The sequence below is a fragment of the Acanthochromis polyacanthus genome, chromosome 19 (assembly GCF_021347895.1).
Source record: "Acanthochromis polyacanthus isolate Apoly-LR-REF ecotype Palm Island chromosome 19, KAUST_Apoly_ChrSc, whole genome shotgun sequence".
Lineage (NCBI taxonomy): Eukaryota > Metazoa > Chordata > Actinopteri > Pomacentridae > Acanthochromis > Acanthochromis polyacanthus.
Window position 1 is genome coordinate 25,594,264 of NC_067131.1, and position 60,948 is coordinate 25,655,211.

The 60,948-nt window shown below is 39.4% G+C and overlaps 3 protein-coding genes and 1 non-coding gene across 4 annotated transcripts; 2 read left to right on the forward strand and 2 right to left on the reverse strand.

Moving 5' to 3' along the window:
* Nucleotides 1-5,392: 5,392 nt before the first annotated feature.
* Nucleotides 5,393-19,113, forward strand: foxk2a (forkhead box K2a). Its single transcript, XM_022219600.2, has 9 exons — nt 5,393-5,894; nt 7,121-7,315; nt 7,431-7,572; nt 7,917-8,063; nt 11,207-11,400; nt 11,514-11,716; nt 12,573-12,830; nt 12,957-13,154; nt 17,522-19,113. The coding sequence occupies exons 1-9, from the start codon at nt 5,599-5,601 to the stop codon at nt 17,740-17,742; spliced, it is 1,854 nt and encodes a 617-aa protein (XP_022075292.1). The 5' UTR covers nt 5,393-5,598; the 3' UTR covers nt 17,743-19,113.
* Nucleotides 19,114-26,963: 7,850 nt separating this feature from the next.
* Nucleotides 26,964-49,753, reverse strand: wdr45b (WD repeat domain 45B). The gene is made up of 10 exons (XM_022219602.2): nt 49,531-49,753; nt 48,392-48,466; nt 42,324-42,425; nt 39,072-39,159; nt 36,862-36,956; nt 35,242-35,432; nt 34,180-34,265; nt 32,663-32,764; nt 32,450-32,571; nt 26,964-29,885 (listed from the first exon to the last, which is right to left on the reverse strand). Exons 1-10 carry the CDS (start codon nt 49,595-49,597, stop codon nt 29,779-29,781), a joined length of 1,035 nt encoding a protein of 344 aa, XP_022075294.1. The 5' UTR covers nt 49,598-49,753; the 3' UTR covers nt 26,964-29,778.
* A 483-nt stretch (nt 49,754-50,236) lies between these two features.
* trnar-ccu (transfer RNA arginine (anticodon CCU)) lies at nt 50,237-50,309 on the forward strand. Its single transcript has one exon. It is a non-coding gene; the product is annotated as a tRNA-Arg (tRNA).
* A 1,539-nt stretch (nt 50,310-51,848) lies between these two features.
* LOC110969521 (zinc finger protein 852-like) lies at nt 51,849-60,379 on the reverse strand. Its single transcript, XM_022219601.2, has 7 exons — nt 60,184-60,379; nt 56,998-57,200; nt 55,282-55,383; nt 55,062-55,153; nt 54,778-54,888; nt 54,399-54,522; nt 51,849-54,245 (listed from the first exon to the last, which is right to left on the reverse strand). The coding sequence occupies exons 5-7, from the start codon at nt 54,832-54,834 to the stop codon at nt 52,237-52,239; spliced, it is 2,190 nt and encodes a 729-aa protein (XP_022075293.2). The 5' UTR covers nt 54,835-54,888; nt 55,062-55,153; nt 55,282-55,383; nt 56,998-57,200; nt 60,184-60,379; the 3' UTR covers nt 51,849-52,236.
* Nucleotides 60,380-60,948: the final 569 nt, after the last annotated feature.

Genomic DNA, 60,948 nt, shown 5'->3' on the forward strand with positions numbered 1-60,948 from the left:
TATTTAAAGAAATCTTATCAAGCCATTTTTCACTTGTTCTATTGACAGAATTTTTTTTTCACTTATTTCAAAGTAAAAGTTCTTTGAAATAAGTTTTTTTTTTTCTTGTTTTGAGAAGGGCATTTTTTCCAGTGTGGTTGTTCAAGTTCGTCACTTTTTTTGGTCTTATTATTTTTTTAATCCTTCTTTATAGCTTAGTTTTATGTTCAACATCTAATTTATCGTGGTAGAATTATAACAGTTTGCCATTTTCTAAGTCAACTTTTGTGAAGAATGTAGAAGTTAAGCTGTTTTCCATCAAAATCTTTGACATAAAATTCTCTTTATATGCTCACATACCAAACTCTTCACTGTCTTACTTCATATTTGTTGATAGAACTGGAGTTACATCCAGTGACTACTATTTCTTGTTGTTTTGTTGCGCTCAGAATTAACATTGTGGTCAAAGTTGTTGGTTCCTGAACTGCAATAAAAACAGAAAGGCTGAAAGGGAAGGATGGGGCTCGCACCACTTCTCATCTTCCCTGGGTTCATGCTGTAGAAAACTTAAATGGTTAACAAATTGTTCATGGATACTACTAAGAAATGCTGACAAAAAGAGGACCCACAGATGTCTCTGCATGACAGTAAGAAAACCAGCAGGTGGCAGCACTTGACAGATGTTTCACTGCAGCTCAGGCCAACTCCTCTGTTACTGAGAACCATCATCTTTATCACTTCTCCCTAATTATAAGAGGAGAGAACTATAAAATGTGAGTTTAGGCTGAATAATCCCACCACCACAAACATCATGATAATGTAATCCTTGGGGAAAATGACATTTATAGTTTCCTACATATAAGAAATCAATTTGAAACGTGGTTTGTTGTTGACAGTTTTGATAGTTTCCCTTCTGCAAAAGAATAAAACATACATCCGTTGAGGAATTAGAATTTCTTTTTGTTTGTTTTCTTGTGTTGCTTTTAATGAAACACTGATCTCCTGTTTCACTTGTTTTGTCAATATAGCAATAATATTGTGATGTGTATGGAAATATCATCAGTTTCTCTGTTCAGTGTTTATTTCAAGTATATATATATATGGATACATTTGGTGAGGCATTTGTAATATTGTGTGATTTGCTGAACATGTAATCTGTTTTTGTTGTTCATTTTGTTAGAGTGCTGCCTCGTGGCCTGGTCAGAATCAGCTCTCAGCTAACTTCACTGGTTAAATAAAGAAAAATATGTGTGTTTCAAAGGCAAAATAATCCTCACATGTTGCGTGATTGTGACATGAAGACAATCTTTAATTTTGTACATATAATGACAATATTTTGATCTCCGTCAGTTTTTGTGATCCAACAAGTGATTTGATATCATTATCTTGACACGTAAAGCTAGCAAAAAAAAAAAAAAACAGAAAGAAAGAAACTATGGCTATACATTCTTGCCCCAAATCAAATTCTACTGATGTCACAGAACTCAGAAATTGATGAAATATCAACCAGAAAATGTACTTTTAGTGCGAAATATGGGGCCTCTTGCTTATATACACTTACAGGAATTTCCAGGGGCCCAACTAACATTGTCATTTAAATATTTTTGAACTTTTTCCTATTTTTGAGGGCCTCTACTGAAGCTATTCAACCATTTAGATCTGCTGGAAGCAGCTGTGTCCATGTCCCTGCCAAAATTCAGTAATTCAGTAAGTAATATTTTTGGGAATATTGAACTCTTAAAATGGCTTTCCACGTAAGACAATTTTCTGAGGACAATAATAGAAAAAAAATCCAGGCTTGATAACAAATGAGATTCTCCAAATTCAGGCAAAAATACTTTACAGAACTTGTTTTGAGCCCCATATAACAAATAGGGTAAATATGAACAAAATCTGACACGGTCTTACTATCTGAGATGACAGTGACTGGCTGTTGATAATTTTTTATTGTTTTATTTTTGAAAATGTATATATGTATGAAATAATTTATTATATGAAATGATATATAGGTTTTTCCAGAACTGGAGGACATTTGGGCATCAATTCTTTTGAAAAATAAACTTTCCCTTTTACAATTTTCTGCTACATATTCATCAGTAACATATAATAAACTATAAAAGACTTGATTAGCTCAGTTTACACATCAATGGCACATTTTTTTATTCCATGTTATATTTTTTGTTAACCTTACACTATTCACAGTAATAGTGTTGTTAATCCATGCTAATGTTAGCTTTTTCTCAGCAATAGAAGCTGGCTATTTAGCTAGCTGTTACTGCTGACCAAGAGGACAAACTTAGTGATGGAAAAAAGTGAAAAGAATTTGTCTTATCCTGACATTACGCCTAACAGGGTTCAATCAAGGCTGACAATGTTATGAAAATATGAAACATAGAAGAGAGGACACAGCTTTGTTCTGCCTATTCATTTGGAAAACCATTTGATGATGATAATTCCAGGATATGATGTTATTCACTGTTTTCTTCTTCTACCAGGTAAAAAGGTAATGTTAATAGGGTTGTTGTGGGACACACGTCCATGCATAATAATTATTTAAAATATTATGTTGATTTAAAAAAGTCACCACAATTACAAGAGATATCAATGAAAAAAATGTAAAAAAAAAAAAAAAAGATTTAAATTGCTTTTTAACTGTTTTATTTGAGATTCAAGTTGGTCATCAGGGGGATAGGACAAGAGAAAATGAGATTTTGGGGGAAACTCCAGACTTATTTGGTATTTTAAAAAATATTCTTTTCTCCGAGTCTTTTTTAGTTTTGGTCTCAGGACAACTACATTTACACAACTCCATGTTTTAGTATTTTAGACATGGATTATTTGAAATTTGATGGGTGGGAGGTAAAATATCCTTCAATTCTGGAATGGGCCATATTGTAAAGTAAAGTAAGAGGTCTAAAATCCATGCTTTAATCAGGTGTGCTGTTGACAGTCTGTGGGAACGCTGAGAAGACCGTGGTGCTCCTGAACGCAGCACACTCTGAAATGATGGCGTCATGGTGGGGGAACACGTGTTTCATGGCGCATGGGATTTATGAGGGCAGCACGTTTTCCTGAATATTGATGCAGTCTCGATGAACACGCATGTTCTGTCAGCAGAGGGCTAACAGCGGGTGGCGCACCGGCTCTGTGACGACCAGTGAGTCCATGCCGATGTCAACGCGCTGTGAGGGCTTCAGGTGCAGCATTAACGGTGTCCGTCCACAAACTGTGTACTCTCGGCGTGGTGGCTGCTGGACACTACTACAGTTAGTAAACTAACGGGCTGTACGGAAACCATGGCAGGACGATGTCTGCACGAAACAGGATTCATACAGCAGAAACTACTGGAACAGGGTCATACTGTTCTGGGTAAAGTTCTTGGGTGCAACATACATACAACAAATTTATTAGACCAGCTGTCATAAAAATGAGAAAACACAAATATTTTAGAAATCTGCCAAAAACTCGTTTCAAACTAAAAACTGTAATGCTATTTCTTAGGCAAATAACAAATTGTAACAACTAAATTGTCTTAATTCACATGTCCATCCATTATCTATACACTGCTTAATTCTCATTAGGGTAGCCGGGGAATGAAGCCTATCCCAGCACTGGGAAAAATGACCCTCTCAAAACAAGAAAAAAAAACTTATTTCAAAGACTTTTACCTTGAAATAAGTGAAAAAAAATCTGCCAATAGAACAAGTGAAAAATGGCTTCGTAAGATTTCTAGAAATAAGACATGATATAGAAATAAGATATGATATTTAGAATCTTGAGATCTTAAAATTGTCTGGGAAAATGTATTTTAAGCTATATTTTACCAGGATTGTGTCAAGCGTAGGTGTCTTAACCCTCCTGTTGTCCTCATTTACAGCACCAAAAAATATTGTTGCCTTGTCTGAAAACAATCCAAAAATTCAGCAAAAAACAATCCTCAAATATATAAAAATTTGCAAAACCTTCAAGAAGAAAAATCCTTAAAAGTTTCCCTTAAAAGTTTTTTTAAAAAAAACAAATTTGGCAAGAAATAAAAATATAAAAAATAAAAGAAAATTGCAAATATTTTCAATAAGTGAATGAAAATCCTCCGAAAAAATCCTAAAAAATATCTAAAGTGATTCCATATATTTCAGTAAAATCCAGCGAAATTCAAAATCCAGCGAAATTCACTGGATTTTGGTTGATTTAAAAAAAAAATCTTTTTTTCCATCAAAAAATGTTCAGAAATTTTTTTTAAAAATTGAAAATGTGGAAGTTTTCACTGTGGAAAATACTTTCCCCCAACATTTTCAAACATTAAAATGGGTCAATTTGACCCACAGGCCGACAGGAGGGTTTAAACAAGATAATTTCAAGATTGTTTGAGTTAACGAGATATTTAAGATGCATTGTTTTAAAACAAGTCCCTCCATCTTGCTGAAATGTCACTTAAGTGAATTTATCTTAAATCAAGTGGGATGAGACATTTTGACTAAAAATAAGACAAAAAGACTTGAGTTTTGGCAGTGCACTGTTGTAAATCCATGTCTACTTTAAAATAAAGGCGTATACATCACACATAGCTACTATTATTTACGAGCATGATAATTATTCTAAATAGAGAAAAGCCCCGCACCATTGCTGAAAGAAAATTTAACAACAAAAATGTACTGTGTGGCCTTGTGATAAAGTCAGATAACATGAAAGCTTTTATCTGTGTTGAGGAGAATTTGCATATCCTTCACTGAAACAAAACAATTGATGAATTTATAGAATTGACAACATACTATAAAACAACAAAAAAAGATTAATATAAATATTTGGATGCCTTTAATCTAAGATGCACCTACTTTCAATCAATATTTTTTATATTAACAATGGAATAAATATGTGTAGTACAAATGACAACCCACAAAGAATGTTGCAGTTCTGCTGTAAAATGTTGCTTTATGGATGAATTGGGTTTTAGTTTACCGTGTCATTATAAGTGCAGCTGGAAAGGAGGAAAAAAGAAAAATATTCATGAGTAAATAAATGAGTAATCCTGCAAAATAAATAAATGAGGCAATGCACATGTAAAGAAATGTATTCATTAAATAAATCTGTTTTCATTTTTAAAAATACATTTTAAAGGATTTATTTTTTTCCATAATGCCACGTGTATTTATTTTTGCAGGAATGTTTTTTTTATTTGTCTAATATTAAATAAAACGTCAATCCATATGAAATCACGTTGCCGCATTTTGCAGATCTCCGTCCATCTGCGTGTCAGCCTGCGCTGCAACCGACCTTTACTTTCTGAGGTTATTTTTATTATTGTTGTCATTGGTAAACACCGCTCATCTGCCTACCCACTCTGCTCTCCTATTGGTCAAATGTACTGTCTGTCGCTGCGCTTCCGTCCGTTTGGCCGCTTCTGATTGGCTGCTGCTCCTCTTTTTTTCCTCTTCTTCACGGCGGTGGGTCGGAGCCGCTGTATCCCCGGTCTGGCACGTTCCTGGCTAAATTCTCCACGGTGTAAAATTGGATACCCCCTATTTCACCAACCCAAAAAATACCCCTTCTTCAACACCCTGCAGCCGCTTACACGTTTGCGCTTAACACAAACATCTAAATCTCAACCAGATACTTTAGAAGATGGCGGTGGTAAGCGGGATGTCGGGGTCGGCGGTAGCCCGGCTGGAGGGCCGAGAATTTGAGTATCTGATGAAGAAAAGGTCGGTGACCATCGGCCGGAACTCTTCACAGGGGTCGGTGGACGTCAGCATGGGACACTCCAGCTTCATCTCTCGGCGGCACCTCGAAATATTCACCGCGGGAGAAGATGGCACTGGCACGGGGGAATTCTACCTCCGATGTCTTGGAAAAAATGGGGTGTTTGTTGATGGGGTGTTCCAGAGAAGAGGGGCTCCACCTCTTCAGCTCCCACGAATGTAAGACTGATATAAGCAAACTTTGCCTGATGTGGGGGGAAAATGTGCGCATTTGTGCGTTCATGTGTTGTTGTTGTTTTGTTATCCCGCAGCGGTGTTGCACGTGTTATGTCAAGCAACACCAAGCCTGTACGTGCCCCTGTGTTTATGAAAATAACGTCACGCCGACTCTCCCTTCCAGAAATGCTGATTTAATGACGCCGGTGCTAATTAGCAAATACAAAACCGTGCTGCAGTTGATTCATAACCTTGGGTTTTTTGATTCGGTGTCGTGGTATATTCGGCGTTCATGTAGTGTGTCAATCAGACCGCATAGAGGCATAAGACAGCCATGCTTTAGCTAAGAATTGGTGCAATACTGTTCACCGTGGAAGCTGGCTTTTCAAGTAAAAGCCGTATTTGTTTTCATATACCAAATGTGTATATATGCCGAAATGGAGAGAGACCCTAAGCAATTGAAACCGTCCAAGTACGTGTTCTTAAAGGTTTATACGTGCACAACAATAATGTGGACTAATTGTACTGCAATTTCTTCTCATAATTAGTTTTTGTTATTAACCCCTCTGCTCTCCCACCTCACATGTTAGCAATATAAGCTAATAGTTGTAGTCATGCTTGTGACGGTGATGGTTTTGACCTGCTGCAGCACAGACTGCAGTATATTTTACCTATTAAAAGAGACTAGTGTTGAACTACAGTTATGCAGCACAGTTTTTATACACGGTGTAGCGTTGCAACAGTACCTCCGAAGCTAAGGTTAGTGCTGTAGTAAATTTGATCTGGCTCAATGTCATCCTCATGTTCCCCTCCGTCACTGTGTTTACACTGTTCAGCCTGTTTGTCTTTTGTTTTTCCTTCCCTAACCTCACAGCAATCAGTTCTTGTGGTTAAATATAAACTATGTACATGTTTAGCCAGGGTGAGTTCATCATATCACCCTGCTATTGTAGCAAATAATGTTCAGGTGTCAGTATTTGGTCCAAATATACACCATTAATATTAAATTAGACATGTTCTGTTGGATGTCCATATTTAAACACTGTAAAGCTGACTCTCAGTGTTCCTCTCTGGGCTTCAGTGGGACCTCGATGGCCTCCTTGTTGCTGGGCAGGAACCTTTTCTGTACACTAACACTTTCATAGGAACTTCATTCACTAATTTAAATGGGAATGTATCTACATCTAACAGAGGCTTCATATTTTTTGTTTTTGTTTTTCTTCTCTTAGGTGTTGCTTCCGCTTTCCTAGCACAAGTATAAAGATCACGTTCACAGCCCTGTCCAGTGACAGGAAGGAGCCAAGGAACGTGCCGGAATCACCGGTAAAGCCCGTCCAGCCCCAAATTTCCCCCCTGACTATAAACATTCCTGACAACATCGCCCACCTCATGAGCCCACTGCCTTCACCTACCGGCACCATCAGGTAGGGCGGTCAAGTTGTGTGTGTCAATCTTTTAAAACGAAGCACTGCTTCCTTCCCTTCAGTGTCCCAAGTTCAGAACATAAGCTAAAAGATGTGTTTTGACTCTATTTCATAGTGCAGCAAACTCCTGTCCATCAAGTCCTCGAGGCGCAGGACTCTCCAGCTACAGGACGGGCCGTGTTCTGGCCTCTGACCTCATAGGAGATAACTCCCAATCAGAAAACGACAAGGAGGCTTCAGGTGAAGACAGCCCAAAGGTGAGAGCGGGCACAGTAAGAAACAGGCTAAAAGCAGATGAAGACATACTGCTAGTGTGGCTGCTTGATTTTTATTTTTTTTAATGGATTCAAAGTGGATATCTCAAACCAGAGAGTGGATGATGAAGGCAGCAGACTTCACTGAAGTCTCCATGGATTCAAGCGCTGTGAACCTCACTGGTTACTCATTGAAGTCTAAAAATTGCCCAAGTTCACAACAGCATAGACTTTGGAGTATAAATCCTAGTTGAATTGTGTGTGTGTTCATTCTTTAACTCTTGTGATGCAGTTTTCTTCCCAACAGCACTAGAATATATATCTTTTTCTTTTCTCATCTTCCTCAGGATGACTCCAAACCACCATATTCATATGCGCAACTAATAGTCCAAGCTATCACCATGGCACCAGATAAACAGCTAACACTGAATGGAATATACACCCACATTACCAAGAACTATCCCTACTACAGAACAGCTGATAAAGGCTGGCAGGTCAGTGTCTTCACTATTTGCTAAAGTTGTTTATGTGTTGTGTGTCTGCGGTTGAACCGTCATGCAGACTTAGTTTAGTTACTGTCTTTTTCTTTTTATGTTCAGTCTTTTATTATTGTTGTTTGAGTGAGGCTTTTATGTCTGCGAACACCCACACCTGCCACTCCCGCCAAATCCACCTAAGTGACACCCTCCCAGTGGCCTTCTCTGAGAGCTGACCGGTTGGACCTCAGGGTGCTTGCAGAAGTTGATGTCTGGTGATGCCAGGTTCAGACCAGCCTCTCTGAACCTTAACCTCAAGATGATGCATAAATTGTCCTGCTATCTTGGGAATTAGTTCAATCCAGTGCTCCATTTAGTTACTCTCCCACTAAAGACAAACTGTAAATGCAAAATGATGAGTTATGTAGTGCTGAAGTAGTCAAATTTCATTGTCAACCAGCACAAAACAATCAACAGCCACAGTTTTTATTAATCATCAAGCTTAAAGTGCAGCGTGTTTGCTTAGTACTTGCTGATTTTTTTTTTTTTTTCCTGCTTTCATGTCACTGAATTTAACATCTTTGGGATGTGGATGAATTTGAGGAGGGCACTGAGGGCTCTGAGGAATTAAGACAGGTGTTTTCCATTCATGTGAAGTGAGAAAAAGCCATGACACTGCAGACTGGAGTCTATGCCAACAGTCACAACCAGAGTGGCAGGTGAAAGGGTTCAGTGTCTTGTTCTAATACTGGGGACCAAGCTGTGTCCCTACCTACCTACTACAATGAGGATTACTGTACGCTGTTTGCCAGAAATGCGAATCTAGAAAATCCAGGGACTATACTGACATGTTTTACATAAAACTTTGGGATACTCAGCATTTTTGGAGTCAAAATAAGGCTTTGTAAGGTAGCAAAAAGACAAACGAAGTGTATTAATTCAGTCGTGTTTTAGACTGACATTGTAGTTAGTGTTGTTCTTATCATATCAAGGTGTTTGTATTAGTCTGCCTCCTCATGTATGTAAATTGAGAGCAAAAAAATAAATAGAAGTTCAGTTCAGTGCAGCACCACCTTTTACACTGAATTTACTAATATGTGTTGTTTTTTTTTATTTGAACATATGCTTTTCAAGCGAGTAAGCAAAATTGAACTTCAAAGTATAACTGGTAATGGCGGGTTTAGTCCTGTGAGTCAAACAGGTAATGCTACAAGTCGATTCGTTCCACAGCAGGAGTTCTGACAGAACATTTTTCTCAGTAGTTGTTGTCTGTCAGTTGTAGCATGCACGCATGGTTTGCCTTTGAAGTTGGGACATGTGTGTTGTTGTTTTTTTTAAAATCTTGTAAAATATGTTAACTCCCACTACACATTTTAAACTGCCTTCCTGCAGCCAGACTTCTCTGCTCACACTGTGCAGGTCAATCTACCAGCCACCATGTGGAGCTCATACTGAACATGGCCGAGCACGAAGCCACTGCTCACTTTGTCCTCTGATGATTCTAATATAGGTTATTCAGACAAGATGGCTGTGTCCTCAGTGTTGACAGAAAGAGAGAAACTGGCACTGGTTCTTTGTGCTACTCTAAACACTGAAACTGCAGTGCTGGCCTTATTGGGTAATTTAACATCATTATGAATATGTTGCATTTTCCTTTTGTTTGATTTGTGGTCATAGTCTTACAATGAGGTCATAATGACATTTGCAATATTTATTTATGGTATATTTTCTTAGCAATCATGTGCAGCATATGACAGGTAGAATATAAACTACATTTTGAAGAATTTATTGCTTCTCTGCTGTTCTGACAATTCACAGAGCGATGATCCCAAAGCTGCGATGCATTGGAAGCTAAGTAATTCAAGTACTGTTGCACCATTTTCAACTTGGTAAAGGTTGAGTTTATGGCACAGCTTCTGTGTTGAACTGATTATAGAGGTTGTATAGGTGTGCCTAATAAAGTGACTAGTGGTGCAACGGATCATCATTGATCCGTGATCCGTTCGGATCAACGTCATCGGTTCGGCACACACATGACCCGCGGATCGATTTCTGGAGGAAAAAAAAAAAGAAAAGTTGTGCTCCATCTGTACACAGCTTGTGTCGAGTGGAGAAAGGAAGAGAGCAGACATGGCGAGTAGGGCTGGCCCGAATAGTGGTTTCTGGCCTCCGAATATTCAGGCCCTATTAAAGACGAATATCCAAATATTCGTTCCGTCCCATAATGTCCGACGGGGGGGCAGGGGAGTGGGGCTTGTGGCGGAGACGGCTTGTGGGCGGAGACGGCCCGGGGGGGCCGCGGCGGCGGCAGCGGGGGCTGCTGCTTGTGGTGGAGATGGCCCGAATATTCGGATCTGTTCGTCTGGACTCGGGTCCAAATTTTCCATCGGTTTTTTCTTCAGCATCTCAGCGCTCCATTTCGACGGTCGCCAGGTCGCCATTTGCGACTAAAAACATTGCAAATGGCGACCTGGCAACCGTCGAAATCAAGCGCTCGATCGAGCTGAACCGCCTATCATGTTTTCTTCATGGAGGCAGCCACTTTGTATGATGTCATCAACCTGCCATGATTCCCGGCGCTCGCGGCGACCTGGCGACCTTCTAAATCGAGCACTGGCATCTTGTCTTGTGTTTATGCAACGAAGTGAAGCGTGACGTCAGAGTCGACAGCAACCTGGCCATTCGGGTGGTGTTTACAAACACGAACGGAGGAGCCGAGATGAGCCGAACATGACGGGATGAGCCGAAGTGGGCCGAAGGCGAAGGGAAGAGACGAGCTCCGAATATTTTCGACATGTGTATATGTTATAGACATGCTGATCCGAAAAACGATCCGATCCGTGACTCTTGATCCGAGGACCGATCCCATCAGTGAGTTTAGTGATCCGTTGCACCACTAAAAGTGACCACAGAGTGGATCCAAACTTTTTTTTCCTTCTCACACAAGGAGGAGCAAAGTCACACTAGAAAACTGTGTGTTAGTGTCTCAACAAAATGGATTATCTCAACATACTTTTTAATGAGATGGTGTATTGGAGAAGACGTACCGCTCTTTACACCAAACCAAAAAGAGCTTGTGCAACAGTGTAGGAGTAGCCTACCACTATACAAAGACAAATGTTTAACACTTGGATCTTTTTTGTCTTTATTGGTTCCATCAGAACTCAATCCGCCACAACCTGTCTCTGAACCGATACTTCATCAAAGTGGCCCGCTCTCAGGAGGAGCCGGGCAAAGGCTCGTTTTGGAGGATCGACCCTGCCTCAGAGGGCAAGCTGATAGAGCAAGCCTTCAGGAAGCGCAGGCCTAGGGGAGTGCCCTGCTTCAGGACACCTGTAGGGCCGCTCTCATCCAGGTAACCTGTGCCTCATGCTGTATTACTTAAAAAGCACTTGGGTGCAACTTGTGTAGTCATGTGGTAGTTTTTGTACAGCAGTGATGAACTGTGCTTCCCTTTCGCTGTCCCAGGAGTGCTCCAGCTTCTCCCAACCACACAGGGGCACTGTCTGCCCACTCTAGTGGGGTCCAGACTCCAGACAGTCTGTCCAGAGAAGGGTCCCCAGTCCCCATGGAGCCAGAGCCAACCCCACCGCCAGCCCCTACCCAAACCACTACAGTCCAGCCCAAACTCGCTGTCATTCAAGAGGCCCGCTTTGCACAGAACTCGTCTGGTAAAACAGTCTTTAAGTTTTTATTCCTGAACTGTTTAATATATCCATTCATCCATCCGTTATCTATACACACCTTAGTCCTCATTAAGGTCATGAGGAGGGCTGGAGCCTATCCCAGCTGACTGAGGGTGAAGCCAGGGGACACCCTGGACAGATCACCAGCCTGTCACAGGGCTACACATAGACACTCACATTCACACCTACGGACAATTCAGAGTTACCAATTAACCTGAACGTGTTTTTGGACTGTGGGAGGAAAATTCAATTAAATTTTATTTATGGAGCGCCAAATACAGTCAAATTGTTTCAAGGCGCTTTACAGAACCCATATGCCTGACCCCCAGAGCAAGCCCAACACGACTGTGGCAAGGAAAACACCCTTTTAACGGGGGAAAAAAACCTTGAGCAGAACCTGGCTCTTTACGTTGGGGACCCATCTGCCTTGGTATAGAGGTAGAGGGGGAGGGGGGTGGGGGGACAAGGAACATATAACACACAATTGGATACATGTATGATAAGCTAGATGATACAAAGTACAAGCTAACATTGAAATTGATTCATAGTTTGCTGTTATGATGTACGACTCTGGCATTAAATATACTACATATATAACTGGCAGTAAAATTCAAACAGTATGTAAAATGCCAGTTAAATATATGTAAATATAAATTGTGGACAGATAGATTAAATGTAAAGTGCTGAACAAATGCAGTGACGCATGATTAGTTCTTTGTGGCAAGAATATGTTGACAATACCATCACTTTTAACTTATTTCTGATCTGACTGTGATATGTACAGTATGTGTAAGTTGAATGAATGACAGCTGCAGTACTGTTTCCCCCTGTCCTCTGATAGGCTCCCCCCTCAGCAACCAGCCAGTATTGATCGCTGTGCAGCGCCAGATGCCTCAAACGACCATGAAGCCTGTGACCTACGCCATGGCATCGCCAGCCATTGTGACAACGACAGTTAGCTCTGCCCCCGTCATGCAGACGGTGCATGTCGTCCACCAGATCCCAGCCGTCACCATGGCAACTGTTGGTGGACAGTCTGCTGCTACAGTGAGCCCAGAACCTCAGGAGAATGGAGGAGGAGAGCACCAAGAGATCAAAGGTGATGCAGTGTTCTCGTTGTTATTTGGGTCAGTCCTCCTGTGGACATGAATGTGGTCCTGTGTTGTTGTCTACTATGATGTTGTTATTGCCTTTAGTTTCATAGAGTTTCTTTATCCGTCTTTAGTAAAAGTGGAGCCGGTCCCATCCATCACAGCCTCATCTATAGGTGGAGTCAGTCGCATCATCCAGAGCTCTCAGGCTGCTCCCCTGACAACAGTCACCATCGTTCAACAAGCTCCACTCGGTCAGCACCAGCTCCCAATAAAAGCCATCACACAGAATGGGACTCATCTGGTCCCCATCAGCACTGCTGGTGGCACAGGTGACTTACACACACACACACACACACACACACACACACACACACACACACACACACACACACACACACACACACACACACACACACACACACACACACACACACACACACACACACACACAGCCTTACATCCATATTTATCTAGAATGTTAGAAAGTTGTATCTTGTATACAAAACAGTTTTCTACGCTTTATCAAAAGTAATTTTCAGACTTATTTCATTAAATTTCTTTATTGTGTGGAGTATTTACAGTTTAATTAATTATCTCACAGTTACCTGCCCTGATTAAACATGGTTGGATGTTCATTGATGTGTCATTCAGGCTTTTTTTCTGAAAAGAAACCTACAATTTTCAAACTTTTAAAAAGTGGTCTGTTATTGCTCTGCTCATATATAAAATCTTTTGGGGGGGGAGAAAAATCCAGTCAAATATCCAGGAAGCATTTGGTGCGCAGTACTTTTACATAAGTAAAGGATCTGAGTGCTGTCTTATGTTGAGTGTCTGTCTCTCTGGAACAGACTGAAAAGGACTGATCTGATCTGAGCTTTATGTTTGTGCTGCACAAAGTACCAGCAGTTGACTGATCAGTGTGCAGACGCTCCTTTGTTCAGCCTGTCTCTACCTGCTGACCAGCTAACAGCTGTGTGCAAATATCAGGCAGACGTCTTGTCAAGAAGCAGCAGCAGATGAACTAGTATGCAGTCTTTTCTGCTCCAACAGTCCTGCCACAGTTTACTGCCACTTTACTCAAATTAAGGTGAATGTCCATACTTTGCTCAGATGAAGCGTCTGCTGTTCTGAGCTGTGTGCTGCAACCTGTTTTCTTTAAATTGTGTTTTGCCCATGATGCAGGTTATTTTGTGTTACAGCTCAGCTGTCTGTCTGATGTTTAAACACATCCTAAGATTTTACAGAAAAGAAAACTTATTTGAATCGCCCCTGAGTTGGACAAACATTTACCTGACGTGGTCAGCGTGCTAACGTCAGATACACTCTTGTGAACACAATTACTCAATCATGTATAGTGGAAACTTATTACACCACAGGTTCTCCATGTGGAGTAAATGATCTCATCAGATTTTGGAATACCTTGCTGCATAAATTTGTATATTAATGAGGATTTGGTAGAAATTGGTTTCCTAGAGATGACGGCAACATGAAGCTAAGTTCAAATTGATAATAGATATGGTTGTATAGAAAATCCGTGCTAATTTATTATCTGATAAGTGTAGTTCGTCTGAAACAATTTTTTTTCATTAATAGTGACTCAAGAACAGTACGTTTTAGAAACTTACTCCACTTAACACACACTTGTCCTCAGAACCATAGGCGGTTTCTGTTTTTAATCCCGTCAATTTTTACTTTGTGTGAGCTAATTTTTCACTACATTATGAAGTCTTTCACCTCTATGGAAGCTGCACAGCCATGGCTAGAAGTACAGAGAACCCAAACTGTCTTTTGTGCAACACAACAAAGTTAGTCATGGAAAAAAAAAAAGTGAAGCTGCATTTTTTTATTATTTTCCAAGAATAACCAAAAAAAAATAATGGAGTCAATATGGATGTTTTTTGAAGGTGCTGCCATTTCTGAGGAAAATGGTGACTTTACAATACAATAGTTTTTTTTTACTCCAAATATTTGTAATTTGTTGCGGTTTGCTGATTAGTCCCAAAGTTATTTTAATTTGGCATTGAGGTCCTTTCTCCTGTCTTGCCTAAATGTGAGCACACGTCCCTTGAACTTGACATAGCTCTGGCACCGCAGTCTTAACTGTCTTCAGCTGTCCCAGATTCTCACTGTACACCTGTTATGTATAGATAAAATTCATAAGTAACTGCCAGCGGTGTAGCCACCTAGCTGTACATCTACTACTTTATCCAAACTGATTGGTTGTGCTTTTTGCTTGGTATCGAAAGTCGTGGCGCAGGCCTGATGTCCATACTGTGTCGCCCTAGTCACTACTGTGCAGACTCTATTTGCAAATGACATGATCTGTACATTTGATATAAATATGTTACCACCTTCATAGCTGTTGGGCCAGATGAAAGACAGCAAGATGTTTCTACTGCATGCTGCCACATGTGTCATCCACCTAATCATGTTTCCAGATTTTGCTCTAATGATGGATTTGAGCTTTCTGTAAATGAGTCTCAATGCTGTCTAGCAACATTGGCTCCTAAATGTATGTTCAAAAAGCTCCAGACTTTCATTCATAATGTACAAGATGTACACGGGAAAAAATGTCCCTCTCAAAACAAGAAAAAAAAACTTATTTCAAAGAACTTTTAACTCGAAATAAGTGGGGAAAAAAATCTGCCAATAGAACAAGTGAAAAATGGCTTGGTAAGATTTCTCGAAATAAGATGTGATATTTAGAACGCTGAGAACTTATTTTAAGATATATTTTATCAGGATTGTTAAGCTAAGGTGTCTTAACCCTCCTGTTGTCTTCATTTATGGCACCAAAATTATTGTTGCCTTGTCTGAAAAAAATCCAACTATTCAGCAAAAATTTCCCCAAATCTTCAGGAAGAAAATTCCTTAAAAGTTTCACTTAAAAAATAAAACTTAAAACTTTTGTTTTATTTAAAAAAAAATCCTCAAATTTGGCAAGTAATAAAAATCAAAAATGTTAAAAAAAAATCTAAAAATTGTAAATATTTTCAATAAATGAACAAAAATCTTCCAAAAAAATCCTAAAAATATCTAAAGTGATTCCATATATAGCAGTAAAAGTTCTAATATTTTCTCTAAGAACATTTGAGGAAAAATCAACCAAAATCCAGCGAATTTTGCTGGATTTTGGTTGATTTTTTTCACAAATGTTCTTAAAGAAAATTTTTTTAACATTTCTTTTTCCACCAAAAAATGTTCAAAAATTACCCAAGAAATTTTGAAATTGTGAAAGTTTTCACTGTAAAAATATTGATTTTTTTTCCACATTTTCAAATTTTAAAATGAAATTTGACCCGCAGGATGACACGAGGGTTAAAATAAGATAATGTTAAGATTGTTTGACTTAACAAGATATTTAAGATGTGTTGTCTTAAAACAAGTCCTTCCATCTTGCTGAAATGTCACTTAAGTGAATTTATCTTGTACTAGAAAAGCACTCAGAGAGTGCAGACCTCCACCAAGGATAGAGGAAAACAGGAAACTCATGCAGTAAAGGATCATGACCTGGAATCAAACCTGGGTCTCTGACACAGTTCTGTTTACTAATCACCTTCTTAACCAGTTGAGCTATCTGGACACCTTGCTTCAATTCGTTGGACGACATACTAACCTATGATGTTTTTGTCCTATTTTGGATCACATACTAAAACATACTGTAGCACTGAGCGGCGACTTAAGGCAGGAATGACGAAGGATCTTACATTTAGCACACCAGGCTTAATTGTCTCTACCACATTAAGCACTCCAGAACTCACAACGTACCGGCTCGCAGGCCGAGGTCACTCCTCCCGTAACCCCCCCTGAGCTATGGTACACATGAAAACAACAAACACACAAACGAACTCAGAACGCAGAACTGAACTAACTAAATGCAACCAGTAATTAAAGAACGTCTGGAACAAACAAACAACCCCGTAAAACAATTCCCAAAGAACACATAATTCCCCCCATGATGCCTAGCGGCCCCCCTACCTGGAACACAGTCACAGCGGCCCCCACGGCCGCTACAATACTAAAAAATTCAAAGTGATCCAGAATCCAGGATCCTTTCCGGATTGCCACCAAAATTAAATCAGCTGTTCCTCTTACCATAGTCTACATCCCCTCAAAATGTCATGTGAATCTGCCCAGGCGTTTTTGAGTTATCTTTCTAACAGACAGACAGACGGACCGACAAACGCCGGGTGTCACATAACCTCCTTGGCGGAGGTAATTAAGTGGGAAGAGACATCTTGACTAAAAATAGTCTTATTTTTAGTCAAGATGTCTCATCTGACCAAGTCTGTTTGTCTAAACAGACTTGGTCAGATTTTGAGTTTTTGCAGTGTAGGGAAAATAAAATCATTGTTCTGAGTGAGTAGGGCTTTAGAGAAGGCTTCACAAAGCCCTGTGTTTTATCACTTTGGAACAAAGCTGTCCGAACCCATCCCTGCTTTGAACATCCAGCCCAAGAACGTGAAGAACCCAGACCAGGATGCGAACCTGGAATCTTTGAATTGCAAGGCGACACTGCTCACCTCCAATCTACTGAGCAGCCCTACTTTGAACATTTATCCGTTTATTTAGGGAAGTCTTATAATGATATGAAGAGCTTAGGAAACTATTAGCACAATCAGTTGCTATTATTGTGGCACGCTTCACACTCCATACTGACCTCATTTTGAATACATCCTGTCTTCCTTCTTCTCAGCTGCTGTAAACCCTCTCCATCTCCTGGCAACTCATGCTTCAGCCTCAGCTTCCCTCCCCACCAAGAGGCAGAATGGAGAACTGCAAGACCAGCCCGAATCGAAAAGGGTGAAAAAGGAGGAGGAAGAGAACGGGAAAGACGCAACTGCCAACAACAACAACAACGGCACCACGGACAGAGCCGGAGAAGGAGGGGTCAGCGAGCAGGTTGGCGACAAGTAGCCTCCCCTCCCCGACTACTCCCAACTGCATCCTGACCCCTGCTCTCCTGGACGCATTGAGCCTCACACCTTCCACTCTCACCCCTCCATCAACCTGGTGTCATCATCTTCTCCAAGGTGCCAAAAAAAGAGAAGGACTACAGAATGTGCAAACCCCTCCCATCCTCTCTTCCATTTATTTAAGACCACGAAATACGATGCAAAAACTAAAGACCAAATTGAAAATGGAATCCAAGAATCGCTGATGACTGTGAATAGCAGATGTTTGATATCGAGATGGCGAGAAGAACACAGATTTTAAAATCCAGATTTCCAGATTAAAGGAAAAAAAGAAGACTTATTAGAAAAACGAGGAGTCTTAAAAACTCCCCCAAAGATGAAAAGGACTCTCATTCTGGTAGCATTACAGACAAGCGCTTAACTGTGTGTCGGATAGAAAAAGCAAAGTGACATCACCAGTAGTGTATTCCACAAAGGGAAGTGTGTGTACGTGTGGACATTCCCATCTTCGGCAGCTAGCCTCCATGTCGACCTACCTAACCCAGTCGTGAGTAGATATGCAGTATTCCGTTGTACAAGTGTATCTTTGGATCTTTTTTGAGTGTTTCTCCGTTTCCCAAGGCACAGATACTATCTAGTAATAATTACGATAACTAAAAGCTATAAGTGGGGTCTTTGAGAACATTAAACATCACGACATATTTTAGGATATCCCGTTTTTCCGTTGTTTTTGTATGTGGACTTTTTGTTCGGTGAAATGAATGTCGTCTCCTTCTGTTCCTTTTAAAGAAAACACTAGCTATGGAGTGGATGTTCTTTTTTTTTTTAGCTCATTCATGCAAATTCTTTATCGTTGTACATCTAAAGATTTTTTCAGATTTTACAAATATCCTATGAGACAAAAAGTATATTCTCATGTGTATTTGACCATACGCTTCATTGAGCTTGCATGTTACGGATCTAGAAACAATGTACTTGAGCAGATTATCTGAATATGGAACTGAAGAAAATTTAGACTGAATCTACGCTATATGATTCTGACCAGTGCTGCACTTAACCTCTGAGTTCTTTTTTTATTTTTATTTTTTGTGTTTTTGCATTTTCATTTGTTTTTTTTTTTCCCCCTCTGTCGTCATAGGCTGTTTGTTATCTTTGTGTTAAAGTTGGCAGTCTCTTGGCTTGATACTTTTTATTCTGTTCAGGCTACTAAACAGCCAGATTGTATTCTAAGTACCACAAGGAAAAACAAGTGATAGGTGTTTGTTCTGCTTCAGTGGATAAATGCTTTTTTTTTTTTATAAATTTATTTAAAACACATAACCTCTTAGTTTGTATTTCTTTGAGTAAACGCCTCCTGTGCTGGGCAAACTCAGTATCTGTCCATGGATTCTTTTGACTGGAACGAGGAAAGCTGGTGTGACAGTTTACATCTGGAATGGTGTGAAGGGATGACGTGCTGTAGGGGTTTGTTAGGGACGGTTTCAGCAAGCATTCCTCATAGTTTGGTCAGGATGTCTGCATTCCATCGCGCCGTAAATGTTCCCTGTAACGCTATCAACTTCCTAAAGGGAAAAATCCGCTTGACTCACATTTCTTGTCCTAGAGCTGACCAGAGAGCTGAACAAGGAAATGAGATCAGTGGGTTTGTTGGGTATGTTGACCTTGAAGCCAGGATTTTCAATGTGAGGCTTGAGCACATTGGTAACATCAGGGCTTCTGCAGGGCATTAAAATTAGTCCTCATTTAGGCCCTAAATGGCATTAAAAATCATTAAATTTGATTCTGAGTGGCATTAAAAATTCTTTCTGCAGTTTCAAGAAAAGTATTTGACAATAATAATATATAATTATAGACTGTGATTCGTCAGATATGTGCATCTGCATAAACATGCCGAAGCATTGCGGTAATTGTTCCAGTTGGTCGGGTACAATTGCCAAAGACTGCATGTTTTTAAAGTGGCCGGCTGGCTGTACCAGGTGGAGGAGAGCTGGGAAATGGGGAAATGCAAATTCCAGCAAAAATGGCTAGAAAACGTGGATTTCAGAGAATGACTGCAGCCTGTGGGTGGTCAAGGGGGGTTTCTGGATTCAGAAATAGTCAAATGTAAGGACAGTTTTCATATAAAAATCATCTTTTACAAAAAAACAAACCCATTTAATTTGTTGAGTTTGCGGTTGTGGCATTAAAATTTTGACAGTATAGTATTAAAATAACATTTAAAAGCATTACATTTGACTGGCTGATTTCTGCAGAAACCCGGAACTTATGTCAAATCAGTGTTGTATTTGCAAACGTGTTAGTAATCGCCCTGAATGATTCTGTGCAGTTGCTCTAGCCGTGTCACATTGCCATGGAAACCTACATGTATTCATCTGGTGAATACAAAAAGTGATTTCCAGGTATCCTCCATTATAAGACAATGTCAGCTCTAAACCCACTCGTAAAGGGCAATGTTTGAATATACAGCGCTGTGAAAAAGTATTTGCCTCCTTTTCAAACAGTGGCGGATCTTCCGTGGGGGCATGGAGGGACAGTGCCTCCCCCCTGTGATCAGATTGGCCACCCCGTGTGCCCCCCCCCACCCCAAATTTTCGGTGCAAATTTACATTACTGGCTCTCCTGAACGCCACTTCGTTGTCCGACTGCACCTGAATGCACCAATGACGATAGTGTGATCTTTTGATTGTATTTCGTTTGGATCTGAAGAATCTTTGAAGACATTTCCTGACTAAAAGTTTTAAATGACATCAGTTTCAATAATTTGTTAAAAATTGTCTCAATTGTTGTGATTTTGCTGCTGATTCATTAAAGGTAGGCCCACAGGCTACGGGTACGGCACTTTCCATTTGCCAGACAGATACGGACCCGTATGCGAGTCTCGCGAGTCAAGAAGCTGCTAACCACTGCAAACTGTTGAAAGGTAAGCAAAGGTTAAGGTTAGGGTCAGGCTTAGGGTCCGTACCTGTCGTACCGATCCATACAGCTAGAGTCTACCGGGAGTCACGTGACCAGATCTCGCGTATCTGATTGGCAAATGGAAAGTGCCGTATCCGTAGTCCACAGGCTACGGGTACGGTCCGTACCTCTAGCAACAACCTTCATTAAAACCAGATGATCCGTGTTGAAGACGCGTTTAGTTCTAGTATCAGAAGTTACAAGAATGAAAATGGAAGTTTAGTTCTGCTACATCAAAGGTTTCAGGAATAAAACAATTAAATGAGTCCTTATGCCTCCAACTTTATTTTACAATAATGAAATAATCACAGATAATAAAAATATAAATAGCAGAGAAAACCTGAGAGAATAATTTCCTGAAAAGGCTGTGAAGGAAAAGCAGCTTTTTATCCTGAAAGATCAGAATCAGCTCCAACATCTGCATCTGACAGCATCAAGTCAACCAGAAAGAAAAGAAAGAAGAAAATGACTTCTTTCTGATCACATCTGTTCCGCTGCTCACATTCTTCACCTTTATAGTCCACTTTCAAAAGTTCAGCAGACAGGTGCTCTGCTTTGGAGTGTGACGATGTCGTCGGTGATGTGGAGACTGCAGTTTCCATTTCACCCACAGCATGCTTTAGGACACCCGGGTCGGACTTGATGTTTGAAATACTGACCAACAGCTCAGATTTAACTGTCTGCAGTTCCATTTTGATGGATGTTAAATTTTCACTCAAAGCCGCCAGGAGATGGGTCTTAAAAATAATCGCCGTCTTGTTACAGAGTGAAAGTAGCAGTTCCTCCTTAAAGCTGCTGTCCGGAGTTTCTGTTTGTTTTCAATTTATGTATCATTTTTTAACAAAGCTTAAATGTGTTAGTCTAGTTCGATACTATAATATAAAGTTAGTATAACGCGATATGAAAATTTATTCCTGAGCTCCGCCTTCCTCTCATAGACCCCCATGTTATTCCAAAAAGCGCCGGTCGCTGCCGACCAATCAAGTTCGAGCTTCAGCTTTGTCATGCTGTCAATCAACGGTTACGCGCACAGCAAGCAAGCCCATGCAGAGGTGGGCGAGCTACGCACTACGCAACCGCGCGCACATTTGTTTTGCTTGTGGAGGAGAGAGCATCAGGGATCAGCAACTTCCAGAAAAGTTACCAATCCCACGGCTTGTCAGGCCAAGAGACTGCAGGACGTTTTTTGGCTCGGGGTGCTCGCCTCGCTCCCCGACCACGGCCTCCATAGCCCGCCTGACGGCTTCGTTTAGATGCCCGACCTCTGGAGGAAGATGTTGGGGCGTCTGGGACATACTCTTCGTCAGAGGAGTCATGCAATTCTGAACTGTAGCTAGAAATAAATAAACAATGTAACACATATACACGCATAAATGCACTAAGTTTGATAAACAACGTCATCGAGAGGGATACACGAGTGTAATCACATATTGAAACTTTACTAGTTCGTCCTAGCAGATTCATGTTATTTTGGTATTAGGACAAGTTAGACTCAATGCAGCATTCTAACGTAATTCCTTTATTATTTACTAAATGTAGAAGAGGGGAAAACAGCAAAACAGGCGAGATGCTGCAGCACTCCGGGCACTTCTCTCATGTACTGCGCGCGTGCACAAATAAAGGGGCGAAATCAGAGGGAGGGAGGGTGGGACCACCAGTGTTTTGGGAGACGCTGCGATTCAAACTCCGGACAGCAGCTTTAAGGTCAGAGATTGCAGCATCTGAGGACCTCCTCAAAAGAAGACGTAGTTGATGAAGGCGTTCTGGAGCAGAAAGACCACGACCAAGCAGCCTTGAGATCTTAGGCAGCGTCTCCCTCAGGTGGGTGTCAACGATGTTCACAGTCAGGTCTGTGGTAATCCCATCAAAAAACAAAACAGAAAAAAATCTAGATTATAAATCAGCATGCACTCTGTATATATACCCTTTATTTGTTTACTAACATTTTGACGTTTTTGTGGGCGGGGCTTATGCTGGAGGCAAAAGCGGAGCGAGAAGTCAAGCGGGACTGGGAGTATATATTTTTAACCCGTTAAACTTCAGTGTACCGCCGGCGGTACACTTACTAATTTGCATAGGAATTTAAAGAATGTCCGAAGGCTGCAAACACGATTATAGAAACACTATACGCCGATGGAAAGCTTAGATTCTCATGAATCCGCCGGTATAAACCACTTTCAGATGTGATTACCACAGCGGGTAATATAAACACATTTGTCCGACAAACAACGAATATCCATCCATTCGTTCTCTATACACGGCTTCAACGTACACAGCGCGACTCACATTTCCGGGTTCATTATTACACACAGATGAAAATATTGCCACAAAAAACGGCCATAATCCAACCTTGGACATCCAGACGACACAAGCCAGTAAACTATTTTGTCCACAACATATCTTGAAGTCGGTATATACTCCACGAATCGGTCGTTTTCAAGGAAATGCACCTCGCAATGCACGTCCAATATTCCCTGTATTTCTCGTCATATTTTTTTTATTTACAAATAGAATATTAGCGATTTTTTGTACTGAAAATGGCTAGAATTGACTGCAGCTGATCGTCTCTGTCCAGTTTTTTCGCCTCAGTGCATTTAACCACAACTGTCTTCGTTCCCTCTGAACACGAGTGTTCGGTGGAATCCTATAAAACTTTAATTTGCGTTCGACAATGTCATTCCTCCTATTCTGGCATCCAAAAACACAGCAGGACGACATTTTAGAAAAGTTGATAGAGCCTAGTCCCTCAGTCTTTCGCCTTTCGGTCAGGGCCGCGGGCTTCCTCTTTTGCCTCCAGCTAAAGCTGTGACGTCATTCAAGTTAAAGTCATTAAAGGGTCGATAGGATGTAGTTCAGAAAATGTCAAAGTATAGTATACTTTTCAAGAATAACATAGTATGGCCTGTAGTTCATAGTATAGCATGTCAGCAAAAAAAACCCACAGATTATTATGTGGTTCAAAAAGCGCAAAATGGTAGGATGTTGCCTAAAATTGTCATGTATGATATGTGGTTAAAAAAATGTCATACTGCAGTATATTGTCAAGATAGTATGATATTCAAGAAAACATCAGAGTTTAATATGTGGTTTAAAAAATGCCATATAATACTTCATTGCACAAGTAAAAGTATAGTCATTTTTCAAACTGTTCAAATTCTTATATGTTGGATGAAGGCATGCAGCTGAGAACAATCCAGAAAACAACAGAGGAGGAGTTCAGGGGCCCAGGGCCAGAACAAACAGAGTAGCATAGTATGTCTCTGAGAAATAGTTAGCCTTTGGTATGAAAAAACGTCATCATATACATCATATATTGTACAAATAACAAGTCAAAGGAAAGAGACATACATTGTAGAATTGTAGTGATTGTGGGACTGATTTACTGATTATCAGTATTTAGGTTTTACTGATTTACGGTAATAAATAAATTTAAAAATGGCGCTACTTTGGCTCTGAACCTTGATCGACCTGTGATCGTTCTGTCTTCTGGAGTGATTTGATTGTTATATGTCACGAATAAAACTCCTTTAACTTAACATCTGCAAACAAAACAAAAACGTATCAACAAAGTTTTCTGCTAGTTTGTGTTCTTCTAAGTTAAACTTCAAGATTTTAAATATTTTCATTTACTGCAAATATCTCCTCCAAATGTCACTAATAATCATTACCAGCCTTAATAACCCTCAAAACACCCCTCTATACTGGACCACACTTAGTACAGTCCAGTCCCCCCTCTATACCGAAGTTATACATTACACTTTTTGAAGGTAGTCACCTTTAACAACTAACATTTCAAAAAGAACAAAACATACATAATACTACCATTGGAATGACTACTAATACTTGTATCCCGATTTAAAGTACTGAAAAGCCAAAAACCATTTTGACACTACCCATGCCATTTTGAGCAAGAATATCTCAGTAACTACAAATATAACCCTGCTGATTTTTTTGTACAGTGATAGACGACAGATAGAACTGTCTTGTAGAAAAATTTGGGGTCTCTGGTACCTGTCCCACACTGAGATTTTTGCTACCAAAAATAGCCAATTAAAAATCTCGTCCAACTTTGGGAGCTCATATTTTCCAAACTGAGGTACCTAGAAAGCTCCAGTTTGCTAAGTTATCACACAAGTTTGTGTAGAATGGAACCCAGGGGTATAAGAACACTTCTGTGCAGTATTTCTAGTACTTTTAAGGTCCCAAACCACACTCGTGAGTAGGTATCTCTTAATTTTTTTAGCATTTTTAGCAAGCCCCCATGGCCTGCAGAGTGTAGGGAAACACCTGGGGATGTTTGTGGGGCACTAGCTACATGCAGAGGCCTTGTTTACCAACTCACAGCTCTCTGGTATGTCTAGAGGCTGAGAAATAACCACTTAAAGATGAAAAAAATGCTGGCGAGGCTTTTTATAGCCCAAATTCTGAAAATTTCAGACCCCCACAACTCAGAAACTATTTGAGCTACAGACCTACAATTTTGCATAGAAAGTACTTTTGTGACTATCTAATGGCATGCAAATTTAGGACTAATTTGAAAATGGTGCAGCAACACCCCCAAGGAATATCTGGTCATTTCACCTGGAATGACCCAGGCGCTCTATAGGAAGTCCACGGTGACAGACCCCCCCGGCCTGTTCGATGGACACGTCTGGACCATGGACCTGCAACACAAGAACATCTGCTCACCGAGAAAGATTGTTGAGAGCAGCTTTTTGTGATTTCTATGCAGAACACTATGATGTTTGCTGAGATGTGCACTATTAAATGATTTAAGAATATGGAATATTGTTACTGTTTATTATTGTTCTCAGGTTTACTGTTAAATGCATAGAGTGCTACTTACTGCATTTCATTGTATTTTAAAATTTGCATCACTGCACAGAACCTTTCAGATTATTTTACCACAGATCAAGGGTACAGATTGTAGTTGTTCACTGTGTACTGGGTAGTAGTCATTTTGATTTAGACTGATTAGTATACAGAACCCTATGATGTTTCTGGTTTACAGCTGAGAACTAGTTGCTATAAGTACAGAATATTATTTCTTATTTTAGGTGTGATAATTGTCAGTAAACATTCTAAGAAGTGGAAATCCACAGGGTTGTATATAGAGCTGTTCTTGCACAATATTTGTCACTTAATGGCCCTCAGGATACTGTTTTTGAGCTTAATAGTTTTACATAACTACATAACTTCTATAACTGGCAATCAGTCTTTCACATCTCTGTGGAGATATTTTGACCCACTCTTCAATGCAGAATTGTTTTAACTCAGCGACACTGGAGGGTTTTCAAGCATGAACAGCCTTTTTCAGGTCATGGCACGACATTTCAATCAGATTAAAGTCCTGACTTTGGCTAGGCCACTCCAAATCCTTCATTTTGTTTTTTAAGCCATCCATAAGTCAACTTGCTGGTCTGTTTTGGATCGTTGTTCTGCTGTAGAACCCAAGTGCACTTCAACTCGAGTCCATGAACTGATGGCCGAACGTTTTCCTTCAAGATTTTCTGGTACAGAGCAGAATTCAGGGTTCACGGCACTGTAGGGAACTTAAGAATAAGTAGCTGCATCTCACTTAGTCTGAGAATAAATTTATTAGCTTACTTTATTCATATTTTTTTTCCATTCTACGTAGCTCTCTATTGTAACAGCTTGTTCCTCTTTGCTGAAGTAGGGGGTAGGAGAGGTCCTTTTTGAGCAGAAGAGTGACATGATGAACACCCCCTTTTAAGGGAGCCCAATGAAGAAAACCTGGTTAAAAAAAAAAAACATTGATAACCACTGTCATAATAGCCAATATCTCTGATTAGGGTTTGGGGTTTTGTTGAGCCGGCTAAGAAGAAAACCAGGGTTTGTTGAAGTTTATAAAAGACAAAGCGATGTGCTGAATGTAAAGGAGCCTCTACAGCAAACAGGAAGTGATGAGGTACAAGCTACAAAGCAGTAACTACAGAAATTACTTAAAAAGAATTTTATGAAAAAAAAAAGTGTGTTGTTTGTTTACTGTTGGTTTGACAATGAACAGTTTCAAGGTGCCACCTTTAGGTTTAGGAAATTGTGACACATTTTTCACGAACAATTTTTGGAATAAATAATATGCAGACTGGCTGATCATTGGAATAATAGTTAGTTGCTGCTGTAACGCTAACAGATGCAAACACCACAAAACTAGACAACAATGAACAGCATACAGATTCCGACCATGCAGAGGTTACGAGTGATTTCTATGGCACAAAAAGCACAAAAGAGTCCAAAAATCTTAACTGTAAAAGAAGATGTTAAATTTTATTCACAGATTTATATGCAGGTTTACAATCATTCTGAATGTGTCAGAAATAAGTTGGCTTTTCCGTTTGTGCAGCATCCTTCCTGTGGTTGGTGGCCGTGTTCGTTCGGTGTGACGCCGGTAAGAGTACAATCTGATGCAGAAAGCAACACAACTGAAATGTATTTTACAAAGAAACGACGAAAAGCTATCAATTAACATGACATGAAAATGACGCACCAACACAGTCTGGCTTCTATATGTTCCACTGTGATGAATCCGCACTGAACAGACGATCTGCTTATGGCCACAGGGTTCGACAAAGCACTTCAGAGTCCCTGATTGGCATCAGCTGAATTAGCAGGGCTACAACAGCAGACAGAAACAACACTCACCAAAAAAGTGGTCAAGATTTTGCCAAAAAAAGGTGCCAAAAGCTGTGATGCAGAGCCACACTGGTCAACCAAAAGCAAGTGGAGCATCTTTCAGAACCTTTCTGATTTAATCACATCGCTCTTAGCATGAAGTTTGGTCTTGAACAAGGTTGAAAATGTTCAGATTTTTACAGTTATCTGGGCTGCTGAGTGGAAAATCTCAGTTACAGTTTGTGAGATTTAAGATGGAAACTGTGTGTTTGAGTCTGAATCTTCTGAAGACACATCAAACACTCAACTTTTACCGAAATATTTCAACATATTGGGAATCATCTTTGTCTTCTTAGAGAGCTAGATGAAACTTCAGTACCAGTAATCTGTAGTGTTAACAGAAAGCAAAGACTAGCAGGGTACTATTAGCTTGTCTTAGCATGAAGTCAGTGAGTGGTGAAACAGCGAGCATAGCTTTTCTCTGTAGGCCACTAAATCTAACTGTACCTCCGAAGCTAATTAAAGAAGTCCTAGCTCGTTTGATAAGTCACTGCCTAAAAATCGGACGTAACTCCAGGAAATATAATGCTCCAATTTTTACCTCCAGCGCAACTAACAAGCTTTAAGGTGTTCATTGGCAAGTTGCAGAGATAGCTGGTAGGCAGATTCTGTTACAGTCAGAACCTGGCGAGTTGTTTCCAGCTTTTAATTTAAGCTCAAGCTAATCAGCTGCTAGTGTTACATTTACAGTATAGACTTGGGTATGGTGTCAAACTTCCAGAGAGAAAAGCGCATTTCCCAAAACATCCAAACTAAGTTTTCTTGTTTAGGTAGAACCAACGTAATATGGACTGATTGATGGATAGGTTCATTCAGCCTTTTTCCAATTATTGGTATTGTTTATTTAAACCGATTTCCGACAATTCATTTAAAAATGCACTACTTTGGCTCTGAGATTCTTCTCTGTATCTGTCACTGGGGTCTCATGTCCTGCAGCACTCTGTCCTTCTCATGAGTTATAGTCAACGTTAAAAGATAAACATTGCCAAGTTATTTTCTCATTAAATGTGCAAACCATGAAAGAATTTCAACCAAGCGTGGTGTTGGGAGTTTGTGCTTTTCCAAATTTTGATACCTAGATTACATTTTTTACTATGAATGTACACTACCGTTCAAAAATTTGGGGCCGCATCCTGACAATTTCATGCTTTCCATGAAAACTCACACTTTGATTCATGAGGAAAACATAATTGCACAAGGGTTTTCTAATCATCAACTAGTCTTTCAACATGCAAACACAATGTAGCATTAGAACACAGGAGTGATGGTTGCTGGAAATGTTCCTCTGTACCCCTATGGAGATATTACATTAAAAATCAGTTGTTTCCAGCTAGAATAGTCATTTACCAAATCTAGACTCTATTTCTAATCAAAGTTGTCTTCACTGTCTTCACTTTTTTCCCCCAATAAAAGGATATTTCTCATTGACCGGAAACTTTTGAACGGTAGTGTATATTATAACAAATATTTGTGATGATCTTATTACCAAAAATGGGGACTGATGTGGGCGCAGAACAGTTGCCCCCCGACCAGAAACACTCAACTTTAACATGCTTTTAGTCAAGAAAATACTCAGGAATACAATGTATTGCACAGCGTATGAAAAAAAAAAAAAAGGAAAAGCAAAACAAAATACGTTATTTTTGCTACTATTCTGTACAGATCTTTGTGGTTCGAAGTTCAGTCTGGCGGGTTGTGTATATACAGTGGCTGTAAGAAAATCTAGAAATACTAAGGTGACACTTCACGCTGCAGGATCGGTCTATTCCAACACTCCAGATGTCACTTTGAACTTTTAGACCCGAGTAGAGAAAAACAGTTACTTCATTCTGCTCCTGCTTTGCAAGTGCCTAATATGGTACATTGGTATATACGCCGACACATGTATGTCTATATGACAACAATAGTATGTGCACACATACAGACTCTCCAGTCTCAGAGGCACTCCCTATAGTTAGGTTAGGTGGTGTTAGTTGACAAAAATCTCAATATTTTCAATCCTTCTATTAGAATCATCTAATGTGATTAAAAATAGCCATCCTTTGTAAATTCCTTGGAAGACGTCCTAAAAAGCGGCAAGTTGTCCTTTCAAAAAAATACCTTTCCCTCTTTTTTTCCTTGTGTTTGGTTTGGGAGTAAAGCCAGCATCCGTGTCCCTCCGTCCAGAGACATCCAATCTGCAACACTGTTCATACGTTCATCTTTGCATTGAGAGTTTTTCCCCAAGGTCTGTGCTTCTTTTTCCTTTGATCTGATGCTCTTTTAGAGTCCGTCAAGATAAAGAGGAGTGCAAATTGGGACCTCTCCTACCTCCATAAAAAAAAAACAAGAAAAGTCCAGAAAAAACAAAACTGGTTGCTTAATAGGAAGTCTTCAGAGGGGTCAATGGTCATATTTTCTCGTCGGTCATCTCCAGGAACTGGGCGTACACGTCTCTGGAGCACTCCCCCTTCTGGTTGAACAGAAACTTGTAATAGCTGCCGTCAGCACAAATGGCTGCAAAAGAATGGTGCAAGGAAAAAAAGGTCAGCAAACACAGAATACAGAAAACCTAATAGTTCGACAATACAATGCCGCTGAGGAAGAAACAAACACAGGTTATCTGTCAGGAAGTTGCTAACACGCTATCTGATGTTTGACTATGTAGACAGTCGTATCGTGCAAATGTGTGATTAAAAAAGACACTTGTTCTGCTACTTTAACACATAGTAGCTGTAGAACATACAGAACACATACAGTGGTGGAAAAAAGTTTCAGACACCCTTAAAAGTTTTATACAATCTCAAATGTTGTCATGACATATTTGTGGAAAAATCTTTTTTGTGTTTCAAAAGGTGTGGCTGCATTAGACAGACCCAAACAAATACAAATTACATTTTCTTTGTTATTGTTCCCAAGAAAAACCGACTAAACTAAATTCTTAATAGTTTCAGTATATTAGTTCTCCACATTGCCTGTATCAAAGTCAACAAATAACAGAGAATGTGTTCAAAACCGAACAAAAAACAAATAAACCGTCACATCTTCAAATTAATACTTAGTAGTCCTGTCATTAGCACGCAGTAGAGCTCTAATCCTGGCTGGCATGTTCCCCAAGATCCTTTCACACTGTTTAGGGGTGATCTTGTCCCATTCTTCTTGAATTACTGCTTTTAATTCTTCTAAATTCTTTGGTTTACACTTTGAAACAGACCTTTTGATAATCCACCACAAATATTCAATGGGGCTCGTGTCCTGGATACTGTGCTCCTGCAGCCAAGTTCTTCTGGTTCTGGATGTGTTCAAGGGGCATTATCTTGTTGAAACATCCTGTTCTGACCTCCACGGAACAGTGCACAAGCAGGACACAGGTGGGCTTGGAGAATGACAATACTTGGCAGAGCTCAGTGTGCCATCACAGACAGACCAACACCAGCAGCACCCATGGATCCTCAAACCATGATACTGCCTCCACCATGCTTGACAGTAGGTGCAGTACATGCTGGAGATAATGCTTCGTCTGGCCTTCTGTGTGCCCTCACATTAGCAGGAGGAAGACGAAGCTGGAACTGGACTCATCTGACCACAGAATCTTCTTCCAATTCCTGGTTGTCCAGTTCTTGTGTGTTTGGGCCTAACAGCACTGGCCTAAACATTGTCTCTCATTGATCAGGGGCTTCTTGATAGCCTTGTAGGACCTTAAGCCATGATCTAAAAGTCTGCCATGTAGAGTGCAGGTAAAACCGCCAGTTTGGTTTGACCACTGCTGCGGTTTTTCCCTCAACATGCGGATCAGAATACGGTCATTTCTTGCTGAAGAAACACTTGGACGCCCAGATCTTGGTTGGCCGTCCAAGCAGTTGGTTTGTCTGTATTTCTGCAGAGTGGATCCAACTGCTGAAGGACTTCACCTGCACTTCCTGGCTATCTGGTGGCAGCTGTACCCTTCTTGACTGAGAATCTGTATCTTCGGGCCTGTTTCCTGCATTAGGTTTCTTTTTATAGCCATTTTTCTCTCTTAGAACTTTCAAATGTGCTGGCCTTATAAAGACACGAAGCACGTCAACAGAAAATGTGTGTTTTAATAAAAACCATGACCTTCATTAGTGGATCACTGGTACCAAAACAACCCAATACTCAAAATTTCTTATGTATTTTTATGGAACCAATCAATTTTAAGGATATGTTTTGTATTGTGTCTGTACAAAAAGAAATTGCACTTGACGACCTAAGAGTGATTCTTAATGCAATATTTCACAAATGCATGGTGCGTATAAAAACATTTCTCCCACCACTGTATATTGTAGTGCTCTATATGCCCTATATCAAGATATTTCACTAAACTGGCTTCACATGTGGCAGCATAACCTCCTCCTGTATTTCTCTCCATTTATGTGGTCCTGTTCTAGTGACAGTAATGCTACATGCACATATTGCACAAAACTGGACAGTAAAACCCATTAGCCTCTGACAAGCCTCTCTGTGGTGAAGTTTCCATCCATCCGTAATAATATGCTCTCCTTGCATTTAACACCAGCCTGAATACGACACAGATTTATGGACAATAAGTCAGGCTACGCAGAAGCAACACCTGAAACTGCATGTAGGAAAACCTAATTTTTCTACTTTCAGCAACCACAGTCCTTTTCCACGGTTGTCTTACTGTTGCATGCACAAAAGAAACATGTTTAGTTTAACGTTGCTACCACATAACAGATTATATACATAAAAATAAAAGACAATTTAAAGGAAAAACTGATAGAAATTCCATACAGCTGCACTGCATGTTACAATCAAGCAGCCTATGTGCTGAGCAGTGCCCATTGATTCTGCAAAGACAAAAAGATCTAAGTGCCACTTACTTGGAATGTGGCCATAAGTCGGGTAAGAAATAACCAGATTGTACATGCAAGGACTGCAGTGGGTGACAGAAGTGGTTCACAATAGAAACAAAGTGTGCTTTTAGTGTCACCATAAGTCTCCTGTGATAGCTCGTCTTTCTGTTTGTAATCAGTGACGATGACTTGATGAGCAGATGAGTCATGTATCTCTGAAAGCATCACACTCCCATCTGAACTCACCTATTACGGCATTGGGCTCTGTTCCAAAGGCACACACACAGGGAGAGCCTGAGGGGACCTGGAACTTGGAGAAGCTCCACTTGGAGCTGAAGTATTTGGGAAGAAAGCTTGCTGATGCCAAGCTGCAGAGAGAAGGACACACATCTTTATCCTGCCATTGGACTGATTTGATGCAGCTCACACCCCAAATCATCGGAATCTGTAGCAACTGACCTTGACTGTTTGTTCCTTTTGGGGTCTTCTGCAGCAAAGATGTGCACTGTGCCGTGGTCGCTGGACACACAGATGAGGGACGCATCCTGGTTAAAATTAATGCTGAGAAAGAGAAAGCCGATAAAAGCACTGAGAGCGAGAAAACTACAATCTGTCATTAGCTCAGATTAGCACAGAGACTCAAGATTACACATAAAAATGTGTATTCAGCTTCCAGAGCGTGACTCTGCCAGACTATAAGTACATTCTGATTGGTTTAGCTTGGTTATCAAATCAAATAAACAAAAAAATAGCATCTTCTTGTGGAAGGTCATCAACGGTCATAGGACAGACAAGTTAATGCCACATGACTGATAGAGTTGGCACTGCTTGCCCCTTGTACTGTAGAGTCGCATGTTTTCAGGCCAGTTCATGGTTTTTTGCATGACTGATGTGGACTTTGAAAGCAGAAGCACATGCAGTGCTATTCATACTACAGTAAGTACACTACAATGGTCACTTTATATAGCATCATGAAAACGTGATTATTCCCGAGGTGTGCCAACTAGCACAGTGGCACACAGCACAGGATTTCTGGAGAACGTAAAAACTAACCACCGTACCTGCTCTCCTTTGTGCTGAACATCAGCCGGAAGACCGTCCACAGAGTCGCGGAGAGGCTAAAGAATGGTGAAGATCTTTCAGGTCTTCACCATTCTTGAAAGATCACTGAAAGATCTTCACCATTCTTGAGCCTCTCCGCGACTCTGTGGACGGTCATCCGGCTGATGTTCAGCTGCTTGGCTCTGTCAGACTTGTTGTGGCCAGCATGAAGGAGAGCAGATATCTCAACTCTTTTGAGTTCCATCTTGATACAACTTCACCGGAGAACAAATTTGTGTTAATGACACCTGCCTATAAGGTAGAACTTTCAGTTTGTTTCATGGAATTTTTCACTCCGACATATAAATGTCTCTAAAGATCATGAAACTGTGTAACAGAACTTTTGCAAAGCCCGGTATTGATGTAAGTGTTGTGAATTTTTGTGTTTTTCATTTCGAATTACATTTTCAGCACTTCAACATCTAACTTCACTAGAAATGTTGTAAAGATTGTGACGTAACAGAAGACTGCCAGCTCTCTTAGTCATATGATCACTGCTTTCCATGTACATGGTCCTGCTTTATTCCAGTGACTCAATAAGCTAGCACCACAACAAGGCTGAATGAAAGCTAGATTTTGTTTGCGAACTACCACACTGAACATAAAAAGATCATTGGCAGAAACTTTCCCCACAGAATAAATACATATGTTAAAAAAAGGGTTCATCCCATATTAGGGCCATGAGGTAATTCAGTCAATGTATGGACTGTGACTTAAAGCCTGATCGAAACTTTGTACCCTAAATACAATAAGACAACAGCTGTGTAGAACCACTGTCAGGACATAACCTGTCTTGGCTTCGTGTCAACTGGAAGTCGCATAATTTCTGTTTTTGTGGTGTCATGTTTGTAATGTCCATGTTTCTAAATGCTCACCAGTAAATGTTAGCGGCCTGTGAGCCTCGTCTTAGCTCCTGTATGAGTTGGCCCGCAGATGTGTCGAAAATTCTAATGAGAGTCCCCTGTGGATACACAACACAGATTAGTCAGCGAGAATAGAGACGAACAACACAACTGGACATGTGTCCCAGCATTAGGAGCCTACACACAATTCACAGCTACCACACTGCAGAAACTCAAAATCTTACCAAGTCTGTTTGTCTTATTTTTAGTCGAAATGTCTCATCCCACTTGATTTTAGATAAATTCACTTAACAAGTGACATTTCAACAAGATAGAGGGACTTGTTTGAAGATAACACAATTTCAATTTTTTGGGGGGTAATTTTTTAAACATTTTTGGTGGAAAAAAAGAAATGTTAAAAAATGTTTCTTTAAGAACATTCGGGGAAAAATATCAACTAAAATCCAGCGAAATTCGCTAGATTTTGGTTGATATTTTCCCCCGAATGTTCTTAAAGAAAATATTAGAACTTTTACTGATATATATATATATATATATATATATATATATATAGAATCACTTTAGATATTTTTAGGATTTTTTTAGAAGATTTTTGTTCATTTTTAAAAAATATTTTCAATTTTTAGATTTTGTAAAAATTTTATTTTTTGCAAAATTTGGGGATTTTTTTTTAAATAAAACTTTTAAGGGAAACTTTGGAGGAATTTTCTTTGTGAAGATTTTGGGAATTCTTTGCTGAATTTTTGGATTATTTTCAGACAAGGCAACAATATTTTTTGGTGCCGTAAATGAAAACAACATGAGGGTTAAGACACCTAAGCTTGACAATCCTGGTAAAATAGAGCTTAAAATAAATTTTCCCAGCTAATTTTAAAATCTCAAGATTCTAAATATCATATCTTATTTCAAGAAATCTTACCAAGCCATTTTTCACATGTTCTATTAGCAGATATTTTCACTTATTTCAAGGTAAAAGTTCTTTGAAATAAGTTGTATTTCCTTGTTTTGAGAGGGGCATTTTTTCTGGTGCATGTACCATTTTGGACAATTCCCTGCAGCCTTCAGTTTACATACTTTCTCAGATGCAGTAGCTATTCTTGTGCCCTGCAGGTTGAGAGCGATGCAGCACAGCGCCCCCTCGTGGGCGGGGATGTCAACGGGGGGCTTCTCTGTGTTGGCGAGATCCACAATCTGTACATGGCCTGAATGAGTGCCAGGGAATGCCAGCAGAGAGTTGTTGCTGTTAGGACACAGCACACACAGACCTGAGGAGAACAAGAAGGAAAAGTGTTATTGTGATGTACACCTCGCCAACATCACTTCACTAAAACAGTGTCACCTTCACACTGACTGGAACATTCCAAGATGTCACTTATTTTTTATAGTAGCATTACCACAAACAGAAATGGAAAATTTGAAATTACAATTCTGGTGATTTGCTAAATCTGACAAAGGCCATGCTTGGTTCAAGTGCTCAAGTGAGGGACAATTTCAAATAAAAGTCTAAAGACACTTTAACCATTTAAACCCTCAAACCAACTCTTGGGTTTGAAAGGTATATAATCTGTAAAAAAAAAAAAAAAAAAGAATAACACCATTAATATTATCAAATTTCCAACTTTCTGATGGTCCTTGAACTGCTCATGTGTGACGTGCACTTCTGTCACAAAAACATAAACTGAGCTTAAAATGATATTTCATCAACATCATATTATTATTCATTTAATTCTCAATTTAAAAAAAACTACAAAACTAAACTGTTGGCACCCAATTCTTTAACCCTTTATGCTTCAGTGTGTAGTAGGTGTACCGCCGGCGGTACACCTACTAATTTGCATAGGAATTTCAAGAATGTCCGACGGCTGCAAACACGATTATACAAGCACTATACGCCGATGGAAAGCTTAGATTCTCATGAATCCGCCGGTATAAACCACTTTCAGATGTGATTACCACAGCGGGTGAGAAAAACACATTTGTCCGACACAAACAAATATTCATCCATCCGTTCTCTATACACGGCTTCAACGCACACAGCGCGACTCACATTTCCGGGTTCATTATTACAAACAGAAAAAAATATTCCACAAAAAACGGCCATAATCCAACCTTTTACATCCAGACAACACAAGCCAGTAAACTATTTTATCCAAAACATGTCCTGAAGTCAGTATAAAATCCACGAATCGGTCGTTTTCAAGGAAATGCACCTCGCGATGTGCGTCCAATATTCCCTGTATTTTTCGTCATTTTTTTTATTTAAAAATAGAATATTAGCGATTTTTTGTACTGAAAACGGCTGGAATTGACTGAAGCTTAAAGGGTTAAGGAATGAAAATTCAAAGCATGAATAGCTCAGCTGTGATCAATAATGTAACAAAAGTTCAGAGAGTGTTCGGCTGAACTGCAGGCTGTGTTTAGACAGAACACAAAGGACCTAAAGTAGAAATCTACATGCAGTTACCTATGGTATGTTGAGTCATCCTTTTTTTATAGAACTAAGAATAAATAAGAGCACTAGGAAAAATGTTGTACAGGTTATACAGAACAAAGTACTTTTTAAAAATTGTTTGTCCTGGCCATAGTTGTGCTGTTTCCATAGAGGCAGAGGTCTTTGAACTTTGACAGTGTGACAGGAGCACAGAAAACACAGAACCTGCTCGGTGCTCAGTGGACTCATCCCAGTGGACTGACCTTTGGGGTTGTAGCAAGTCTCGAACACATGCAGCTGATGGGGGTTGTGGGTAAAGGTGAACACTTTGATCATTGAGTCCAGGACTACCACAATCCTGCAAACAAAGGTTCTTTATTGTCACTGTTGTAAAAACAACAGCAAAAGTAATATAAGCTAGACTTTAAACTAAACATGAAACAATCTACTAAAACAGCCGAAACCCTGAGATACACCAGTGATTGGAACCCACGCTCTTCTATAAGTGGGTCAAAACTGGCCTACATCAGAATCAATGTCATTTATGCCATTTTTTCCCATTTTGGTAAAGAATAGCAATTTGTATCGTTTGTATTATATTTTTGTCCACATAAGAATGATTACATGTTTGAAATATGCTTATTTTTCACTTTATAACAGATTTTGAACACTTTGATAATTGAAAAGGAAGAATATTACACAGAACAGCAATAGAATAATGTATAACATCCATTTTGTTGACATTTTTCCACTCTTTTCCTCCAGCTGTTGCTGCTCTCCATCCCTCCAAGTCTGTGCACTGCATCACCTTTTGTATGGTATCATCAGTGATAAAGAGCTTGAGGTAGTAATACAAATTTACAATTTCTACAAAAGGTAGCTTAAAAATTTAAATGGAACAATGTCAAAAACAGTTTTTTGAGGGATAGCTGGAACTTTTCATTACAACGATTTTGCAAGAAAACAAACTCACCGCGTCGCTTTATGACTTATGCATGTAAGGGTCAATGAGGCAGTAATGTAACACTTTCAGTAATAAAACCAAAGGCCAGGACAATTCTAGTTACATTTTACGCAAACTACTGCATGCTTTAATGAGAGTGGAGCATGACTGAAAGAACAAGGTTCCAAAGACGTACCTCTCCGACACACACTTACAGTTGTGAACAGACATTTACACACACACTGTGAAGACCATGTATATCATAGCAGTCTTCAGTTTTCAGTGATTCATATAACCTCTAATTTTCTGTAATGGAAGCATTGAAACACGTGTCTTTGTCACAAAAAACAATCATGCATTTTGGTTCTTTTATATATTTATTAAACAGTTTGGCGGATAAGTCAAATGATAGTTCACTTTTTCAGGAAAGCACTAAAGTTGGTACAGACATAGTATATGACCATACCATTGATTTAAGAGGAGTACCCCAAAAATCTAAGCCCCCTGGTGGCTGCTATTTATAACACTGTTATAAATGGCTTTATTGAATCCGCAGACCCTTAAACAATGGGGGTAGATCTTGAAAGTAACTTTGTACCTGCCGTATTAAGGGAGATATTACATAAATAGGTTTAGCAAGGCGGCCATATTTGAATTCAAGATGGCGGCCACCAGGGGGCTTAGATTTTTGGGGTACTCCTCTTAAATCAATTGTATGGTCATATACTATGTCTGTACCAAATTTGTTGCTTTCCTGAAAAAGTGAACTATCGACCCCAAATTTCGGTTTTATCCGCCTAACTATAAAGGTCTTCTGAAAATATGACTGAAACCGCCCCAGAGCATAATACTACCACCACCATGCTTGACAGTAGGTCTGGTGTTTTTGGAGTTGAATGCTTCTCTTCTCTAAACCTGTTTCTGTTGGTTGTGGCCAAATAGCTACATTTTTGATTCTCCTCGGACACACCACAGCTGAGCCTTAAGGTGCTGCTTCTCCAGTAAAGGCTACCTTCTTGTATTCTAGCCTCTCAGCCCATAGTTCTATGCTACAGCAGCTTCTAATTCATTGCCGACCTGTCTTTTGGTGATTTGTGGTTGGCTGTAGAGCACCCCAACCAAGTGCGTCTCAGCAGCAGCTGATAGTTTGTGTTTTCTTCCTGACTGTGGCAGTGACAACTGTACCATGCACTTTTTACTGAAAAACAATAGTACGGACAAATTTTTTTTGATCCAGCAGATTTTGGCACTTTTCCATAAAACTTACGATAAATCTATCAAAGTACCAAAATGCATGAAGAGTTTTTTTGTGCAGAAGATGCCTAGCTTTCAGTGAGTCCATCACAGAAAAATAAATTATGGGAGTCACTGAAAACTCAAAACCTCTGTGATACGCATGGTCTTTGTACACTTTTGTTCACAACTGTAAGTTTTACACAATACTCATTTTGCGACAAATCACGCAATGAATTCTTCCCAACAGCAGGACAGTAGACAGTCAAATTACAGCTTTTAATATTAGACTTGTACCTGTCACGCCGAAGCTTCACTGCTTTGACTTCTGTTGAGAACTCAATCTCAATGACTGTCTTCTTCTTCAGGTCGTCCCAAATCATCACTAGAACGAGTGAAAGAAAAAACATGGATGCATGGATCCGCACTTGCTTAATATGCAAGTTTCTATCGCAATGACAGTGACAATGTTTGCCGCAAGTGTGAAGATGCTGACCACTGCTGCTGTCATTAAACAGAAAGGACTGAACAGCCTCCTCCAGTCAGCACAATCCACTGTCACAACAACCTCACATTTAGTGTATTTAACCGCAATCGCAAGCAGAAACATTTTCTGAGTAAAAACATGGCACTGCTACTATCAGCCTGCTATCAATCAAAATTATGAATCAGATGCACTTCAAAATGCTTTACAAGTGGCTTGGAGTGAGAGGAAGTTCATTCCGTGTAACAACATGACCAATTGAAAATACTATAAATGAGCCAATAAGGCAGAAGACAAGGGCCACTTAGTTCATCTGTTCTAAAATGCATTGTATATTAGCTGTAGTACTTGGTTGCTCCAGGCTGAGCCTCTTAGTGTTTGATGAGGTGGAGTTACAGGGTCTGCTGCCTAACTGTCAAATGTGGCAGCCCTGTTGATAAATTCTGCAGCATAAAGCTGGACATATGTTTGGTAGCCTTCTACTTGTGTTAGCTACTGAAGCTCTTGCATTTGCTAAGCTAGGACGTTCAAACAGCAACACAGGCCAGGAGATGCTACCAACAGTCAGCAGCAGCAGCAGCAGAACGATGATGAAATGTTTCCAGAACCACTCAAACTAAACTGATTAAGTGTTTTGGAATTCCTCTGAGTACAAATCAGTTTCATGGGTGGCAGTAAATACTGACATTTTTGCAAGACTAATGAAGTTACTGCAGCAGTATTTAAGGACAATATATATTTATGCTCCAGCAGCAGGGCAAAGGTGAACTAGAGTGAGCAGGTCGCTAGATCATGTAGATCAGCTACGAAGATTGTTCTGATATTAAACTGCTGTGTAGAGATTAGTAATGTTAGAAATGTAATTTGTGGAAGACAACAGATCATCTGCTATGTAAGCTTCTGTATTCAAGTTGATTCTGCAGTCAGCATTAAGCGTCAGCAGTTAAAAACTGATTTAGGAGCACATGGAGGAACATTCACTAAATACATTTCTGTAAGTGTCCTACCATAACAAAGCAAAATTTTTGTGCTTTTTAAAAGAGGCGTGTCACACGCATTTTAAGGTCAGATTTTAATGTAGTGTTCGAGCTACAACTTCAGAGTCACTTGTGATCCGAGTACAAAATTGTGAAAGCGTACAAAGCATCCGAGTGCAGATCAGCAGTTTTCACTGAATGACTCATGCATCATCTTGTAATCCAGTATTCAGTTCTATTTAATGCAACTGAGGTTCCCAGCAGACGGAAGCCAGCGATTTTTACTCACAGGGAGCATTTGGTACATATATTTGCTTAAAGTTTGAAATTGTGGCCATGTACTGTATAAGATATTGCAGTGCAAAAACTCAAAATCTTACCAAGTTTATTCGTCTTATTTTTAGTCAAAATGTCTCATCCCACTCGATTTAAGCTAAATTCCCTTAACAAGCGACATTTCAGCAAGATGGAGGGACTTGTTGTAAGACAATGCATCGTAAATATCTTGTTAAGTCAAACAATCTTGAAATTATCTTGTTTTGAGTTTTATTTTACAAGAAAACTCAAAATAAGTTTAACTCCTGTGTCGTCCTGCAGGTCAAATTGACCCGCTTCAAAGTTTGAAAATGTGGAAAAAATATGTATATTTTCAAAGTGAAACTTCTGATGTCCACATTTTCAACATTTTGGGGACATTTCTGATGGAAAAAAGAAATGTTAAAAATGATTCTTTGAGAACATTCACAAAAAAAAATCAACCAAAATCCAGCAAATTTTGCTGAATTTTGGTTGATTTTTTTTTTGTGAATGTTCTCTTAAGAAAATATTAGAAGTTTTACTGATATATATGGAATCACTTTAGATATTTTTAGAATATTTATGGAAGATTTTTACTCACTTTTTGAAAATATTTATAAGACTTTTCTTGACAAATTTTGGGGACTTAATAAAAATAAAACTTTTAAGGAATTATTGAAATTTTCTTATTGAAGGTTTTGAAATTTTTCAGAAATTTGGGACATTTTTTTGCTGATTTTTGGATTTTTTTCAGACAAGGAAAAACACTTTTTTTGTGCCCGTAAATGAAGACAGCAGGGGGGTTAATATATCTTAAATTAGAAGGATACATGAAAGCAACAATCTATTTTTGAATGAAAAGCTGCTATTTTTTTTTAGCATGTCTGGCTTATTTTAAGACACCTAAGCTTGACAATCCTGGTAAAATATCACTTAACATAAGTTTTCCCAGCTAATTTTAAGATCTCATTATTCTAAATATCATGTCTTATTTCAAGAATTCTTACCAAGCACTTGTTCTATTTGCAGATATTTTTTTGTAACTTATTTCAAGTTACAAGTGCCTTGAAATAAGTTTTTTTTCTTGTTTTGAGAGGGGCATTTTTTTCCAGTGTGTAGGTTAGGTTTCAATGCAAACTACAAGTAGTGCAAATGTCAAGAGAATCCAATAAAGAAAATTCAAATTAATGCCCAGTTCCATCCAATGCTGTTGGTTTTCTGATATAAACAGCTGGTGGAGATAATTCTCCAGTCGTGTGTCATGAAATTATTGTAGTCAAAGTGGAAGCAATGAGATGACTTCACTGAAAGAGTGACAGTTAAACCCTAAACAGTGAAAAGGAATGTAGAAAACACAACAGAAACCTGGCGTTTCTGGTAGTTTTAAGTGTTATTGAGAGGAAGGTTACGATTTTCTCTTTGCCCCAAAGACATCAGATGTCTTTCATTTGCTGCCATTTTTGTCTCTCCAGTGGAACCAAAGCTTCAGTGGAAATTGAAGGCACGTGCTTTATGTACGTCATCATTTATTCAATAAGTCTATTTTTTGCCCTTTTTTAGTTTTTGATGTTTTCGTTCACCAACACATCAAGTTCAGTGAAGCATGTAAACATTTGTGATACTTTCAGTGTTTCTGGAGGCCTGTATGTGCAAATTAAAAACGCACAAGTGGACAGGGAAGCATCTACAGATTTCAAGTCAAGTGTTGTCAAGTCTAACACTGACAATGCTGTTGATGTTGGGACAAAAGCAATCGAACACAACCGAGCAATTTATGTAGACAAAACGTACCTTTGTTAGTTGGGTACTTGGGTTTCTTCCCTCCTCCCACTAGTGCCAGATAGTTACACCTAAACAGCATCTCCACGTGGCCGACCCCGCCCTCCAGGAACTCTGAAAGTCAAAGTCAGCACTCAGTCATTTCAAGACAAACAACAAGTCGAACTGTGAATGACAGTAAGAAAGGAAAGCAGCTGTCCACCGAATCTAATCATTAACTGCTTATTCATCTCTCGTGGCTCAGCTATGCACAACCGCAGACAAGAAAGCCCCTTCCTTCCACACAGTGAGACCAGCATCAATCCGTGTGCAGCAGCAGTGCACAGAACATTAGTGGTGAAAGCACTGCTGTGTGCTGTAAAGACTGTCAAAGAGCTGCACATGGATCGGCTCAGAGAAATCAAAGACCACACTCTGCCCTGTGAACAATGCTTAGGCAACTGCTGACTTATAGCAGCTAAATCTGAGGGGGTTAGAGAAGGAACTTTGGAGCAGGTCACATGCCAAGTCACATTTGTAACTGTCTTTGGGTAAAACTTCCTCTTATAAGTCTCTACGTTTTGTGCTTTAAATAATCCCCTCTTCGTTGCTCAAAAGGGAGAGGAAATAAAACAGCTTTTGGAGTTTAATGAGAGGTCGATTCAGCTATGGTATGGGATGCATTAAAAGCAGTAATTCGGGGTAAAATAATTTCGTGGTGTGCACATAATAAAAAGACAAAACAATTACAACAGATAGACCTTAACCGAAAACTGAAGGATTTGGAATCACAACATAAGAAGAAACATTGCCCTACTTTACTGAATGAGATTAAGAAAATACCAAATGAAATAAATTTGTTATATACACAAGAAATTGAAAAGAAGGTGGTCTTTGTAAAACAGAAATATTATGAAGTAGGTCCTAAAGCATCCAAAATTTTGGCTAGAAGATTACAAAAGGAAAGAAGTGATTGTACAATCTACAAAATTAAAGATCCAGTGATGTATTATATAAACAAGAAGATTTACAAAGAACTTTTCATAAGTATTATAAAGGTTTATATACACAATTACCCTTAGAAAGTGAATCACAAATGGAGGTTTTTCTCAGTTCACTCAATTTGCCTACTCTTTCTGAAGAACAGAATAGTATATTGATAGCCAGAATAACAGAGAAAGAACTAAAGGACGCCATCTCTAGATTGAAAGCAAATAAAACACCTGGCCCAGATGGCTTTTCGTCTGACTGGTACAAAGTATTTCACAATGAGCTATCGCCAATACTTCTGAGGGTTACCAACACAGTTCTTAAGGAATTCAAATTGCCACCATCATGGAATGAAGCAGTTATATCAATTATTCCTAAAGAGGGAAAAGATAAGTCAGAATGTGGGTCATACAAACAATCTCTGTGTTGAATGCAGATTACAAATTGTTTACTGCTATTCTTGCTAAAAGATTGGAGAGGATGCTTCCGCAGCTCATTCATACAGATCAAACTGGTTTTGTTTTGCAGAGACAAACGCACGATAACATCAGGCGCTCTCTTCATCTTATACATCATATTCACCAAAATAAGTTGGAGGCCCTTTTGGTGAGTCTTGACGCTGAAAAAGCCTTTGACTCAGTCAGTCGGGCCTTTCTATGTGAAATACTAGAACGATTGGGGATACATAATAATTTTGTCCAGGTAATTCAAACACTTTCTGCTCGAATCAAAATTAATAGACATCTGACAGATCCCATTATACTTCAGCGCGGTTCAAGGCAGGGCTGTCCCGTTTCATCTCTCCTGTTCTCCCTGTATACTGAACCACTTGCTCAATGGTTGAGACAGACAGAAAGTATTAAGGGCATTTCTATAAACGGAGAAGATCACAAAGTGGCATTATATGCAGATGATGTCTTGGTGTGTATGTCTGAACCCACAAATGCATTCCCTAAGTTGATGAACATGCTGCAAAAATTTGGGAATTATTCTGGTTATAAATTAAACATTAACCCTTTAAGCTGCAGTCAATTCCAGCCGTTTTCAGTACAAAAAAATCACCAATATTCTATTTTTAAATTAAAAAAATTACGAAAAATACAGGGATTATTGGACGTGCATCGCGAGGTGCATTTCCTTGAAAACGACCGATTCGTGGATTTTATACCGACTTCAGGACATGTTTTGGACAAAATAGTTTACTGGCTTGTGTCATCTGGATGTAAAAGGTTGGATTATGGCCGTTTTTTGTGGAATCTTTTTTTCTGTGTGTAATAATGAACCTGGAAATGTGAGTCGCGCTGTGTGCGTTGAAGCCGTGTATAGAGAACGGATGGATGAATATTCGTTTTTGTCGGGCAAATGTGTTTTTCTTACCCGCTGTGGTAATCGCATCTGAAAGTGGTTTATACCGGCGGATTCATGAGAATCTAAGCTTTCCATCGGCGTATAGTGTTTGTATAATCGTGTTTGCAGCCGTCGGACATTCTTGAAATTCCTATGGAAATTAGTAGGTGTACTGCCGGCGGTACACTGAAGTTTAAGGGGGTTAACAAAACTCAAATTTTAGCATTTAACCACACACCACCTAAACAACTTAGCGAGAAATTTCCTCTTAATTGGGATCAACAATCACCAAAGTACCTTGGCATTTATTTGCCAAATGACATTTCTCTATTGGCAAGAATAAACTATGTCCCTTTATTCACAAAAATTAAAGAGGATATAAAAAGACGGAATCTAGTCTCCTTTCTTAGCTTGAGCCACAGAATTGAGAGTGTGAAGATGAATTTACTTCCATGATATCTGTTTTTATTTCAAGCACTTCCTGTGGAAATCTCCCTGAAAGAATTTTCAGAGCTTAATAAAGTAATTTCTAGATTTATCTGGCAAGGTAACAGACCCAGGGTCAAATATAAAACATTACAACTCTTAAAAGAAGAGGGAGGCATGGCTTCACCATGTTTTAAAACAGATTTTTATGCAGCTCAGATAAAGCCCCTTATCAATATGTGCTCATCTAAATTTCATGCAAGATGGAAAGATATCGAACTCTCAATAATGAAGGATCCTCCAATTCATGCAGTTTTAGCTCATATGAATTTAGATAAATATATTAAGACTACTCAAAACCCATGGATTAAAACTCAACTAAAAATATGGGCTAAAGTGAAAGGAGACTATAAATTAGATGACAAAATTCAGATTTTACGGTGGTGTGCATTTGACCCTGGGTTTGGACCTAATCTCATATAGATGGAACATTCAAGTATTGGATTTCTAAGGGCCTTACAACCTTTTATCTGCTAACACATGATGGGAAAATGAAAGATTTTGATAGTTGAAAGACTGATTATCAACTAAATAATTCAGACTTTTTTTTTTAGATATCTTCAAATACGTAACTATTATCAACAGAATATTATTTCTAAAACTGATATCCATGATCCTATTCTGATCATTTTCTGAAAGCTTATAAAAACATTTTAGTTAAAGGTGCTATTGGAAAATTTTTACAAAGGGTTCCTGATTAAAAACTCCCACTCAACACAATACGTCAAAGAAAAATGGGAAAATGAAGGAAATATTTTGATATCAAGTGAAGAATGGCTGAATGCTTGCGAATCTGTATGGAAATGTCCAAGCTCCCACAAATGGCGGGAGTTTAGCTGGAAGTGCCTAGTGTGCTTCTTTATTACACCAAAGCAAAAGGTACATTTTGCTACAGGTGCCTGTTGGAGGCAGTGTGGGGTTCAGGAGGCAGGACATTGGCACATACTTTGGGAATGCCCCAAAATAAAGCCTTTCTGGCGTGATGTTAATAAAGCCATAATTAAGATATTTAATATTATGATACCACTACAGTGCTCTATTATATTTCTGGAAAATTATAACAATTATGGCAGACAGCTGAATAAATATCTTTTTTCAATTTTGCTAGTAGCGGCCAAAAAGGCAATTACACGATGTTGGCTCCTTCCTGGCACCCCCACGCTGTCCCAGTGGATAAATATTGTAAACGACATTCATAGGATGGAAGCCATTACATTTGCTATACATCTTAACAAGAGAGCCTTTGTAAAATTATGGAGTAGATGGGATTTGTAAAGCCATTACAACCAGACTTTATCGAGATCACTTGTTCTTAAAAACTGTTTTTTGAAATAGACTGTGTGTACTTTAATAGACTTAATGTGTGCACTTCTCTCCCCCCTTTTTTTGTTTTTGTTTTTGTTTTGGTATGTTCTAACTGTTCATTTCTTTTTCTATGAAAAAAACCCGAAGTGGATGGCATTCCGAAATATCTGTCTTGAACATGCTTGTAATGAACCCCACTTTCTGAAAATAAAGAAAAAAAAAGTCTCTATGTCTAAACAGTTTTTCTGCAATCACAAACCTGAAAGCTTTCAACAAGAACTTCAAATTAGCCATCAACCACAGAGCACAGTATTTCTCTTTTACCTCAGATTGGGATTTAAATACTACAGCAATGTCTTTATTAAATCATCTGAAAACAGTCAATATTTAATTTGTCTTGGAAAATGTAATGCACATTTCTCCTATGCGATATTTGTGTTTAGACAAACACTTTTACGGTCCTATCTTCGCAAGTTTGCACAAGTATATTTGATTCATCAAATAATAAAGCAAAACTATGTCATCACTCAAAATTTCTGCTTTGATTGTCTGATGTTAGACCTTATTCATGCTGGTTTTCATTAGGAATATGACAACAGTATACTGATCATGTTGAGAGCTCCACTACAAAGTAAAGTCTGAGACACTTCTGTTCACACAGAGGGAGGAATTAGAAAGCAAACTGCAATTCTATTTCCTAAGTTCTCCAACTTCTGACGGTATTGTTTGTTTTGGTTAACGGCAAAACCTGTTAAAGAGCGAAATGTATAATCCTAGAACTTAAATTCCACCCAGGTAATCTTTACTATTTTATCAATTATGTGCTTTGTCGTCTCCCACGTTTCACTACTAACCAAAAGCAAGTGGCATTTAAGGGCCAGGCACAAACTCATAGAACAAGAGTTGGAGCTGGGTAACTTAAATTTATTTACTTACACCAGCAATTAAGCAATACAGCCACTTCAATTAACTACGGATGCATTTGATTACAAAACTATGAGAGAGGGACGTTTATCATGATTTGATTTTGAAAATGGTACAGTGAACACAAACTTCACAAATGTAATCATTAAACACATCTTGCTTTGTCAAACGTGTATGTGTCTTATGTGTAACTGAACAATTCCAACAGTGACCTTGTACATGAGTGAACACCCAGCTAACAAAATGTTTGACCAACATCTAATCTGCTTTCTTAACCCTTACATGCATAAGTGGGTCAAAAATTACCTGGTGTGGTCGTTTTCCTGTAATACCTTGTAATGAGAAGCTTGTATCATTTCATATTCCAGCTATTCTTCAAAAAATGTTTTTGATACTATTCCATTCCAGTTGCCTTTTACATTTTTAAAGAAGTTGTTTAAATCAATCCACTGGACTTTTAGAAAGTTCCTGGTCTGCAACATCATCTTTCGTCGATTTACAATCAGGTCCTTTCAAAATTCCCCAACAGAACTACTCAGCAGATTGACTCGTGAAGTAGCTCATGCTAATTACCACCATTAGCATACGAACGCTTAGTGACTTCTGTGTAATTCACATTTCAACAACCCCCACTGACACTCCCAACGACCATCACTGAGGAGCCAGACGGGTCTTGGCAATGGCCGTTGGAATATGAATAGCACTGACCACACCTCACCGAGTTAAAAGCTGAGGCAACATCAACTGCAACCAGAACTGAAGAAGCCTCTTGGATGAGAGGTGAATTGTCTTCAAGGAACTTTCTTAAAGTCCAGTGGATTGATTTAAGCAACTTTGGATAGTTCAAACATGTAATCATTCTTGTGTGAACAAAAATACAATGCAAATAATACAAATTATTATTCTTAATCAAAATGGAAAAATGGCATAATCACACATTGATTTTGATGCAGGTAATGTTTGGCCCACTTACAGAAGAGCGTAGGGTCCAATCACTCGTACATCTAAGGGTTAATAACTATAAATGTCATTGCCTTGCTGTGTGTTACCTTGTTTTTCCTTTTCCTTGAGAGGATCTGTGTTGTATACACGAAATCCATTCTCCATTCCACAGGCAAAGCATCCTGCAGATCAAACAGCACAAGTCAGAACTCGATCATTGCTTAAGGTAACACTCGTCATCTGCTGTTGACAGGGATTCTGTACAAATATCTTCCCAAGGGAATCACCTACTCATACCTCAGCCTTTACTGTCATCTGAACACACAGCATGCAGGGGGGATATGAGTTCAGTTAGACTCAGTGGTCCAGCAGAGGGAAAGAGCAGCACGGAAACATGGAACAAATGATGAACCTCTGCTGGAATTCATGTAAAACTCCCAAAGTGCTCAGTGTTATGGCTCGTCAGGGGTCATGTGAGGTCTTGGGTCCCTGTACCGTTGCAACGTTTCATAGACTGGCAGTATGTATCGTGACATAAAAGCTACATTGGATTTCGACTTAATGGCCGAGGTTCTTTAACTTTACGGCCTGTGTAAATGTGCGTGGGTGGTCAGCAAACGAATTATTACTATCTAACGTAAACGACTGATAAACAACATATGGCAACCATGAGTTGAAAAAAACCTGATTTACTTCGAAGCAGCAAATATATAATCAGGCCAACGATGATAGTCTGACGTTAAAACTAAGTGAAGCGAATAGTTAGCGTTGCCTGGCTAACGCTAGTTTACGGCCGATGTTGTGGTCGAAGCAAAGATAGTACGATGGTCGATGGAAATTCAGCTAACATTAGCATATATGCTAAGATCACCTACATCTTTAACTACTTATGCGTTCTTCTTTTTAGTGTACCTACATTTTAATCATATGCTGGTGTCTAACTTCACAACTTTTGATTTGCTAACCCGTTAGCCTACATATGAAAACAAGAAAAGCTCGCTAATGTTAGGTTTCTGGCTAGTGGAGGTCCAATAGGGCAGCTAAAGCTACTTAAAGTTCGCGTTCTGTATTTAACGTTTTCGGAGGAGCAGTGGCTTAACAATATAATCATTAAATCATTTTAAGTTGGTGTTGTGAGATAACGTTACGATTAATGTATGCTATTGGGAAACACTTAGCGATGTTAGCTTAGCATCCACGACGCTGCAAAATTCCTTTTGGAACGAAAAAACCTGACGCTTCTTACCATGATCCTGGTTAAATCCAGCATAAAGTAGTCCGTTCCCGTGAGGGTTAGACGGTAGTAAATTCATTATTATAACAGAACTACCCTTTACCAAACAACGTTAACGAGTAAATTCTGTAGCTGCTGCCCGATGAGCTAACCGGTTACCATTCCTCCGGACTCTGCTGGGCAGGGAGAAGGAAAACAACCGAGGCTGGTTTCCTGCTTCAGCTGGGTGAGCTGACACCAGCCGAGATCAAAGGGAGTTTCACTGGACTGTGGTAACATATGGCATAGAACATAGAAAACTAAAATGACTGCATTATCTTCATTAGTAGCTTTATGAAAGTTAACATATTTCAATTAGATAGGCTCTGATCACAGAAGGGTTTTAATGAACCACGACTTCGCTGATCGTCATCAGTGATTTTATCACCTGAGAGTAAATCATAGTTTACAATCATACTAACTACGGAGGTCATCTGGGGTGTGTACCCCTAGTGTTTCTGAACTAAGCGAGAGATTGAGTTTGAGAGGATTTTAAAGACAAAAGGATGGTAGTGAAACGTATAAAATGAACCGAGGCTGACCAGTGAGTGCTCACAGTCAGTCATGCAACAATACACGAGAAGTAGTAAGTACGCAATTTTAACATACTATTACAGTGAAGACGTAGGTCACTTAGAGTACATTAATATTTGAATGAATTTCTCTCTCTTTCTACATTGCCCCAGTGGCCTAATGGATAAGGCACTGGCCTCCTAAGCCAGGGATTGTGGGTTCGAGTCCCATCTGGGGTGGGCTCTTTTGAATTGTCTTAAGGGTTCCTGGATTGTGATCATTCCTCTGAGGAAATTCACAAATCTACCTTCTAATGTGGTTATTTAGGAAATAGAAGCAGTTCTTCAAGTATTATATAATTGTATATCAAGACATAACTTTAGATTTGGCCAGTTAACTCATTAATTCGGGGTTGCAATGTAAGGCTAAACAAAGTGTGTCTTGACTCCTAAAATCTGAACTGCATGGATTCAAATATCCAAAAATAATATCAATCAATTAAATGAAGTGACATAGTTTTGTGATGTTTGAAAAGTTTGCAGTACAGGGAATTTAGTATAAACAACTACATTTTTTAAAATGTTGTGGTCTTTCCCACACTTGGGTAACTACTGGGGAGCCATCTTTAGTACCCTTTCTCAGATATTGAGCATTAGATTGGAACCAAATCCTGTAGTAGCCCTCTTTGGGGTCATTAAAAATCAAGTACATCTTAATACAACAAAAAAAAAAATCCCTAGCCTTTGCTTTATTACTGGCATGTGTGCCATCTTACTAAAGTGTAAAGATGCCTGCCCTCCTTCTCATGCACAGTGGCGGCAGGATGTCATGTCCTGTTTAAAATTGGAAAAGATCAGATACTCATTGAAACAAACTCCTGGTGCTTTTGAGGATATGTGGGGTTCATTCATACTGGCATTCCCAGCTCTGTGATTCATTCGAAGCAGCATAGTATAGTCTTTATCCTGGAGTGAACATTCTGTTAAGCAGTGGTGGAATGGGTGGGAAGGGCTTCTTTTTTTTCTCTCTTTCTTTATATTTTCTCTTCATTATTATCATTAACTCTCTCTGTGTATAAAAATATGGTACATACACACTTACATGTCTCTTATACAGTGACTCACACTGTGGTTGTCTCTGTATTTTGTTGTTTAGGAAGACCTTGTGAGCTATTGGTTTATAAAAATGCATACTTATTTCTTTGTGAAAAACAAAAATATTTTGGAGTAAAAAAATAAAAGTATTTTATGGACTCGTTAGTCCTGCAAGGAGAAATTTATCATGCACATTCCAACTTGTTAAGAAGTTGATAGAGTGCAGGGTCAATGTCCAGTTGTGTAAAAGAAAAAACAACTACCCGAATAGCATGTTTTTGATAATATACCATATGTTTAAAGTTTTTATACTAGAATATCATTATGTGCACTATTTAGTGGTCAAATATTCTGTTGCATTACTTTTTCAAACCCTTCTCCATCACCACATCCAAGCCCAAACTTTGTCCAAAAACGTGCAATAGGACCGCAGCTATTGATCATTTTGTCTATAAAACAAAAGAAAATGGTTAGTTTTTTGTCAGTGCTTTCCAAATCCCCAAATGATATGCTCAAATGTTTTGTCCACAACCAATATTTAAAAAATACTCACTCCTATTAATCTATTACTAAGTTAATAATTAGCTAGTGGCTGACAACTAACTGAATGATTGTAACTTTAAACAACTCAAATGCTCAAACAAATCTAATGGATGACCTCATTCCTGAAGAAATAAGTGACACTTTGAATCCAACATTCAATTTATTAAAGAAAAAATGATGATTCCCAAAGGAATGAATGCTTATATTGTTAATACATACAAATCTGTAGCGCTACAGCAAACTTTTCTGTAAAAAATACAGTTACATTTGCACTATACAATGACAAACAATCCCAGCTGTGGCAGCTGTAGCAAGAACAATGAGGCCAACATTTCATAGAAAATGTCCTTCAACTGGAAAGCCTGCTTTTATGTCCTCATCTTGGTCAGCATCCATACAGCTGAAGTGTCCTTTAGAAGGTGATTAAATCCTCGGCCTTGCCTCAAATTCTTCACTGCGATGCTGACATCCTTCAAGAGGATTGATGAACAGAACATCCTCGGAGGAATTAGTATCATGTTAAAATGGACTATGCGTGAACAAGTCTCCTGTGTCTTTTTAGGCCATGCAAGCTTGAAAAACCCTTGGTACACACTGTACAAACATATGGCCTCTCTCCAGTGTGGGTTCGCATGTGTAGAGTGAGAAAACAGGACTGGACGAAACCCTTTTCACAGATGTTGCACTTAAATGGCCTTTCGCCGGTATGGTACCTCCTGTGGATCTTTAATTCTGCAGCAGATCTGAAAGACTTATCACAATCGTCGCACTTGAAAGGCCTCTCGCCTGTGTGGATCAAAGTGTGCCTCACCAGTGCGTCCTTGCCAAAGAATCCCTTCCCGCAGTGCTCACATGGGAAACGCAGCCCTTTGTGATGGAAATTGTCGTGTTTCAGAAGGCACCTCCTGGAAGTGAAGGTCTTCCCGCACTGAGCGCAGGTGAAGGTTGGCGTGGGTTTCTCAGCAACAGGTTCGCCGGCGTGATGCACTCGCTCTACGTGCCTTGTCAGCGTAACGCCATGCCTGAATTTCTTGCCACACTCCCAGCAGAGGAATGGATACGCTTTGGTGTGTTTTTTCTGGTGCTCTACAAGATCAGAGTACGATCGGAATCTTTTGCTGCAGTGAGGGCACTGAAATGGTTGGTAACCGGTGTGTTTCCATTCGTGTCGGATAAAACGCTTCAAACTGGCAAACGGTGTCTGACAGTGGGAGCAGGTGTAAGGCTCAGTGGGGTTATGGGCATCGATATAGTGCTTGTGAAGGGCCTTAAACACAGGGAAATTCTCTTCACAGCGGTTACACTGAAACGGCGTGTGGGATTCTTTGTGCATTGCCAATGCTTCTGAGTCACGCACCAGCTTCATACACACCTCGCAGTAGAGTGGGTTGTGAGTCTGTTTGTGGGAATCCAATGTCGACTTGTACTTGAAGGCCTTGTCACATTCATTGCACCTGAAACAATGCTTAACATCCTCAGGCCTCTCGGGATCCACTTGCTGCTCAGTGTAGCAAATGTTTCTTAAATGGAACCTGAACGTTTGCTTGCACTTGAACTCAACACTGCAGTGAGGACAGTAAAACGGACCTTCTATCACACTCTTACTTCCATCGGGACTTTTCTCTCCCAATTCTTTGTCAGGCTGAGAAAATTCAGGGTCATGGATGGCGCTGTCCGACAGCTGCTCTGCACTGGCTGCCATCCCGCTGGATGACTGTTCACCCATGTTTTCTGATGTCTCTTGTTCCTTGGATTTCCTGCCACCCTTTGTACATTTATGTTGCTGCAAGTATCGCAAACTCTTATAAAACCTCTTGCACACAGGACAACAGTGGGGCAGTTCCCCATGGTGCTGACTCATGTGGCGCTGTAAAAACTTGGCTTGACTCACCACCTTGCCGCACACGTTGCATGTTCTGTTGTCCAAGTCGCTGCTTTTGGCAAACTTTTTAGGGCCACTGTTGGTATTACTGCTCTGTGTCTTGCCAGATTTCCTCCACTGCGACAGGTACCGTTTCATCTTAAGTCCTCTGTTCTTTCGCACGGGTCTTTCCCACAAGACATCACTTGCATCGTCTTTTTTGCCTCTCGCTCCACTTTCCACTTCATAGTCTTCATCTACGGGGATCTTCTTTTTCCTGCCGCGCTTGTTTGGCTTCTTCTCCATGCCGTCCAGCACTGTCACTTGGCCGTCCTCTCCGATGATCAGTGTTTCGGACTGCTCATCCTGGTGGTCGTCTGCCATTTCACTCTCGCTGGCCTCAGCACCATCAGTGGGATCTGTAACCATGACACTGTCCATTTCTGCTTTAACGTCGCTGTCAAGACCAAACCACTGAGTCTGCACACACTGTTCAGGGTTCCCAGTTCCCTCCATGTACACCTCTTTGTTCTCTGATTCCACCTCCATCTCTGTGCAGACAGTATACACAAGACCACTCTCTGTATCCGTTCCTGTCTGCTCATTGACAATGACGACTCTCTCCACAGGAGGGAGGCACAGAGCTGACAAGATGCCACTGTCGACAATGTAAGATTCTGCAAAGAAAAATATCACATGAAACATTTGGTAAAAACAAGGCAGATTCAAATGCAAAACACACATATTGGGGAACTATTCTATAGGGGCCACCGAGTGACAAAGAACTAGTGTGTTACTGTGACACTGTTATAGTCAAATATTTAACTCACCAATGTCATCTAACTGGCCGAGATCTTTCTGAGTGTCCAGCAAGACTTTGAGCTCCTGAGGTTGAGTGAAAGTGTCCATGTATTCATTCAGAACAGATGAGGCATCACTGAGCAGAGAGGCAATCTGAAACAAAGAAAAACAGCACTTTTAAAATGTTAAGGACTCCACTAATACCATAGAGTTTTACACTACTATGATAAAAAAAAAGCCTATTGTGTAAGCTTTAAGAACAGACATGGACTTTGACAGCAAGTGCTAGTGACCATTGGATAGAAAGACAGAAGAACCTGGTGTAATTGGACAAGGAAGTTTTAGATACTACTTGGAGAAATACACAGTGGGCAACAAGCTAGTTCTAAAGTGATATAGTATTAGTACCTGCTGGAGAGTTTGGGTAGGGAGAAGCTTTTCAAGTCTGGACAGAAACAACCACATCAGTGTCTGGATTGCTTTGTCATATGTGGGACCAAAGTCTCCTGGGAAAACATCCTGGAATGCAAAAAAAAAATAATCCATGAGTTTCCAAATGTATAGGCTGTGCATAAAAAAACACATATGTTTAAATAAAGGCAATGAGCACATCATAAATCATTGATAGTAATCACATTTGATTATTTTAAACTAATCTGTGTGTTTACCAAAACTTTTCAGTTTAAGCGTACCTGGAAAAAGTTTTTCTCTCTTCAGGATCTCTCAGCAGATTTCTCACAAGGCCCATGAAATGACAATCAGACACATCTTGCTCTGCAGCGGTCTGCAATAAAGGACAATTAACAACAGAAGATCCACATTGAAGGCATACATTTAAATCAGTAACAACGGAGATGTCAGAAAATATAAAACAACATCCACAAAAAAAAAGAAAAGAGAGTTTCCACTTACCTCCACACTCCACAAAGATCTCAGGTTCTGCATTCGGTCAAGATGTGGCTGAATGACATGGATGTCAGCAGTGTCATCAGAGCGACACAGCTCCAGGATCAGCTACAATCACAGAACAGAATCAACAGTGAACAAGTGAAGCTGACAAAAAAAGAAGCTGAGAGTGTCTCCTACCGCTGCCTACTGTTCTGTTCCCGTCTGCACTGTATATACAAAGACTACGTCAGACTGTCACTCTGATAGAAAATGTTTTTTGCCCAACCGTTTCTTCCCTAAAACCAGCCAGTGAGGTTAAATTCTCATCGCATCTTAAAATTTTTTTGCCATAATGATACCAATTATCGGAGCCAGACACTAAAACAAAAATTTAAAAAGAAATTGCTGACATTGCTAAAACAAGTAATCTTTAACATGTCATCAAAATCACTTTTGTCTATTTAAAAACGAAGCATTCGCACAAGATTGTGTTATAAAATGTGTTCTTATAAAAATGTACATCACAATTACAATGTTTTTAAGTTTTTTTTTTAAATATTCAAAGAAATACAACTTTCATTTACTTTTTAAGATTGATGGCATCTACCTTTGTCACTGCAGAGAGGACACTTCTGAATTCTCTCTACATCTCGCCATAGTTGTGCTGTTTACATAGAAGTGCATGACTTTACATTGCATTTAATAATGGGATAAATTACTAATAATCCAGGGTTCTAGACTGCGACCAAAACGGTTGCATTTGCGACTTTTATATGAAAGTGTGTCGGTTAAAATTTCAAGTGGTTGCATTATGTGAGGGAATGACTATCATTAAGCTGTACTGGTGTCGCTCTAAGCGGCACAGGCAGCTGATGTGTGTGGAAAGTAGTACTTTGGTGTTCTGTGGCATTTCCACTTAAAAATGTGGCCTTCTCATGAAATGTGCAGCACACCAACATGCGCTGCTCATAGAAAAGGCTGCATGTAGAAAAAAAATCACTTTGTTTCATTTAGGAAAAATGTGACATTAGACCGCCCTCGTTTAACTCTTTTGAAAGTAATATTTGGTCACACACCTGTCTGAGCATAGCAGCCACCAAGAAGCGGGTACCCACAGTCTGTAATGTGGGGCGTTTAGGAAACATTTGGTAAATTGTAATGTCTACTGATAAGAAAATATACAGCAAGTGATGTGTTTTGCTGTGACAAGGTGGAAGGTGCAATCAAATAAGAAAGTTGGTCGCACCGGTGCTGCTAGTGAAAGAAATAGACTTGAGCCCTGCATATGATTATTTGGTTCATTTAGGCCTGGAATAAAATGATTGTGATATGTATTGGCAACAGACATTTCATCAACAGCAATAAGAAAAATATTCAACACAATGTTTAACAGTCTCACTGAAATGCATGACATGCAAACCACATTAAAACTTTTTTTTAACTTTCTTTCCATACCAATTGTGTATCAAGGGGAAATAGTTCCATCTTTATTTCTGTTATGTGTGCACATTTATTTAGTTGTGCTTTTCATTGTTATGTAACATTAAAAATATGATTTGTGTTCTTTAATAACACATAGTTAATTCAAAATAAACCTTCATTCTCCTGATCTGTACTAAAATAGGTCACCGCGAATTATCAAGACTGAAAAACGTTATAATGTGACAATTTTTTCAGCGATATTGCCAAGCCCTAAGTTATGTTTTCAGCCGCTATGAAACAGAAAAACTCCAAACTTACTCGTGCTCTGAGTCCCAAAATGAGTTCAGCCCGCTGCCTCGTGGAGAGAAGTTGAGGGACAATCTCCGTAACCATAAACACAAACTCCTCAAGCAATCCATAGTCCGACACAACTTTCTGCTCCACAGTTTGCCAGATGGCCGCAGACACCAGCCGAATCGGCGGGACCAGAAGGCGCAGAGCGGAGAGGGAAAGAGAGGAACCTGCAAACAGGGAAATACATAAACACCCTTAAGTAATTGTTTATTATTTAACCTTTGTCTAGTGTTAGGGTGGGCTGCACAGTAGTATAGTGGTTAGCACTTTCGCCTTGCAGCAAGAAGACCCCCGGTTCAAATCCTGGCCTGGGCCTGGGATCTTTCTGCATGGAGTTTGCATGTTCTCTCTGTGCATGTGTGGGTTTTCTCCGGGCACTCCGGCTTCCTCCCACAGTCCAAAAATATGCTGAGGTTAATTGATAACTCTAAATTGTCCGTAGGTGTGAGTGTGATTATTTGTCTGTATATGTAGCCCTGTGACAGACTGGCAACCTGTCCAGGGTGTCCCCTGCCTTCGCCCGAGTCAGCTGGGATAGGCTCCAGCACCCCCGCGACCCTAGTGAGGATAAAGCGGTGTATAGAGAATGGATGGATGAATTTTACTAAATTATAAAATGCTCTGGTGAAATTTATGATCTTTGTGTTGTTAGGGTCAGCTTTGACCCAGTTATAATAAAAGACTATAAAGCAATAACAAATGCCAAAACTGAAATAATAAACACACTATGAGCCAACAGCCAGCTCTTCCTCCATCCACTTGAGCTACCTGGATGCCTACATTGGTGTTCTTCTTCTTGCTGGAGTGTACAGATCCAGTAATGAGGCCACTGATTGTCTCTGGGACACATCGACAAGCAGAAATATTTTTAAGGCAACATTGTCACTTCAGACCTTTCCAATGATATCAAGAGTCCTCAGATTTGACCTTAGAGACACGAGAGCAAAGTCTGACAAGCTTGCTCCCATCAGGGATGTCTGGGAGAGACGAGTGCAGCTGCTTCCACTGATGTTCAACCCAGGACCAGAGGTGACACTACCTGTGTCAATTCTTTTACCAGCTATGACCTTGGACAAGAACTTCTAAGTTGGAAGCTTACCATGGTGGGCACAGGAAATAAAATCTAAGCTGCCTGTTGAAATGTTGCAGGTGAAGGACAGGGATCCACCTTCCTCAAAGTTTGCTTTTACAGACACCAAAACTGCTCAATAATGTCCAAAAAAAGGCAGAATGTGATCCTGATGTCCACTCTTTGCAAAGATGTAGCTGTGTCATCAGGAAGTGACAAAAAGCCCATAATTATCCTGGATTATTGCAAAAACAAAGGAGGAGTGGAGAACCTGGACAAGATGACTGCCACTGACACTTGCCATTGAATGACCAGGAGATGGCCAATAGCTATTTTACAACATCCTCGGTGTGTCTGCATACAATGCATTTGCCAGCCACCCTTGATGACTGGTTGCTGTTTATTTGACCTTGCAAATCTGCATATTGGACTATTACTAGTTCTGCTTTTCATTTTGTATTTGTATTATACTTCTATTTTTTAATTTTTAAAAAAGCCTATTTTTTTTTGGCTTTTTCTTTAAGTAAATATATATGGGTTGAAATTGACCCGTAACACCATAGATGTTACTATAGCTAGTAATATTTTTTTAATGTTTGTTTGAGCATTCAAGAGATGTGTTCTAATACCCCTCTGTAATAGTCAGGTAATATAACAAACTTTAATTTATTTACATAATTCTCTTGAGATTCATTCGACATTTTTTTATATCGAAAACGAGGGGTATGCTGTCAAAAGTAAGGCCCAGGGGGCTACAAAAAAAAAATTAAAACCAGTGCTTTCACGGATAAAGAATCCTAACAAGATAACCAAGATATAAGACACAAATTGGATAATAACTGTTTTAGGGTATTTTATCGCTGATATAAGACACAGGTCAAAACCGACCTGTTAACATAAGAGATAGTAACAGAAAGCTAACACAAGAGGAAGGTTAGGTCATATAAATCTAAGAGCTACAGTAACAGGCAATTTCACAATGTTTGTTGTTGAAACCTGGAAAGTTAACAACCAGTGATATCACGCAGCATGCACGTCTTCAGCCATAAAAGATTCATTCAGTTTCAGAAAACTTTATTTGTCCCCAGGGGACAATTAAAATGAATAATGCTGAGTACCCAATGCAATTTGGGGGGGAAATTGTTACCATCTATTGCATTTAAAAAAAAAATCCACATTCGAGAACCACAAACAAATTTTCTTCATTTTTTGGGACCTCTGTCTGCAATGAAAGTCCCCGACCTTGAGTTTCTCAAAAATTGACAAGGACCGTTTCTTATAAAATTTGGGGTGCCAAAATTTTTGTCTTATAAAAAGGTAATACATTAAACTTTCTATAACTTACACCTTAACTGCATTTGGAAAATTATAATTACGTGTTAAAACGCACTTGTAGTTTATCCAGAGTGTATAAAAGACCGAGGTGACACTGCATGTATAAGGGTTATTTAAAAAGGCCAAACCCCACCAAATAACATTTCAATTTAACCACGGATGTTGTCCAGGTATCTTTGGTGTACCAACATCACGAATAAACAAAACTAATATTCCAGGTAATGCAAAAGTTAAGTTTTACATTATTTTCTTCATAGGAAAACAATGTAATGCTAAACCCTCAGGGGAGGCGGACTTTCATTTCTGTGATGTGACACTGGCCCTGTATTACACGTCGATATAAAGTGTACATATGTAAATACTTCCACTCAGCAAAAGTAAATGTTAAGACTGTTGTTTGAGATCGTCGCAGTTCAACCGAAACCAAAATTCCCTTCAGTGCCTGACTTCCCTGCAGCCACTTTAACTATGGGTAGCTAACGATAGCACCAGCGATAGCTTGCGCTGGCATCGCAATAATGAAACTCCGCCTAAAAGAACATACTATATTAAACTTAGCTGCATGTGCCCATAGTAGGACAAAGCGAGTGTTTTTACTGGCAGGCTAAATCCCTCTTTAGTGTATCAGGCAGTGAAATATCGTTTAAAAACTAATTTTCCCTGACTACGTTAGCAGTGTTATTCCCGCGCGCGGGCTGCATTTGCGGCCTAGCCAAACAAATCCGTCAGTAAGGGCCAATACTCACCGGCTAAGTCAGAAATACCTCCGTCCATCCTGCCCAGCCTCTGTCGTTACATTACCAACACCGAGCACAATTTTAGTAGCTAGACTGAAGTCAAACTAAATATTTTCGGGAGGTTCTGTCCAACAACCGAAGTCACCCAAGTGAGCTTTGTGCGTCAACGGTTGCCTTGCGTTCCGTCCGGAATAACAGTCCGACTGCACACACAGTGTGAGTTTTATTAGTTCCGCATCACCTTTTTTTGTTTTGTTTTATATTATTTTTTTGTTTTCTTGTGTTTGTGTGTTTGTTTGTTTGCTCGCTTGAGTTTCTCTCTGTCATGTTATATATATATATATATATATATATATATATATATATATATATATATATATATATATATATATATACACACATGTACATATATATACACATATACATATATGTGTGTGTGTGTGTGTGTGTATATATACATATTTATATATATATATATATATATATATATATATATATACACACGCTGCTCAAAAAATTAAAGGAACACTTTTTAATCTAAGTATTGCATCAAATCAGTGAACCATGTGGGATACTGATCTGGTCAAGTAAGTAACTGAGGGACTTTTTAGTCAGTTTCAGCTGCTTTGGTGTTCATGAAATTAACAACAGATGCACTAGAGGGGTAACAATGAGACAACCCCTAAAACAGGAATGACTTTACAGGTGAAGGCCACTGACATTTTTTTCCTTCCTAATGTTTTCTGACTGTTTTTCACTAGTTTTGCATTTGGC

Bases quoted from the DNA above. Each gene is read 5' to 3' on its own strand.
- foxk2a (XM_022219600.2), top strand. From the start codon at position 5,599: ATGGCGGTGGTAAGCGGGATGTCGGGGTCGGCGGTAGCCCGGCTGGAG. The intron at 5,895-7,120 runs GTAAGACTGATA...TTCTTCTCTTAG, and splicing joins CCTCTTCAGCTCCCACGAAT to GTGTTGCTTCCGCTTTCCTA. The intron at 7,316-7,430 runs GTAGGGCGGTCA...TCTATTTCATAG, and splicing joins TCACCTACCGGCACCATCAG to TGCAGCAAACTCCTGTCCAT.
- wdr45b (XM_022219602.2), bottom strand. From the start codon at position 49,597: ATGAATTTACTACCGTCTAACCCTCACGGGAACGGACTACTTTATGCT. The intron at 42,426-48,391 runs GTAACACACAGC...TTTGACTTTCAG, and splicing joins CAAGGAAAAGGAAAAACAAG to AGTTCCTGGAGGGCGGGGTC. The intron at 32,572-32,662 runs GTCAGTTGCTAC...TTCTCTCTGCAG, and splicing joins AAAAGGAACAAACAGTCAAG to CTTGGCATCAGCAAGCTTTC.
- LOC110969521 (XM_022219601.2), bottom strand. From the start codon at position 54,834: ATGTGGTTGTTTCTGTCCAGACTTGAAAAGCTTCTCCCTACCCAAACT. The intron at 54,523-54,777 runs GTACTAATACTA...TCTTTGTTTCAG, and splicing joins CTACCCAAACTCTCCAGCAG to ATTGCCTCTCTGCTCAGTGA. The intron at 54,246-54,398 runs GTGAGTTAAATA...TTTTCTTTGCAG, and splicing joins CGGCCAGTTAGATGACATTG to AATCTTACATTGTCGACAGT.